The sequence below is a fragment of the Galendromus occidentalis genome, unplaced genomic scaffold (genome assembly GCF_000255335.2).
Source record: "Galendromus occidentalis unplaced genomic scaffold, Mocc_1.1 scf7180000077451, whole genome shotgun sequence".
Classification (NCBI taxonomy): Eukaryota; Metazoa; Arthropoda; class Arachnida; order Mesostigmata; family Phytoseiidae; genus Galendromus; species Galendromus occidentalis.
Window position 1 is genome coordinate 606,956 of NW_003805439.1, and position 69,941 is coordinate 676,896.

The window sequence follows — 69,941 nt, forward strand, 5'->3', positions numbered from 1 at the left end:
CGTACTCAGAGAGTATGGGGGCCGACGAGTGCTCGCCACGACAACAAATACAAGCATCGTGGACAACGTATCGGTCCCGAATCAAATACAACTCCGTAAATGGTGGCGCGACCATGGCCTTGAATCGGAATATCAAGAGTTGCAAACGGCGAGCTCATTCGGCGAGCAGCCAAAATCAACCTCAGAAGGTGCTTAAAAAACGCAGTCACCTATGTCCAAATCAGACAATTCGGGAACGTTCCCAAACGCGGCATCGCATTCCCAGTAATTCAATATCACATATATTCCGATGTCTTGGAGGTTTCCCAGCGAGGAGCATACGAATAAACTGTTTCCTGAAAAAAACGTCGCTTCAATAAATAGCTTCAATACGAGAACGTTCTCCGCGCTACGCAATCGAAACAGATTAACACAGCCGCGAAGCGGCGACGGGCTCCGCTGGTATTGAGATAAATTTCGCACCGTCATCCGTTCGGAGCTCGATTTCCTCAGATTCCTCAATAAATCCTCCGTTTGGCGTTTCCGATGTAATACAATATCCCGCGGATCAAAATGTTCCCCCACAATGACAATGGCTACTTCGTCAATCGAAGGAGCATTGTAACGACCTCTGTGCTCGCCGACAGGAACTTTGTCGGCTTTGACGCCAATCACGTATTCATCTGTCGGCATAAATTCGAGTGCGGTCCTGAAAAGTCTAACCAAGGCATTATGCTGGTCGAACAACATTTGTATAGCAGCAATTACCTCTCGGTGAGTTTGGGAGTCAATGCGACAGCGCTGTCCGATTTCATCCTCTGAGTCCCCCATGAAGTATATTTGAAGGAATTTTTGTTAATTTATGATATCCGGGAATGCTAATTGTTCCCCATGTTCATCATAAACAATCGCAAGGGAAGTTTCTGATTGGCCGGGTGCCACGGTCATATGCTTGTCTCCATTCCAGATCAGTAATTGCTTTCTAGATTCTACATATCAAATGTTCGGAATCATTTTCTGAATATACTGGCTCGATGGCTTCTTGTTCTTCATCGCTTTCCGAATCGAAATTTTGTCAATCCATCGTAATTCTGTATGACTTGTATAGCGGTGTGTTTTGCCAATATTCCAGCCAAGCTCTGATGTGAGATCTTCCTTCACTTGACCAGAATTCACAGAGCTTTTGTGAATCATGTTCCTCTTCAAAGAGACATTGAAAGTCTGATCATCTGCCAAACTCCTAGGCAAACACGATGGGAATATTGGTGATCTGCCGTGTGATTCTATGAGTTCCCGAGTCCTCCCGGAGCCTTTTTATCTGCATGAATGGAATCCTCGGGCTAATTAGGCGCCGAGTTATGGCATTCAGGGGTGGCAAATTTGGGGGTTCAGGAGGATTTTGGGAACCGCTGTATATCGCAAAAGAAGGAACCCGATTTTGAGACAATGACGCTGAACAAGTTTGACAAAGCAATGTGATAGGTCGACCTATCCGATCCGAGAGAAGAGCATAAGCACTTCTCGGTTCGCGAAGTAAGTTCTGAAACCACAATCGGTCGCAGGCAGCAGAAGCATGACCGAGTTCCTGACTGAAGAATTTTTTGATGAACTCCTTCGTCGCTTTCGAATCATAATTTTTTTAGCCGATGAAGTTGACGAATGGAAATTATGTTGCGGCAATTCCATCAGTTTGAGTGGTTGATGATGCGAAATTATTATCACGGAAGGTGAACCCATGAGTTCTGATCATCTGAGAAGCCTGTCCATCGGAATCTAGGATCATATCTGGATTGAGATCAAATGGAATCATCTCACCGACTCACCGACAGGAATTCCCGAGGTCGATGACACAATGACACCGCATGATCTATCGGTTTTCGACTCTTGGTGGACTTCTTTGTCGGTCTGATAATAGCTTACTTTAATAGCGAACTTATCATTATTGTTCGATGCACATATATCCAACTTAAACCGCCTAATGCCATTCTCATCAGGCATGATGAAAATGATACGAAGATATGAGCGTTAGTCCTTCGAATTAGCTCGCGCTAGAGCCGAGGTCTGCCAAGAAGCTCGTCAGACACAGATCTGATAACGATGCGTCTATTTTTATGTCGGCGTCTCACAGCGTCTCTCTCTTTTTTTGTCAGGCAAATCACAGCATAGCAAAAATCCGTCAATCTCAACGACGAAATAAACATGAAATATCGTCATACAATAGAATCGCTTGAAGGCTTCTATTTGGCCATCTGAATATAGAAGATTGATTTTCGTCATCCCGGCGAGCAAGGAAAGTATGTCAAAAAATCGAAATATCATGAATGATAATGATTGATTCGGAATCAGGACACTTCTTAGTACCAGTACGATTTACCGTTACTTCGGCGAAGAAGGGGCTTGAAGGGCGCCGGTATTCCGAAAAAAAAGACTGATTGTGTCAGATCAGATTTAATGGATATCATTTCCCGCTCCTAGCTATTCAGCGGTTGCAGGGCGGCCTCTAGAGATTTCTGAATGTTATCGATAGCATTCAAATGAGAACAACTATGTATTCTAGACCCTAATTCTCTGTGGAGAGCTCGCGACCGTATCTTGAGCGTTAATGGCGTTTCCAATGATTCTGTTCGCTGAAGATAGGTATGACTGTGCCGGGTGGTCCACTCCCGTCCACATTTCAATACACACGTGATGTCGCCTATTTACGGTGAGGCGGCTACACGGCCCGAAACGGACCGAAAAGAGAATCTTCGGTCCGAGGAAGGACTCCAGAGAGGATTACGGCTTCTTCGGTATATGAGCAGGATTTCTCGAATGGCTCAATCTCTTCGACCAACCGAACAACAACTTCTCTGCCTCTGCCCCAGACTATTGAACCTATGCTAGGTATTGGTTGAATCATCGAACAAATTAGGGATTGAAAAAATTTGGAGGAAACGTGCGCATCCATGTCCTCTGGCCTCTAAGTGGTCCGGTGAGCGTTGGGGCGGACATACAGTGAATATGGTGTTTCAAATGAAAGCACGGCTCGATGAGCTCAGCTCGGAGGTTATACATGCAGTCTCAAGTGCGCATGTGAGGATGTTTTGACGACAGGAACTCAGCAAGAAATCCGCTGGCCGCACTGCTCAAGTCCTGAGGACTTTCGCGCCACTCTCAGCTTGGTCAGATAAATGGTGACTGGTCGCCTAGCGTCTAGCGTCCGTTCTAAACTCGCTCAGAAAGCGGAAATCGCCCCTTTCAACGTGTTCAAATGGAGTTCACGAAAATTTGACAGCTCTCGGCGAAGTATATGGTCAATCATCCAAACTTTTGAAACCTCTATTCTCTGATGAGCCTGTCCGAGGAGAATTGGGACAATTTTATTCCTCAGGATGAGCGACATTCGGACTTGTCTCGCGTGTTCCCCGCGGCTTATCCGTCTTTGTGTTCGACGGGCAGGATTCCTCACGACTTTCTCCAGAAAGATCCTTCGAGATTTCCTGCTGGAGCATGCTCCGGACGAACATGAGTTTCGCAAACCGCTCGGCTTCGGGAGCCGCTTCCGAGAATAGTGTTTCACTTTCCGCGCTCTACTGAACGCCTTCTCAGGAGCCACACTCGTTGGGAGAATGCTGTCGAGGCTCAGGATCATGATTTAAATCGCGCCGTCTGCCGAGCTCCGGCCGAGCAATTGTTCCCCCTCGAGTGCTTCATGCAAAAGCTCAGCTATCAGTTCAAACTCTGTCACCGTTAGTCGATCAGCGTCGGCAGCGTCAGCAGTGGTATTCGCCTGTTTCCTTCTTGCACTGACAAGGAGCTGGAAATTTCGTTTCACGCTATGGACCATGTGAGCTTGCGCGAAAGGATATTCCCTATCCTCTTTATTGCAGTCCTCCTCGAGAAATTTCGCCAGCTGCTTGATCACCGCGGGCTTCCCAACCAGGGCCACGGGACTCCCAGCAAAGCGCGCGAGTGTGTTGTCAAAATCTCAGGGGCAACGGAAATCCTGTAAGTATACTCGAAGTTGCGAGACTCCTTGACGACGCTGGATTATTCTCCTGCAGAAGCTCTGGCACACAGTTCTGGAGGAACAGGTCTCCGAATTTCGGAGGCTTTCGACGACACACTGAAGTAAAATTGAAATTGACTCTTCATCCGAGGTCTGAATGTCTGTGATTGTTGAATAGATTACAAGTTGCAAGAGGGCGGAGGGATATCTGGTGTACGATGGTCTGCTTGTTCAGTCCACATTGATGAAAGTTCACCGAACTGTATGCATACAGGCTCTGCAAGCGATTGGAAGATCTCCGCGAGATTATTCTCCCCTTCCAGGGAGTGTTCCTTTATCTCTCACCGCTCCCGCCAAAGGAAATTTACATCAAATATGGTGTGTGGAATTGCTCGAGCTCGTTCTCAGTTCTCACCTGTAGAACGTTCTCCGCGTCCAAGATGGTTGCGCCTTCTGAGGACATAATTTCCTCGGACTTTCCGATGAGTGCCAGAGATGGAACCAAAGCCTTGATATTTTGAAGATCTGTGTTCTTCACCGGGAAAGTCTTCCTGTGATCTATATAGACTGCCCGCATCCCGAACTCTACAATATAGAACTCCGCTTTCCCAAACTCCCATGTCCGGTGTCTACTGGGTAACCGCCGGAGCCGAATTCCTCCGAGCTCGACACCATCCAGCTGACAATACGGGTGGGCTCATGGAAAGATTATACAGCAAGTGGATCGAGACCGGGCACCTGCGCACTCTGCCGATTCCGACGAGCAATCTTTACGTCACTCCGAATTCGTACCCCCACGAAGACGGGAATCTTGAATGAAATCCTCCGGCTCCCTTGCTTCGAGACTTCGTGGGGCGCGACGATCATGGGATTCTTCCCGCTGAAGAAAGCCTCTCGAGTGTCATCATGACATGGCACGGCACCTTACGACGCTGAATCGAGGCCACTGCAGGAAAACCTGACTCTAGGTTCTGGCCCTCTAAACTCGCGGTCGTGCGCCGTTGCCGCTATGGAAGGCACACGATTTTACGAATTTGGGATTCATCCCGCTGAGGAAAACGTCTTTGGTGACTCGAACCTCTAGAAGTTTCGGGGCGAGCCGGAATATTAGCAAACACAGCGAATTTTCCGCGACGAACTCCAGAGTCCCCGGGGTCAAATACGTATCGTATCAGTCAAACCGTGGCGACATGGTTGAGTCCATGGAAAGAATCTCTTGACGCTGCGCCTGCCTTGCACCTCCTGGTTGTCCGATTCGGCCTCGGGGACAGGAGAAAACGTCCATTCTCAGAGTTTTCATCCAATCCCATTGAGGAAGCACATGGATATCGCGATTCGGGGAGACACTCATTCGGGCTCATCGGGTTTCGGGAGATAAATACGAACCATAGTCCTTCATGAAGATTTCGACTTTATTCAGTCATTAGCTCCATCCGCCTGTGACTCCGTTTCGCCTCCAGACGGCAAAAATAGATTCTCCAGGTTCGCTGCCGGACGAGAAGTGGCGTCGAGATGTCTCGCGTGAGAGAGATAGAAAACCGCAGCAGCAACGTGCGAACAAGAGCCCACCGTCCTGTTGCCATTCAGACATTCGCACCAATACTCCGCGATTCCGTCGATACTGTTGTCGCTTGGATGGTAAAGGATGTAGGTTTCGCGATTTACGTGGCGGGACCTTACTTGGAGCTGAATGACGTTCGGCGCCTCCCTGACGAGTTTCATCTCGATGTCACCGTCGCCGTCCATCATTTCCGCCAGGTAGGATCGTGCGAGGTTGATTTGGTATGGTCCAGAAACGAACATGAGCAGCTGACTTTCAGTCAACTTCGGGAAGTCAGTCAGGTCCTGGGCGGAAATCCTCTGAAGAAGGGTCCGACGTCGATTCCATCCTTCGTTCTCAACCCGCGCCCCGAGAGTGTTCGGCACGCTCATACGATGTTCCATGTGGTCAATGACGACCTCGCTCAGCTCGCCCTCTCCCCACGATCGCGGTTCACATGCATTCTCCAGATATCTGATGATTCGGCACAGAGACTAAACCTTGGGTAGGAGCTTGTTATCAAGGCTATGGTGCAGGAGCTTGTACCTCTGCGCGACCCGTCCATGGACTGCCTCAACGATCCACCGCACCTTCGTAACCAGACGGGATTTGTTGGCTTCGTCGCAGGGTAGTGGCTTCCTGTTACCCTTCATTGCCGGGATAACCACTCGGAAAACCATTCCCTCCACATTCTTGACAGCGTCTCGGAAACCGCGGTCGACGACGAGGACATCGCCCTCAGTCAGCAAAGACAGCAAATCCTTATTCTTCAGAACGTCGAGGGCGATCGTAGCGTCGTTGTCAGTTCCTTTGTACGGTCCCGCGAAATCAAAGATGGGCCCGTTCGTTGTACATATTCTGAAAGGTTTGCAGAGAGGAACTTTCTTCTGGCCCGAGTACTCTCGGCGCTGGAACTCGTTATTCGAACTCCTCTGATAGCGGACGTAGGTTCCGTCAAGTACGAGCACCACCTGGTTCGGATTCAAGCTCAGCAATCTTCTAGCTGTTATCGTTGTGTTCGCTAGCAGATCCTGACGACTCAATGCTTTGGGTCCGAATTGTGGCGGCAGAATGTCACCCTGAGGCCGAATCGGACAACCAGGGGGTGCAATCGAAAGCTCTCGGCGTCAGCTTTCAGATTCCGAGCTCAGAAACGGGCTCTCGGCGGTTGTTTCGGAGTGATCGAGCAAATTAGAGGCCAATCGGGAAAATTCCGTAAAAATTCAGATTTTAGCCGGGGTAAAGATAATTTTTTCAAAGCAAGATGCACCCCTTCGATTCTCCCGGTTTGATGTCCTATGGTTGAGGGACACTTGGGACTTCTATCTGACGCATTAGGAAACGAGTATTAGAAAACTGGGTTTCCTCTTTTCAGAGCCTTAGAAGAGGCCGATTTGGTCGAGGGGGGTCTCAAACGAGAGCTCTCGACGAGAGCTTTCGATCGCGCTATCGCTCGACTCTGTAGCTGCAGCCGTTCTCCGGGAAAAACTCCTCCGGGCGTCTACTGGGACCACGAGGGACGATCAGATCCGGGACCATGCGGAAAATGTTCCTCTCGAAATTACCTTCAAAATGAGACCCCATTCGATCAGATCGGCTCCGGAAGGCAGACTTTGCCTAGGTTTTACCCAGACCCTTTCCAGATCAACGGCCTTCAGTAGTTTTGGATTTTTCTTCGCATGGTTTAGAAACCAAACAAGCCTTGAAAATGCCGATTTCTGGTTATCCCCAAGAGTGTCAGGTATACCGCGGGCGTCGGCATGAGATGCACGTCAAGTGCGAGAGGAGAAATCAGTCTGCGCAGAGTAACCAGAGTGTATGGGGCAGGTAGCACGCCCTCGCTGACAGAACAATAGATGTCGAGATTCCCTGCTCTGATATCGTGAAAAATCTCCTGAATCAGCACCTAACAACAGCGGTGGGGTTGTGACTCAAACTGCTGAAACGGAGTGCTGCAGCGTCGCACACGGTGAGTGCCGGAACGAGATATCTGTAGTAGCTGCCTAAGCCGAGATTCAGAAGCTCGCCGACCAATAGCACGGTTTCTCCGACTGACGATAGACAGGAAAATGAGTGAGTGTAGGAAAATCCGCGGAGACCTAGCTCAGTATTGAGCAACGTTCGAAGATGGCTACTGTTCGGAAACACATGGTGTACTTTGACCCCGATGAGCCGACTACATTCTTCCGCAAACTCCAGCGGATTGCGGAAGCCGAGGAGTGGACAGGGAAGAAGACGTATGCGAAGGTCTTGGTCAGCATCTCCGAAAATCACGAATGGCTTTTTGTCCCTCTTCTCGTCCCGGCCCTAACCCCTAACTTTTGAGGGGCTCAATGAAACTACATGAAATAACCCACTAATCAGCAGCTATCGCTCTGTCTGACACAACTCCATCCCTAGCGGGGACGATTTCGGCCAACTGCGCCTGTTGCGGGCGTTTTGGAAATCTTCGATCACTTTTTTCGCGTTGCTCTACGAAAACGCCTCTTTCTCAGCGACCGCTGGGTCGACCGGGCTCAACCTGATTGCGTTCGACGCGGGACAACCTGGCAGAGGTATGCCGTAGAAAAAAATTCGAAAGAATCCGAAAATTTTCATGATGGCTGAGAGTGCTTAAAATGAGCCAATTCACCCGATCTGGGGGTCAGCGGCTCGATCCGACGACTTTTTTTTCCTATAAAATTCGTCATTCCGAAATTCTCCCCGTGGACCGCGGAATACCGCTCGGGAGCGCTGATGACGTGTTCAAGCGCGCGCTCCAGCCTCTCAGCATGCTTCCGAGCGATGGCGCTCTCGGATTCCCAACGGTCGGGATCTGTCGACATCAGCCATTTTGGAAAGGGAAAAGCCGCGCGAGTCCTCTGTGCATTGTTTCGCTGTCGAATCGCTGCAATCTGTGATACGCAACTGCCACAGCCGTGATCTCAGTGAATTCATTGTGTTCTCCGGACTCTCAAGACGGAATCGCGTCAGTCAGAGCGAGAGCTGTAGATAGTTGGGTTATTTCATATAGTTTCAGTGAGCCGTTCAAAAGTTAGGGCCGGGACGAGGAGAGGGAAAAAAGTCCCGACTAAAAATGACCACCCTGTATGTACCCGCCGACGGGAGAAAATGAGGACGAAGAGGAGTTCGAGGCCACGTATTCGTCGATTGCGAGGATGGAGGAGGCCACGTTGGAAATAGCCGATTCGCCGAGCTTCAGACAGTTGCTCCTGGACCATTTCGAGCGCGTCAGAGCTACTTCGGATAAGCCCGTCTAGCAAACGTTGCAGAGGCTCGTCGATTTGTTTCGACGAGCGGTGCCCGAAGCGACGCCGGAGACGATTACAATGCTTGTCATTCGTCAATTGATCAGAGGATCCCCGGAAGCGTGGCAGCTACGACTGGAGGAGGACTTGAGGACCGTGGCGGAAGGGGAAGTGAAGATGCGGACACTTTCGGAGGCGAGCAGAATTAAGAGCACCAGTGCGCACGTTGAAGTAAGAAGATTAGAGGAGGTACGCGGTGAAGTGGCAACGTATGGGGCATGTCACGGATGCGGTCGATTCGACCATTTTATCAAAGACTAGCGCTCCCGGTCGCCGCTTCGCGGCGACTCGGTATCGCTAGACTCACTACACATGCGCTAGCTCCGAGTGCGCTGGCTCCGAGTGCGCTGGCTCCGAGTGCGCTGGCTCCAAGTGCGCTGGCTCCGAGTGCGCTGGCTTCGGGTGCGCTTGCTTTGGTCGCGCGTGCTCTTGGTGAGCGTCCCGTTTCCCTGCTTTCCCGTTTCCCTGCTTTCCCGTTTCCCCGCTTTCCCGTTTTCCCACTTTCCCGTTTTCCCACTTTCCCGTTTTCCCACTTTCCCGTTTTCCCACTTTCCCGTTTTCCCACTTTCCCGTTTCCACACTCTCCCATTTCCCCACTCACCCGTTTCCCTGCTTTCCCGGTTCCCCACTTTCCCGATTCCCCACTCTCCCGTTTCCCCGCTTTCCCGGTTCCCCACTTCCCCGTTTCCCCGCCTCCCCGTGCCCCCGCTTGTCTTGTGTCTTGTACCTCCGGAAAATCGAATTCCCGTCTTTCCCTTGATGAAATCTTTGATTCTCGGTGAGAGGACCACTCAAATAATTTTTTTATGGTTGGGGGACCCATCACATAAGAACGACGACCCTGATATGACCTTCCTGAAGCTCTCGGGAACCCGACCCTGAATTTTCACGGCGATCGGTTCAGGCGTTTGTGAATTTAGCGAATTTAGGATTTTTCAATTTTTTTCCGAGTTTTCGAATTTTCGTGGGTGGAGCACTCAAATAATTTTTTTAAGGTAGAAGGACTCATCGCATCGGAGAACCGACCCCCCTATAACCACCGCTGGATCCCCCAGAACACGCTCCTAAATTTTCACGACGATCGGTTCAGCCGTTTTCGAGTCTATAGGGTACCCCGGACATACAGACAGACAAACAGACAGACAGACAGACATACGTTTTTATATATATAGATAGATTGTCCGATGAAATGTTATAACTGCGGCGGATTGGGTCATGTCCGTAGCGGATAACGGCGACCGCGGCAAACACAACAGACACGAAGAGGTGGCGCGCATCAACGGCGACCGGCAACGTCGTGGCAGAGCGCGCGGCGCATGGTGGAGGCGATGACCGTTTCGGGGGAGGATCGGCAGATGGAGAACGAAACAAAGGTGGCGAGAGGATTCGAAAAGGTCAAAAATGCTGGCGTGAGGGATCGAACGGTTGCGGCGATCCGGCGAGGCGTCTTGCGGCAACAGGTTAAGGAAAAGGGCAAAGCTCTGTATCTTGACGTGAACTTGGAGTTCAAAGTCAGTTTCGGATACCGGGGCGAACTATTCACTACTGTGGTAGATACAGGTTGTTTCTTCAATCTACTCAGTTTAGATACGTTCCGAAGATGGTGTCCACATGGGGAACTGCAACCAACGTCGGTGGATATGGTATGCTTGAACGAGTCGACCTTGACGAGCGCGGGAGAAATCCCGGAGCATCCCAACTCGCCGCGACCAGCTCGCCGCGACCAGCTCGCCGCGACCCTACTCGCCGCGGCCGACTCGCCGCGACCCAGCTCGCCGCAGGGTCCAACTCGCCGCCGGAGGCGACCGTCTTAGAGCGACTCATCCTTGGCTCATTCGCCCTAATACCTAATGGTTGCAGGAGCATAGAAATTCCAGAATTAGCCGGGAAAGCCATGGAGACAGGGTAAAGAAAGATTAGCAATCATCTTATTATATCAGCAATCCACCTGGAGATCGAGTTGTACGCGCAGCCGCGAATGCTGAGATGGATCGTAATAGAATCCGGTACGGACCCCGTGCTGGTCGGAATGGAGGGGGCGATTGAGTTGGGTCTGATTCTGGTCGCGAAGGTGATCAGAGTTTCCGGAGTCTCCGATACGGTCAAGACAAGTACGGGAGAACTCGAGACCTTGCTGCAGAAATACGACCGGGTGTTCTCAAAAGATCAATTCGACGTGAGGAACGTGAATCATGAGCACTGCATCACGACAACGGCCGGCAGGGCGGTCTATAATAAAGAGTACCGGGTGCCGGCAAACTTGGAGCAACGCGCGTTCGATGGCGGCGATGAAAAGGAAGGGACTGATCGCCGAATGCGACCCGCCGTGGGCAGCACCAGCTATCTCCCTTGAAAAGAACAACAGACAGTTACGGATGGTAGTCAACTACGAGACCTTGAATGAAAAAGCGGTGTTTGATCCGTACCCCATCCCCGATATGTTCGGAATCGTGAGGAAGGCTACGAAGGGATTCCTGTTTTCGATGCCAGAAACTCATACATACGTTTCCGAGAGGCGGATCAAAACAAGACCCTTTTTCCCAACAGCTCCATGGCTCCGACTTACGTCAAAATCGGAGCCCCGCACGGCGGGGAAGCTCTCCAGTTCCCGCTGCGAGAAGTAGACGGAACCCTCTCTGTTTCCAGCCTCAGGGAAGTCTTCGGCGCTGCGGCGCTTCTCTTCGAGGATAAAGAAACCGGGCGTGAATTTGTGCTCGAGGTCAGTGAGGGACGGGTGCTCCCGCCGTCGGGCGGCTGGAATACCGGCACTGTGTATAAGTGCTTTCAGAGGGGAGGTAAGTTCTTACGATCTTCGCTGCAGTATCCATTACCTCCTGGCTCTGTAAGGAGCAGATTGGAGCTTGCAGTCCTTTCCGAAAGCAGTCGTTCATATATCGCGAGCATTCTCCTCGTTGCATTGTTTCAAGCGTCTGCCAGACAATCCGTAATGTCCACCCGGACAGTGTCCACTCCGCCACTTCAACTCAGTCGGCTCAATCAGGTCTCCCGGGGGCTGATTCAGGTCCATGCCCGAACCGCCCGAATTCGGCCGGATACACGTTCCGAGGCCGAATGATTCTGACTGAGCTCACAATCGGGGTGAACGCGACTTCGGAGAGTCTAATGCGCTCCTATGGAAGCCCTGGGGAATATCTGCACCTGGATCCCTGGTTGTGTTTCTCAGACTGGTTGGCCCCTTGTGTATCGCTATGGCAGCTATAGGGGAGGGGACCGCCGATTCGTAAACATCGTTGCCACATCCGCAAGGTAACGAAGACCCAACCTCAATCACCTAGATCTCTTCTCCTCACATAGTACGTCGATTGTCTTCTATCCTCATCCAGCGTTAGGCACCTATCTACATTGGACTCGTGGACGTCTCCGATCTGCGCCTACTGTCAGTCCCATAGGCTTCTGAACTATTCAATAAGAAAGCTCTCAAGCGCAATGATTAGACGGTCAGAACAGCATTCTAGTTCTCTGGCGTAGCCTCGAAGAATGGGCAAAGCTCTTACATGATTTCGCCATCGAGGTGGTTCAACAGCTAAAGACGGTCACCAGTGGGAAGGTCTGAGTGAGGATCACCGCGAAAGTTTCAACCAAACCCTATTCCCAACAGCTCAATGGCGCCGACTTGCGTCAAAATCGAAGGCCCGCACGGCGGGAGAGCTCTCCAGTTCCCGCCGCGAGACGGAACCCTCGCTTGTTCCACCCTCAGGGAATTCTTCGGCGTTGCAACGCTTTTCTTCGAGGATGAAGACGCCGGGGGTATATTCGCGCTCGATGTCATAGACGACAGGTTGCTCCCGCCGCCGGGCGGCTGGAATACCAGCGCTTTGTATAAGTGCCTCCAGAGAGGAGGTAAGTTCTTACGATCTTCGCTGCAGTATCCATTACTTCCTGGCTCTGTAAGGAGCAGATTTGAGCCTACAGTCCTTTTCGAGAGCAGTCGTTCATATATCGCGAGCATTCTCCCCGTCACATTGTTTCAAGCGTCTGCCAGACAATCCGTAATGTCCACCCGGACAGTGTCTTTCTTTCGGGAAAAAAATTCCCTCGTATATCGCAACTCTTCTCGCTCAAGAGTGCCGGACTCGTAAGTTTTTACCTGCTTTCTGTGAGCAGGAGTAGCGCTCCCAGAACCGGACTAGGAATTGAGGGGTGTCGGAGATCCAAGATGATGAAGGGCCCCATTGGAAGGAATTCGAAAAACGTGTTTGTTCACATTGTGCTGTCATCGGGCTTTCCAAAAAAGCGACGTTCCTCGAGGAATGCCCCCCCTCAATTTTCTTTCCAATTTTTTCGGACCTATCCTGCCCCAATCGACATACCGAGAAATACTAGGATGAGCCATGATTCAATAAATTCAAACTTTCCTTTAATTCACGCTTTTTTGCAGCGCCGAACATCCCCCCCCCGAACATCCTCCCCGCCGCGGTACGTCACTGAACAAGACCCTAGTGTATCTGGTATACTTGCAGCGACGCGAACGAAAAAAATATCAGGCGGCTCATTTGCTCTTCTTCGTACAGGTGCTCTAGAAATGGAGCATGGAGCCTGCCCAGCAGCCCTCGGTATGGAGGGTTAGTTTAATTGAACTAGAACCCTAAACTGTTCATAATGATTTCACAAAACATCTATGCAACATCTATAATAAATCATCTATAGTTCATTTTAATTCAACTTCGTTTTCCAATTATCAACTTCGAAGGTCGAATTCACTACGTTATCATCTTGTCTGGTCTTGGAAATGATCCAAGTGCGAAAGGTGGCGGGATGCAGTGATTACTAACAACAGACGCGCCTTGTGCCTTTGTCAGAATTCGGATGCTTATCGGGCGGAAAAAGTCACGCTGAATATCTTCAACCATCACTTTTTTACGTTTCTGACGTCTTATTTCCGAGAAAACGGTAGAAACGTAAATTTTCCGTGACGAACTCCGAAGTTAGACGTCCCTCAATCAAAAACAGTATATGCGTGGATACGAACCGTCTTTCTGGAGAAATTTAGCCATCAGAGTTTTCTTCAATAGAGGCTTTGTTTCTGAGAAAATTGAGTCACAAATTTCTCTCCCCTCTCCGACCCCCACTCCGAACCCTAGAACGTAATCCTTCGCTGGAATGATTCCCGTTGAGGGACTTGGAGCGCTCTGAACATTATACCACTGAGAAACAGTTGAGCCCTGACGATGACGAGTCTGTCAAGACTGCGCCGTTCGGGAGTCGCATCGACGAGGAGAATCAAATCGAGCTTCCTCGTAGACGCTCGATATTCGATTGAAGCTGCTGCTGCCTCTCTGCTACAAAGTTCCAAAGGAACTCCGACCGCTTTCTCGAGCGTCCAGCAAGCGTAGGCCGAGCAGAACACCGTGAGCGATGCCGGCGTCGTATACCTCGAGTCGACATGAAACCACGAGCATCCGGAGAATGTCCATTCTTTCGACTAGGGTCTAACATTAGAAAACAAACTGAGTTCCGGAGAAAGCTTGAGGAAGTCAAAAGTAACACGGGAAGTCCCAGCGCAATCGTTCTGGCTTTCCATCATCATAATTCTTGAAACTTTTTCCGCCCTCGATGCCGGTTCGTTTCTGCAAATGAAACCTACTGTCGAGCCCACAGCTCTCGGACCAATAAGCTCGGCTCACTTCAGCGCTCCCGCGCATGGCTCCAAGTCTCAGGAATGACCGGTCAGACGATGGAACCGGACTGATGTCGAACGAATCGGAGCATATACAGCTCACTCAGACAATCCAGAAAAATACATGATTCTTTGTGGTGGCTTTCCGGCCGTTGTCGGTTTGGGGTGACAAAGAGAAGTCCGGAGGCACGTTCGATGTGTGGACACGCTTTATTTGTTTGGCACGCTCATATTTACAATGGAGATAGGTTGGCTCCGCTCAGGACTGTATATTTTTTCTGGACATTCGTGAATGAAGGGAACGAACAAACGCGCCGCAGAACTCCCTCCGCAGAGGAAAAAAAAGATGCATCCCGATCTCCGTCTCTCCGGGGAAATCGTCGTCTCTCTACTAGCTCCTCACGAACCATTTTCGCAGCGCGTGTCATTCAATCAAATGAAGAAGTTTTCTCCCTCCTTGTTTCTTCCCGGTCGTAATCGTAAACTGAATCATTATGAGATCGAGAAAGAATCGAATGATATCCCCCGCTCCTCGATTTTCTTCCTTTCGCTTTTCTCATCTCAATCCCTCTTAGCATTCGGTTCGGGATCGTCGGACCCCGTCGCGTCAATGGTGCGACAGAAAGACTCGACAAGCGGCATCAGGGACCGTCGTAGATGCCAAGCAGCGATTTCCAGAATCAAGCGGTCATGGATCGAGGAGCTGCCCAGCTTTTCGAAAGTTCTCCCTCGCTCCATAGAAAAACACCGCCCCTGCGGAACTCGAGGCAAGCGATCGAAGTTTGGTTCCCGGAACGACTTTTGGACGGTCGCAGGTTTCCCCGATGAGCAAATAAATGCTCCTGCATCCACTCCCATTCGCTCGCGTCAACAACATCATTCAGAGCGCCGATGGAATTGTTACGTCGAAGCCGTGTCGGGAGACTTGCAATTAAGCTTTTCGTTGTTTACCACAATGCGGTCGAGATCGTCATCTTCTTCGGAGCGTCGTCGTCATCCCCGTCAAGGTCATCGACGACCATTGCTTAGACGGCAGTGTAGTTCTTGGGGAGATCGAACACGAAATAATTTGCGTCCTCGTCTTCGAGGCTTAAAGGTTCGTAGGTGCCATTCCTAGAGCTGCTGGGGGCTTCTTCAGGACCGTGGGCGGCGATGGGGGTAATGGTGACATGAGCAGAAACTCGGGAGGAGGTGCTGTTGGAGGTCAACATCTTGGGTTCGATGACTTGCATCGAGGGTTTGGCGCCGAGTTCGCCCAAAAGGGCGTTCGGCATCAGGAAGGAGGATCCGCAATGACTGCGAAGATTGTGGTCCCTCAAAGTGTAGCTCCGGTAGCTCTTTATGAGAAGGAATACCGCCACAGCCAAAACGATTACGGACGCAAGAGCGGCTGAAACGCTCGTAGTGTAGTCGCCGCGTACACAGCCTGCGAGAGAGAAAAAAAAACACAACCGTGAGCTTGTGTATCCGTAGCCGTAGGCTCTACTCGCGTAGCATTTACGTGACGCACGCTGAATAGAGATCGTTAGACTGAGGCCGCGAAAGAAAAGCTGCCGCTTGTGTCGACGCCGGAGAAGGAGCTGGGCATGATAAGAATCTCGGAGTACGACGAGCCGCGTAATCAATCCAGTCGAATAAAAAAAAGAGAGAGAGTAACAGAGATAGAGAGGGGAAACGTGGAGCTCCTCTCGCGTTTCAATAGAAGCACAAAAGAGGGGAACGAGTTGAATGCAAGAGTGAAGAGCGGCAACACCACGTCGAAGCAGAGTCGCAAGCTCCGCGCTCGCAGACAGGTGAACAGCTCGATATACGATGAGACAGCAATGAAAAACGATCGTCGTTATTCCAAGGGACAGGTAACCGATGGGGCGTTCTGTTTCCTCGTCACCTCCTTCTCCGATGATTTCCCGCGTACCCTGCTGTATATGCTCAAGTGGAAGCAGGTTCGAATTCTCGCGACCAGTCGAAACAAGAGGAAAGGAGGAATGACGAAGCCGCGCTAGATCGATTGCTCAGCCCTACTCGACCTCGGACACTCACTCGACCTGACAGCCAACACGTATGGTTTATGATAGCTTCCTCCACGCAGTAGAGAGGCGAGCAAGCAAGGATAGCCGGTCGGTCACTCGGACAGAATGGCAGACAGGAAGCCAGGCGGGCCGTGCGTCCGTCAGCTTTCCGATAAAAGGATTCGGCAAGAGCAATGGGCTATCATTCTCCCTTCTTCCTCTGCATTGTTGTCGTTGAGGAATTGGAAATGGATTGTCGATGCAACTCACCATGACAGATCTCCATGGCGCGTAGCTTGGCATACTGAGCGTAGGCTGTTTCCACAGTCAGCTGCTGGGTTCGGATCTGTTCGTGGCCGAAGAGACTCACCCACACGTGGTAAACGCTGTTTCGCTCAACCGAGATTGAGGTGTTGGTCGAGCACGTTAATAGATCGCCTGCAAAATATGAACGAATTACCTCGATGTCGAACTTCGGACAAGGAACTATCGACCATGCCTGAGTGACTGCAGGCAGCTGAGCGACTACTGGAATTATTATCGCTCGTCCTTCCTAGTCAACAGTCGCTTTTCTGCTCTCCGATATGTTTTTCTCTGAAACTGAAATCTAGAGTACTGGTTCTGACATTTGGGGAATACACGAGATGGGAAAACTTGGGGACTCGCTGAATACTGCGGACGATTGAATGAAGAATGCTCCCAACTCTCGAGAGGCCAACTTGTCGTTGGGCCGCTGCCTCTCGCCCAGTGCCTCGTTGATAGAAGAGCGCCATCAAGTTTTACGAGCGCGACCCGAGGGTGCGCGTTTTTCTGTAGCGACTCAGCGGCATCGCAAGTCCCTGCTTGTCACAAAACGGCTGCGGACATTCGTGCGACACGAACAGTCGCCCGCAGAGAAAATTCCGCCTCCGCCAAAAACGAACGCATTGTAGCTCGAGTGAAGTAGAATGTGCGACTTCTCCGAGGAAGAGAGAGGAGTATCGAGCTTTGCGCGAAAAGTTGGGATTTTCTTCCCAGCTCTGACTTCCCGCGCATTTGAGACACATCTCCTGGGGGTTCCATGTCATTGGCTCGGTATCCCGGAAATTTTGCGACAGGATCAGACGAATCTGGATATCACGTACGACACCCAGACCAAAACATCCATCCTCCACTGTCTGATCCTACAACTTTTATGCACACTATTCGTAATTCATTCATTGGACTACAATTCACGTCGACTCGAGAGCTCCCCAGAGGCGAGAGGTTCGGCCGAGTACGAAGGGAATCAGCCCCCGAGGTCCAGAATTCAAAGTTCTTATCAGAGCTGACCTTTCCTCTTTCCCGAATGCAAGCGGCAACTGCGCTCGCTCCGCATGGTGAATTCACGAACTTCTCGTTGCTACGGGTCGTTGACTTGTTTCTAGACTGCCTCCGAGAGTTATGTTCGGTAAATCCCAGGAGTTTGAATATTCAAATTGTGCCGAGGAGCCCGAGCCGATTTGATAAGGCGAGCAAAAGTCCGAGCGGAATCGTTCCTCTCAAATCCTCAGACTTTCAAGAGGGAGAAGTTCCCTATGATATATGGCGCGTCGCTATTTTGCTAATAAATTCAGCACTCAGCCGGGAAACAAAGGAATAAATGGAGTATATGTAAGCAGTAGGACGGGACGAATGGGGACGAGAAAGGAGCTGCATTAATGTATGAGTGGTGATTGTGCCGCTTAGTCACAGCGGGCTATTTCTCGGTTCGGATATTCGCTTCGTCTCTAACGGAGCTTGACCCGCCCGGCGACTTCGCCGCCAGTCAGGCAGGATACAACGACGAAGAGCTTTCCGAGCCGACGAGATCCTCGCTAATTTCTCGAGCAACAATCGGACTCGGAAAAAGTAATGCTGTCCTCTCTCATCTCGGGTAACTCGCAAGAATCTGAGCCAAAGGAAAAAGCATGGCGGACGTCTCAAAGGAAGAATCTCGTTTGCATTTTGGAGAGCCTCTCCGAGATATCACAACCCGACGCCGACGTCCTTCGGGGAGTCGCAGAGCCTAAAAAACTTCCGGAGAAAGATAGCTAGTCATCTCATTACGGAGTGACAAAGTTCTCATGGGAAACTTTCCGCAGCTGTTTCTGATTCCTTCGAGGCTTCACTCTTGGCCGGGCTCCGAAATCGATCTGAAGCTATGTATATTCAAAATTACTTGCATTTAGACCAGGAACAAACTCCATGAGCTCTCCGGTCTCCTCTTTCCCGGTCGGTCCGATCCATGTGTTCGCGATCCTACCAGCTGTGGAGTCCGATAGGGAGATCAAGTGCATAGGGGGAGCATTCGACTCGGGTCTCGTATCAGGACAAAAACGGTGAGGCGCTGCGGCATATAATATGTACCTCGACCAGCTCTTCTGCAGGAATCGCGCATGAGAGTTTTCTCACTTAGGATAATTGACGTCCTCTCTCGCTCCATCAACCCCTCAGCTACATCGATCTCGACGACGGTTCAAATCGCTAGCAGAATCCATTGCAGCTGGAGGCTATTCCAGAGGTGACTCATGCTGAAGAATCTCAGTCCAGACCCATCGGTGAGAGGTCTTGCGACGTTTCGCGTCGAGCGAGGAGCGGCGCGGGATATCTTCAGCCGATCACAATGTAACGACACGGATTACGAAATGTGTCACAGAGGTTGTCAGCATGACTCGGCCTCAGTGAATTATTTGGGCACATCGAGCGACTCTCCCTTAGCGGAGTAGCTCATTGAAGACCTCCATCTGTAGGGAGTTTTTCCCCACGTAAAACGGTGAGAATCGCCCGAATCGCTTCCTCCAGTTTCCGAGGTGATGCGCAAAACCTGTTCTCGGTCACTAAATGCGGTGTATCGCGGAGACGCTGTTAAGGAGGATGTGCGAGAAATTATCCAGCCGCGAGCGGCTCGGTTAGGCGAACTGCGCCATGAGGAACGTGTCATAAAGAATTTGATCGTGTTCCCGCGGCTGATCTCATTATACAACACGGCAATCCGATTATCGTTGTCCGCCCGAACCCACGTCGTTGCAGAGGGACTGAGCTTGCTCAGCTGCATGGCTGACCCGCCATCGAAGAGGTCGGACGGAAGAGAAAAAGCCCATGAGCGTCCACGCTCCACGACGGAAGGCGCGACTAACAATTCCGCAACGAGCTCGCTACAAGAATAAGCTACCCATTAATGCACGACGGACGAGCTAGCGGACGGTTGGTCGGTCGGTCGCCCGAAGCAATACCGTCGCTTGTTAGCTCGCCGAAATAGAGAGAGGAAAAAACGGCCGAAAGCTAGCTTCCGCCGTCTACGCTCCAAACCCACCTGCAACTTTGTCGATAAGGGCCGACTTCCAAGTGACCTTGTACTTGATGCAGGACGCATCCTCCGACGAGTTTACGAACGGTTCCCAGCGAATTTCCGCTCTAAGCACTTCGGGACTTAAATCCTCGCCGCTGAGGTGCGACGGACCGGTCGAAGGTGGTGACGTCAAAGCGACCAGAATCGGCGCCGCAAAGAGTTCCAGCGGCCGCGCGGTGCTTATTTGGTCTCGTGGAGAAGTAACGTTCGACGGCTCCGGATCCGATGGCTTTGCGGGTGGCGTGCTGTTGGAAGAAGGATCTCCTGGGAGACTGGCCACTCCATTTGCAGCTGCACTGTCGGCTGGAGGAGCGGGAGTGGTGGAACCGGAGGACGGTTCGCTTGTGGTGCTCCCTGAGCTCTCCGACATAGAAAGATTGTAGCGCCTCCGGAGGTCGGTCACATGGATGCTGCTTATGATCGGCGGCTGGAACGACCGAAAAAATCTTTTTAGGGGATTCTGGCTGTGGAAGGGCGTCTCTTTCGTCAATCAGGATCTTCTTCAAGTGGAATCAGTCAGCTAATTGAATTGCTGCGGCGCTCTTTTCCCACCGAGAGACCTGCGGAATCGAGGCTCAGCCTCGCGAATCAATCAGAGGCGCTTGTTTTCCAGCGGAAATCAGAAGTTTCCGCAATGGACGGGAAGGCCTCCGATTCCGCTCGGGGATTTCCACATGATTGAATGTATTTCTTTTCAGTTTGTAGCTTCATATTATTTTTCATTATGAGCTTTCTTTTTCTTTTCTGAAATCAATCAAGGGAGCACTATGCCTTACGTGGTGGTGCACGCCTGTGCTATGACATTTGTTAGTGTGGCGCTTCAGATGTTCGGTATGGATGTTGAGGAGGCTGATTTTCTTGCTCGAGTCCACAGTCGCGAGGCGGATCGTGCAGAACTCGTCGAGGATCTTATCATCGATTGTGATGTTCCGATAATAGGTCTGGAATCCGAAGAGGCGGAATAGTTCACGGGGCCCCGACCGAACAAACAGATTGACCGACGGAGTCGGACCAAATTCCGGGGGATCAAGAAGACACCGTCGCCGGACGTTTAACTAACTTGCGCGCCCGCCGCTCGCTGCTCCAGGCGATGGAGGCGGCTACACGACTCTGCCAAAACGGATTATTAATATGCACGAGGATAAATTGAGGGAACATCCATTTGCGGTTTCTGCCGGTTTGTTCTCTCGGCCGTCATCGTCTCGCTCATCTCTGCCCGTAACTCCCTCGATTTAACTAATGCTGTATGCGCGACTTCAGGAATAAAACGAACGAACGGCCCTGCTTGCAATTGTAAACGAGGACAGACCTCGTCGTGGTGCGTCACCGTCCATAATTGAGCTCCGGAAGATTATTGGATTTCGAATCTCATAACAATGTAAATTGGAATAATTGAACAAGATAGAGGTGGCGTCATCGGGCTCGAGCTCCCCTGCCGCTCCGTTGAGACAATCCGGTTCATTGGGTCAATATCGTATCGATGGAACGATCGAATGGAAGTGATGAATATTCTGAACAAGCTCGCGGGATTTCTTTGTGAAGTCAAGGAAACGAATGGAGAGGCGATCTTACCCTTCCGATGATGAAAAGCTCGTGGGGTTTCAGCGATTCTGTGTCGCTGAGGCTCTCGTTGGTGCCGACAACGAGTATGAGGCCGTTCACTTCAGCGTTGGGTTTATAGTCCCACTCGATGTTGGTGGTGTTATATTCGAGATCGTACTGATACTTGACATCTTCGACAACTTCTTGGGTCGTCAGGGGTCCTTCGGGATGCGCCGCTTCGTCCAGCTCGTTGTCGTTCTGATGGAAGCGACACGAGGTCTGACATCCCTCCAACTGCAACGGATGAAGCGGATCCTACTAAATGCACCGAATCGACGGGAATGCTGAATGCTAAAAGCGTTGGCAAACAGCCAAGTGTTTTTTTCTTCGTTCAGTTTGTCTTGAAAGAATACCCTCCCATCGAGCGTTGTCCCGGTAGCTGAGCCTTGTTCCGTCCCTATCTGTATCTACTTCGGCTTCTTCTTGTTATTTTGGAAACCTTTGCGCAGCTTCCTCCGTATGGGGAACGACAACAAACGAAGTGGTAATAAACATCATTTTCCCTCGAGTCTGCTGCATCTGCCTCACTATTACTCACGCATATTTCATGGCTCTTTTGACTGCAGAGGACGGTCCATGCCGCAAGATTCTGATGGAAAAGCTTGCATCCGAACCAGCACTGCGGAAAAGAGGAAGTATGAGAATGAAATAATACCCATCCAGATTATCATATCTCGGAACACATTTCTGTGACGCTAGATTGATGGCACATCGTTCGAAGCTTCGGGGCGCGAGTATCTCAGTGAAGTGACAGTAATCCCTAGATCTCAGAAGTTCGGGCACTGAAAAATGCCTAAAATGGCAGGCGAAAAGGCACTGAAATACGTTGGAATAGGCACCAAGACGAGGCAAAACAGGCGTGACAGGCAGGGCAAACGCCGCATCCAACCGCTTGTCAGTGCCGTTTGATGAGAAATACTCGTGATCTTCCGAAGTCCTATCGCTTCGTGATCAAGGCCGGTCTGACAGGTAGTATTTTACCTTGTCGAAAAAAAATGGACGTCTATGCGGACCATCGGATTCTATCGGGAGCAGGATGTGTTCCTGGAGCATGGGTTCGCCGACTCTATTCATCGCCAAATCCGTTCGGAGACCCTGAATTCCTCCGACATTCCCGGAATTGAGCTTCTTGGTGGCTCGAAAAGGCTCATGAGTGGCGGCAAAACCTAAATAGGTGATTCCGATGGGAAAGCGTTGAAGAAAGCGGCAATAGGCATTTGTGGCAAAATTCCTGAACTTCCGAGCTCTAGTTTTCCCCCTAGAATCGTTGCCGCTATCGAATACTCGAGTTCACTGAGTATGACTCGGGATTTCAAATTTTTGGAAAGTCGTATGCACAAGCATCGCATTCCGTCACGAAACTCCCTCGGATGCCTTCTTCGCCCGGGAAATGGAACAATCGCTCATCGAAACGAGGCGCTGGGGTTCAGTCTTATGCGGCAAAGGCAAATGCGGAATCTGTGAAATCCGTGATCTTCATTGTAATATTCCGGGTGTCGCGCTCCTATCGGGTGTTTCCAGAGAGCGCAGAAATGACACCGCTAGACGTTGAACTCTGTTGTCGGACTTTTTTCCGGCTTGGTAAAAATTGGATTTTGGATCGTTCGGAGGAAGTCACTTGAGCTTTCCTTGCCTATCCTGTTTTTTCGGACATGCGAAGGAGTAAACGTGTGACCGACAGCAGCATCAGCTAGCAGAGCGCCTAATGAAAGGCTAGGCGGTAGCAGCGAAATGGGTTCGCTACCAGTGATGCTTGTTCCGCTCACTTTCTTGTTGTTCATCAGACTCGCAGTTCGTTTCGCTTGCATCCGGACGAGTTCTTTTTTTGTCGACGCACCCGGCAAGCGATGGCATTCGACTGAGCAACTGCCGAATAGCAGAAGTTATTCAATAAACCTGATACAGCGGGGTCGGATCACGACAGAAATATGTTACGCCCCGACACTCTGAGCGGGGTTTCACCCTGCTCCGAACTGATCCCCGCTGGGAGCGGCCGAGCGCTCGAGCGGGAGGAAGGCAGATCCTTCTTCAAACATACGAACGCTTCCGACTTCATTGCCGAGTCTGCTAGCCCGATCGGGATCGGGACGCTAGGCATTCCAGACGGAACTTTGCGGGGATTCCAGCGGCTCTATCCGAGGCGTTAGACGCAACACGCGAAGCGGAGAATCAGTCCCCCGCAGCTCTATCTAAACCGATTGTCATATCCTGAGGTTTACTTGTGGTTCGAGAGCCTCCGTCCTGCCACCTGGGAATTGATTTTTCCAGTTCGAAGCTGATATTGAACTCACCGTCCAGCAGTACGAGTGTTGGAAACAGTTGAATTCTCCTTGCAGTCCCGGGGGTGTGAACTGTGGAAATAGGAAGAAATTGTATGAGATTCGTACCAAAGTGAATTGGTTGCAAAAGTTTCCTTTGTCTCGAAAACCCAGCCGCAACGCAGCTCCCCTACGCCCCAGACATCGAAACAACTGCTCATTCGTCTCTGTCAAGAATGTCAGAGTTTTGCGGAACCTTCCCCACTCAGGAGCTGTCTTTTTCCAAAGGCTCGAAGGATCAGCTTTCTCAGACTCGAGGATCACTAGCTCAAAATTCGAGTTTCTAAGGTCATTGTGGATGAAAACTTGATGGTTCCGTGAGCAATCCGTGACACCTAGGAACGGTGGATCGACCCGACTGCCTCCAGAGCCTCGAGTTTCAATACAAGGAGTTCGAACGTGAGTCGAATACCTCAGCGGTTTATTATCGAGCATCGAGGCGGATGTACAAAGATCCAATTAGTTGTCATCGCCTCCTAGCCGAACGCACGGCCCCGGAGCAGAAATTCGAGTGGACTTCCTCGATGTGGTAGGCGTTTCTAGTGGTGCCCCGTTGCCTCGCTGCGACCCACAACAGCATTCCCAGGGCGACGAGAAGAACGATGAGCAAGACACCGATTGGCACTGCGACCTCGATGCGCTCGAGCCATCGCGCCATCACGTGGGCGTCGACAACGTATAAAAACGCGCACAAACAGATACAAGCAAATAGCGGACGTTTTTACTCCAGCGTCCCAGTCCGTTCCGCCTGGAAGGCCTGTCTGAGCATTCCTAAAGCTCCGAGAGTTCACAGCGCCACACCCAATCATGTGGGCTTTACAAACAAGTAGGTTTAGACGTGGCTAGACACGTCAGTCCACAGCGGCCCGATTCCGGACATCGGCGGTAGTTTCGATCTGTCACCGACGACGTATCTAAATTTACAGCTTTCGTCTTAAAAGCGCTGTGTCAACGAGTCACCGAAAAGCAGCCCCGCTCTCGTTCCGCCGTCATCGAATGAGCGTTCGGATTGGCAGGCGATTATGACGACCGCTTGGCCGGACCGCGTCCGGAATCTTATCCGAGCGACGTCGACGACGCTCGGAGCGATGCTTTCGCTTGCCTACGAGCTCGTTAGCGAGTCTGTCATTCTCCCGCGAACAAACAACATGATGAGATGCGATATCATCAAACGCAATTACCGCGGAACTCGACGAAGGCTGTGCACGTACGCTTCTGCCGCTGTTTGGTGGCTGGCTTTTTGCATCGTAAGGACTCCGCATGGTGCTTCCCCGAACCCCGATGGAAGCCCCGCGGAACTCCAGCGAGACCGCTGCCGGGTCGCCCTGCTCGGAGCCCTCCCATCGCGTTTTTCTTCCCCGGTCTCCATCTGCCGGGTCGAGCTCTTTTCTGAGATGTATATTAAGCGAGCTACGTTGAGGAGGAACGGGGTCGCAGCAGCAGCAGGGGCATCAGGGAGCGACTCGGTGGCGTCTGCGTCCTCGACTTCGAGTCAAACCCTGTCCCCTTTGGCTCGCAGCCAAATGCCAGCCAGTCGGGCAGGCGGTTCGTCGGTCGGTCGGTCGGCCGGCCGGCCTGGCTTTCTTCTCGGTTCGCTCGGCCGTCTCGGGCTGTTCCTTCTTCTTGGTTGATGGTCGCGCACGAAAAGAACCCTACGCAGCTTACATAAAGTATACAGTGTCCAAACAGAGAAAGCATGCGCAAAAATCGCCGCAAATATCCCCGCATTCGATAACATAACTCTTTTGGTGAAGGACGGTGTGAAGAGGGCAACTAAACCAGCCCAACCACCGTCAGCGGTACGGCGGCAATAACATTAACGCCCAATCTAACCTCGGCAAAGTCGACAACGGCCACACCCACGACTGGAATTTTTTTTGCGAGAAACAGCGAGGACGACGCGTCGGGGGATGAGGGGGGGCGTGGTCGAAGGTCAGAGAAGCAAACCAGACCAGAATACAGTAGATTCTCGATCATATCAACGGGTTACTCCAAAAAGGAAGATTGATATAATCGATCTTGATTATTGATGATATCAACCTTATTATACAATGACGATCGAGGTCCCATAGGAATCCACGAGAACCTCGATTGTATCGAACTTTTTTTTTTGACAAAACTTGATGTAATCTAGGTGAAATCCCCAGATGTTGATATAATCGAGGCTCGAAGCGATACAGTCGGGGCGCTCTTAGTTGAAACCAAGAACAGCATCAATGATCAGACGTCACCCACACGCACGGTTCAACCCCCGCCTTGGTGAAGAGGAAGTACCGTCCCAGTCGAATCATCCGTAAGGGTCAACCACCAATCCAGATCGTGGATAACATGTTGGGCGCACTCCTGATTCTCTCCACCGGGAATTATCCCTTGGGAGCTGCGCCGCTCGAGGCGTACAGTTCGGTAAACAGCATCTACACCACTCTTGTTTCCTCTCGGAAATAAAATGTTCACAAAAGATGTACCAACACCGAGGAGGAGACTACGGGCTGCAGACGAGGATAAACAAAAGCCCCTCCGCTCGCCGCGAAATCGGGCTACTGAGCTTGATGCGAGCTAACGTTTTTTCCCTGCTTCCCGCAGAGTGTTGAGCGCGAGAGATGTCTGATGGTGGTCTAGGTGATTGCGTTGCCGACATGGGCGGCGCGGAGTCGATTGGCCTTCGTCGAGGACGATATGCGCTCCACAATAATTCCTGTCAGAGAGAGGAGCGAGGAAATCGCAGGGGGGGGGCGACAACGCGGCGCCCCTATAACGCATCGCGACGAGGACGACGAATGCTCCCTCTGCTCCTTGCTCGAGGCATCGATCGAGTTTCAATTGGTGAATGGGTGTCTATCGAGCAAACGAGACAGTCACCTCACATCTATCGGTCTGATGGAGATCTTGGAAAATAAAGGTACGGCGCAACGTTTTTTCCTTGAGGGGAGTCGCGTTCGAAAGCGGAGAGTTGCGAGAGTGTGAGTCAGCTGTCCGCGGTCTCCTGCTCCGCTGTCTTTGGGGGCTCCGAAACCCCGAAAGCCGCAGCTGGCCGAGTTCTTTCGTCTTCCCTCTCGCGTTGCTCTCAAAGCTAACCGAGATGTGTTCTTTTCCCCTGCGAAGAGAGGGCGACACCAAAATTGGAGGTTCGCTCCTTCTTCTTGTCCTGGACCCTGCCTCCCTCGTCTCAAAGTCAGCTAACAACCGACACTCTGTCTCCTCTGAGTTGCTGAAAAGTGAGAGCATAAAAACCTTTTCCCCAAGAGAGGGCTTTACTTTCACAGCGAAGAACTTTCTGCGAGTGTCCGTTGCGCGTCATCAGCCTCCGAGCGACGGCGGCAGCAGCAGGGCGAGTCGCCCGGTTGCCGGCCGTCGGCGTCGGATTATTTTGGAATCGAAGGAGATCAGAGCAGGCAAACGAAGTCAACCCATCTGATCGAATGAAGACCGCTCCAGTGGAGAGCGCAGGCTTGCAAATCTCGGTCAGGAGTATCTTCCCCATTCTTCCGGGGATCCCGCGTTGCGTACGTCGATCCCGCGTTACGTACGTTAGCTTGTTGCTTGAATGCTGCCGCTTGTCAGCTGTCGACAGTCAACAGATCCGCTTCAACGAGCGGCTAATGTCTCGTGAGCGTGTCTGAACAAGTGCGAGCGAGCGCAATTTACCAAGACAGCGCCCTGACGGCCTTGCTCGCTTTCTCGTCAGAGCTTCGTTCGGAAGTCGACGTTCGTTGACGAAAACTACGAAGCTCTCCACCACCATCAGAGCAATGGGCGCCGCGAACAGCTTCGGCCACTGCCTTACATCGTTAAACTATAGGGGCCTGCCGGCCCGCCCGCCCGCCTGCTTCTTCGTCTGCTCTCTAGGCATTCTGACTTCGCTCGACGAACGCACAATCGCATGGCAGGCGTGCTCGTGGTTGTCGTCGCCGCCGACGTCCTCGCTCGCTCGCAGACAGGAGCCGCGCCATCAGATTGGTCGGCACAAGGCTCCCGCGTAGCTCCCGCCGGGCATCTGATGATTACGAGCCCCCGTGGCCCCGAACCGCAACGCAATCGATGGGGCCGCCCTCCTTCACAGACCGTACCTCCCGGGCTTGAGAGCTTGTTGTTTTTCGCTATTGCTACTCTTCTGCACCTGACCTTGTGGGATGACACCGCAAGTGCTCAATTGCAAGACAAACAGGATAACGAACCTGAGGCTTTTTTCCACGAGGACGCCAGGAGAATTTCGACGTCTCGATCGAGCTGTTCTCTCGGGTCTTCCACGCCGAACCCGCTGATTAGCGTTTATTTCGCTCGGCGATGTTTGCCACGAGAAGTTCCTCTCGGTAAGCTATTTTTCGCGAGATCGATACGGCTTCCCTTCTCGGGATCCCTCTTTCCCGCCTGCAGCGAGCTCCGGTCGTCCGTCCATCAAGCTTCCCCGAACGAGAGAATCACTCACTGAAAACAGGGATCGGTGGGAAGAGGAAAAAATTAATCTTCCCGGAGATAATTGCGGCCCGCTCGGCCGACCCGGTGACTTGTTCTGGGGGAGCTCGTAAGCTCCTTGGACAATGCGGGCAGGCCACCCCAGGTTCTCCGGGCGCGTATTCGAGCGTCCAGACGGGGAGAATGCGTCACTGCCATATCGCCTTTGGGTTGAATGTTTTGGGCACGCGCAACAGACCGCGCCCCGACGCAAAGTCTGACGTACGTCATCAAAACTCGACGGGGGCAACAAGCGAGTCGCCACTTGGGGGCTACGGCTGAATTTTTCTGCAGATGTCGACTCGCTCGAGAATAATAGAACGCAGAGCTCCAGCGCTGGCTCGTGGACCGTCGAGAGGCTTGGACCTTATTTGATCAGCGATCGTCGTGATGCTCTGCGTCATAGCGGAGCATCGGTGAGAACACCATGCGCGGTTCGCTCTCGTTTTGTTACGACCTGACGAACACGCGGCATCAGACTCCCGACGCCGTGAGGCGTAAGGAACGCTGATTGCATGCCGTATCCGCCTCCCGCTCGCTCTCGAACCCATGGCCCGTCGGTCGGTCTACTCGAGCGGCTGGCGCCGGCTGAATCCGTCTGGGAGTGACTGAAGTCGCAGTGTCTGTAAGTCGATTTGTACGCCGCCGGAGTCCGAGCCGCCGCATGCCCGCTTACCATTAACACGAGCATGGGTGCCAGCCCGACTTCTATTACTACGAGGACCACTTGTGTTCCTGCTACTGGAAACTTTCCATGATGACTGTTAAGGCCCGCAACTGCAATTTTCGGAGAGCCATCTGTGGATTCGCAGATTGCTCGGGTCAAGGTCGTCCGGTGCAGCCCCGCCATTGGTTTCCTGCGCACCGGGTGTCAGACCTGATGGGAATTCAGATCTGAAACGAGCTCCGTGCAATGAGCCCGCAAAATGGACTCGGATTTTGTTCAACACGTTATCAGGCTCGGGAGGCCTCGGTCCGCAAGTTGATCGTACCGAGCTTCGCTAGAACGAGATTCCCTCGGTTCTGGTTCTTCATTCATCAACCGCCGACACTTTGGGACGCTATCGATGTCGCGCCATCACTGTGTTGAAGCTAATTGGGAGCTTGGGGACGTCCCGTGTGAGCGGCGGCAGTCACCAACAGGCCACCAGTGAGCTCGTTTGAGCTCTTTAAAACCGGATGTCTCTTTGTCTCCGGCGGGCTAGCGGAAGTGGATTTAGAGCGAATTACCTCGCTCATATTGAACCCAGAGGCCCGAGCCCGCTCTTCCGCATGGATGTGGAGCTCAGATTGTCTCCTCAGAACCCATGATGGAGTCCTCCTCCACCATGCGGCCGGCCGAGAGGGCTGTCCATTCCAGATGGACGACCCCTCACAGTCGAAGCAGCTGATGGACCATTCGAGCATCGCGACGTTCACTCTCGAAATCCGTGCCTGGGAACGACGCCGCGCAGCACCGTCGGTTTCGCGGGGTCGAAACTCCGATCCTCGAGTTCGACGAGAAGGATTTATCCACTTTCGATGCATCCAGGTTTTCTGAAACCGCGAAAACCTCATCGCTCCTGGTCCTCGAGATGGACTTTCCCTGGCAGAGGAGCCCGAGGCACGAGCTCAACCAACGACCGCCTCTGCCTTATTTCGAGCGAGTGAGTCTCCCGAGCTCTACGGACGGGGGTACCCCGAAAAAGTCGAGGGATCCCCGTCGGTCGACGCTCACGAAGTCGCGACCGAGAGATTCATTCGATTTTGGAAGGGCCCATTGTTGACTCGCTCGACCAGAGGAGGCATCGACGCATGCGGACGGAGAATATCTGGGCTCGTATTCGGTTCACTGTGTGAGAGGGAAGAGAGCGCACGGCTATGTGTCCACAGATAAGTTCTCAGAGCGCGTCATGTGCAAGGGACAAGAATCGGACGATCGCTCGAGGGAGGGGAGACCGGACAAAGAAACAGAGCAGTCTCAATAATTCACATCCAGGCTACTGATATGCCCGATCCTCCGAGATCAGCGGGGCATCGAATATCGAGATCCGGAGAAGAGTCGTGGATCGAGCGAGGGCGAGCATCCGAGTGGGCTATTCGAATCTCCGCTGCATCGGAAATCACGGCATATCGCGTTGTCTGTAAAAATATCGTCTTTCGAACGCATCCGTGGAGGGTCTACGCTGTCCACCGTTCCGGGAATCGTAACTCAAACGAGATGAGCTCCCAGTGGGGACGAGCCCGCTTTGGGGGCGAGGCAATCGCCCGGAGTTCTCTAAGGCAATTCGTAGCGTTCCACTCGTGAGCGCATGTTTGTCCGGCGCCGACCTAAGAAACAAATCATGCACCAGCGGAGAGCTTCTTTCGGTCAGAGAGGTTGAGGAAAAGGGTGCCTCAATCTCGTCGATTGCCGAAACGAGGCTTCGCGGTCAGCAGGACGGGAGACCGATGCCGAACACCAGGATGGCAAGCTTAGAATAGGTAAACATTGGGAGCGAGTGTCTCGATCAAAGCGGTCGAGGACCTTCCCTCACGAAAAGAGAGGTCTAGCTCGGAAAGCGGCCGCAATCGAATTATTTTTGTGCCCGGTGGAGTCTTGGAACATTTCAGCTCGAGTTATCCGTAATTGGATCCAACTTCCGCATACGATGGAAAGCAGATTCGACTCGGTTTCTCCGGCTGAAGCGACGGAGACACGGTCCCATTGTGGGTGTCTTCACCTGCTTGTCGCTCTCGCGTCGCAACTTCGCTACAAAAGCTACCTGAATTGTTTCGGAGAAGAGCAGCGCAACCAGCTTAATGAAAGAGAGAATCGTCACTGGCGGGACAGGAGCGCTCTGGCAGTCAATGCCATTGACTGGCTCTTCGACTCAATGCGCTCGATGGGTCGAAAATAGGCAGATGAGCTCCACTTCGATCGGGGTTCCGGCTTCGTTTCTCGAAGTGTCAGCTCTTCGCACCGCTAAGTCATTCAGGCTCGAGCCAGGCCCTCGCCGAGTCAAAAGTCGAGAGGAAAGCGGCTGATGGCGACTCCTCTGACCTTTTTTTTCTAAAGACTCGACGACGCTCTCTTCTGGAACTCAGCTTTTCCGAGAAAGGCGGGCGGCTTCCTTTCAGAGGGGAGATCCAACCGAGTTGGAAGCCGTCGTTTGAAGACCGGTACGGACGGCGGGGAATATTCAGGATAGAGAGGAATCGGACGACCCTTCTGACAGGAATATGAACGAGCAGCGATTCAGCGCTCGACGGAAAGAAGCGAGTAGACCTAAGTAAGTGAGTGACTCCGATGCCTCGGCCGCCGACGGGCCGTGCTCGTTCCCCGAAATGAAAAACAAACCGGAGCGTCGCGGAGGAGCTCCATAGCGGCTGTCAGTGGTTCGTACAAAACTTGTAGAGCGAAGGACTCTTTCAAAGGAGACGAGTTGCTCACAGAACGGTGGGGACTTCCGCTCAGCCCATACCCTCGGACACTTCCATCTCGCTCGCTCGCTCGTTCGCCAGTAGACAGCCGGCAGGCCCATTCAAAGTTCGGAGGCATTCCTGAAGTAGAGAATTATATATCGAGTGGTTCAACGATTGCGGGAATGCGTATCGCATGCTCGACTCGCTCCGAAATCCCTACGAACGCGACAATCGGCCGACTGGAGAGATACAGTGGCCGTGTTCATGGGAGCGTGTATTGGTATGACGGCAGCACAGTCAACTTGGACTCCGACCCGTCTCTCGGATGCCTTCAATATCATGAGTTGGGGCTTGCAGGCACTGCGCCGTAATTAAACGTGACGTAGACGTATCCAGTAGAATGGTCAGAGCCTTTCTCACTTGTGAGACTCACATTTCCTCGGTGTCGTAATAAGCATCAGGGTTCAACCCTATTCGAATCACGCATCTGCCTTATCTGGTTAATAGTCGATTGCGTCGGCCGAGCATCGGGGAGGAGTCGTCGCGGGACGGTGGTATCTGGGTTTTGTCCCTATTTCGAGCGGGTCAAGTTAGCCGGTTCGTCGCTCCAGCAGTGTCTTATTACGTGTGCCAGTCTCGATTCTCGCGATCCAATATGGGGAATCGGATTACCTTAGACCAAACGAGTTCCTGTTCCCGCTGCTGCACTTCAACAGCGACTATCGGATGATAATCGATCCCGCCGACCGTCACCGAACAGCTCAATTGCTGTTCGCTAGAGACGGTGCATGTCGACGATCTCCTGTCGGCATCCCCTGTCGCGATCGACGGTAACGTGAAGAACCCCCGAGCGAAAGTAACGACATCGGCGCTTCTCCCGCTACTTTGAAGCCTCGTCATTGTCGGCGTCATTATGCTCATTAACGGCGATAATTTGATGTAGGTCTAATAATCGTTCTTCCTCTCTACGATGGGTCGCTGCACGACTGGCGCGTTAATCTGGCGACTAAACAGGAATTATTTCCTGCCATCCGCTCGAGTTGTTCTCCTCTCGCAGATATTTTCCAGATACAGGGCGAAGTCCGGCGGGATAACAGATCGTCCTCCTTCGTCCCGCTGAATTTCGAGAATCTACCCTGGATTGTCTCTGGACCGCGGCTCGCTCTGATCCGACGCATTTCGTCGGAGGAGTTCGGTTGCAGCGACGGCCCGCATCCCGAGCGGCGCCAGCGGTTGGGCGATGATTTCGACGGCCGCCAAAAAAATTAGCTCCCCTCTCCGCGGCGCTTTCCGATGAGAGACAGCTTGAACCCGAGAGCGCCGCTTCCCTATCCTTATCGAAGTTGATCGCGGATCAGGTCTCTGTCAAGGTCGTATCGACCGGCAACCATTGCGTCAAACACGGACGCCGAGCAGAGTAAATAGAAAGGAGAGGAAAAGCGTAAAAACTCTCCCCACATGAGGGTGAGTCTGTCTGTCTGTTCGTAAACGAGTTCCGAGGGAACGGCTTCCGGAACGGGATGGGGGAAAGGGCGTTCACAGATCCGCACACTCCCAGCTCAATGGACGGATCACTTGTGATCGTAACACGAAGAGTTGAGCTGACGGAAGAATTTGCCACCGTCGATCGAGTGTACTCGCGCGCTGACGGGCGTTCGGGAATTATTCGTCGATGTATGGGTGATGAATTCACCGCGACGTGTTCGAGGGGTCGCCCTCCAGGATAAATGATTCCTGCCGTTGTCAGAATTCGATTACAAGCCAAGTCCATGCGATCGAGCGACTCCGCGACCCTGGGAGAGTCGCAGCAGAGCGGATATGGATGGATTCGACTGAGGGAACGTCAGGAAATGAACGAGTGAATGAAGCTCGTCTTTTCGCGACGACGGATAAGTGGAGCTTTTCGCGCCACCGGATCCGTTGAGCCACGCACTCGGCAGCCAGAGCTATTTTGCGTCAGGTGTCACTCACAGTCGCATACCTCTGGACACTCCAGCGCAGCTTGTAGGCTTGATGTAGGTTAGCTCGGACGTGCGTCATTTGGGCACCGGGACACGCTTGTAAGCTGCAGCTGCAACAACAGAATGAGGAACAACGACGCACGGCGAGTCACGCATCGTACATTGGCACGCGGTGCGGAGGATGTGCCAGAGGCTGATGTGAGACACCCAGGAGTCGTCGACTCAACGAGCAGAATGTGATCCAATCGTTCGATGACGCACCCGAAAATAAAATCCGACGCGGGTTGTGAGCGATGTCGGAGTTCCGTCCCCGATATGAGCCGTTTATTCCTCGGATTCCGACAAGGACCGCGCGTCGGCAGACTAGTCCGTATATTTATTCAGCAACCTAAGCTTACGCTGTGCCGGTTTATTTGCTCGTTCGTGTCGCAGCATTCCGGGCCCGGCGAGCTCGGTCGGTCGGAAGAGCTCGAGTCCGCTCGGAGAACATGCGCTGGCTTATCTGACTGGCAGCAACTAGCCGCTAATCTAATTCAAAAGGAACTCGGTCTGATCGTTGCCGCCCGGACTTTCTGAGAGTGATGGATGCGTTCTTGGCATTGTCCGTGACCCGGAACCATGCCGTCCCGGGAAAGCCGAGGAAAAACTGCGACCGAAGCATCGTACCGTTCCCTTATGTCGTGGCTATCCGGATCGTCTCCCGGAAGATTTCGCACATCGCCCCCCTCTACTACCTAAGACCGTCGTCTCCTCAACGACGATGATGCGAGGGCATGACGATGCCGCTAAGCTCCGAGCTCAGCCCCCGGCGAACAACAAATCCCGGGACCGGCGCTCGTTGGGCGCTATTGATTTTGGATTAGCCCTCAGTGGGAGCGGCGGCGGCGGCGGCAATAAACCAAGCTCGAATGAGGAGTGAGAATGGGGAAGATAAGATGGCGCGCTCGGCGGGAAAAGGATGGATGAGAAGCCGACCGTAAGAAGGATGATCGAGGCAAGAGGGAGCGCCCGAGCGGCAACAGAATCGGGATCAGACAGGAAATGGACGTTTCAGCTGCTGCGCCGCAACGAAGAGTTGACAACGTCGGCTTTGCTCGCTACCCACGGCCGCTGGCAAATCCACCAGTCGCTGGATTCGAACGGCAAACCGACGCCGAAACGATACGGCACGATTTGTCGTTTCCCTCTGCGATGTGTTTCTGTGCGTGTGTCAAGGGAGCGCTATAAATTCAACGCGGACTCCCTTCGTTTACCGATAACGCGGGGCTCTCGTCGTCCGAGAATGTTGGACGGTCGTTCAACGCAGTTTGAACAGCGTTCAAATGGGGAGTTCCTATCAGCTTTCGGTACACGCGGGATCGCACTCAACACCGGAGCGGCAGCTCTCCCAGACCCTCAATCAGGAGTCTTTCAAAAGAGCCGATCGGGACGAGTCTCAGTTTCACTCAGTCAGAGAAACTCCAAATTTCTTCAATCCAGACCGAGTTATTTGCTCCATTTTCTCTGGTGTCCTCGATCCCTTTTCATCTTACTGGATGGATCCCTCCAATTCACATTCCTCCGTGTATCCATCATTTCCGACCAGTTTCCGAACATTCGTAGAGATAAATTATCGCCCTTTCTCCGCCCCCCCCCCATCTCTTGTCCTCCGTCTCGACCCAAGCGGAATCGGAGATCAGCTGTACGTACCTCTCGGAACTTCAGAGAAACATCAATACTGGCAGAAAACAGCACATTCCAGGATCGAGGAATGTTTATTGGACTCTTCCGCGAGCCTACGTCGCATGAGACGCGGAACCAAACATTCTTTTCGGAAGAGAGCCTCCTCCGCAAGCGCATTCACGGTCTTTGCTCTTTCGAGAGAATGATTCCACTCGGGTCGATTCCGTCGAATGCGTATCGAGCCGATACACATAACCGTAAGCAGGTAGCGCCCTTCATGGAGCTTTATTAGGTTGAATCGAGCGATCGGGTCACGGTGCTGTCGTCTCCTCGTCTATTCAGACGCTCATCCTCTTTTCACGCTTTGTATATCATGATCCTGTCGGCTGAATGTGGAAGGGTGGTGCCGAGGCTAAAAAGCTTTTCCTCGGGCGGAGAGAGATCTGGCGCTATCACACGTGGATCGCCGCTCGGGGATCCTGTGAAGGATGGCCACACCTGCCGTCGACACGAGCAGAAAGCCGACGGCCGCAGATGGCTACTTCTGCACCGGGACTGCGGCCATGAAAGAGACGAACTTCATCCGAGGCGACAGCTCCCTGACGCGCGGTCTTGGTGGGCTCCACATGTCCGTCCAAAGTCGTGTCATAATTCCTTATCCCTCTCTCCAGATCCCCACCTAGAATTCCTTCCCGGATGCGGCGTTGAGAGGGGATCCGAAAGGATCAGCTAGCCGAATATGTATCCAGTTGTTCCTCGAGGAGCAAATCCTTCAAAGCACCCATGGTTCCGATATTCAGAACCATGGAATATTCGGATATCGGGATATTCGGGGTCCAGTGTAGATTCTAGATGGAACTTCCCTTTGTGTTGCCTCCGGATGCCCAGTCGGGCAAGACTACGATTCTGGGGTTCCGCGACGAGGAACACAAAGGCTCGCTCACTCTGAATGAAGGAAGCTTCCAAACAGGAAAGCACGCTTGGAAAAAGAAGACGCAAGTGGAAGAGAGCCCCTCCTGGAAGACCTGTCCTGGAGGAGCCTCCTTTCTCATGGTAAAGTAGCGAAATGAATGACGCTCAAGGAAAAAACCGGAAAGCGGAAGGAGATAGGGAGTAGCAGCCATGTAGAAGCGTAAATGGAGATGGTCGAATCAGTTCCCCCGACTTTCTCAAGTCAGTCGTTGTTCGGCCGAATGTGGAGCGAATACCGGCGATGAACTGTTGCGAATTTTCAGCCGGCTCGTTTCTCTCAATGAAGCCTTCTTTATGGACAGTCATCGTTGACTCGACTATAGAGCTATTATACGAATCGTGGCCGCGGCGAATCAGAGATTCCCTCTTCCCTTTGAGCCGTTTGACAAGCCTGATTTCTGACGGCTAATCTCGATCGGAGTGAGCTCGTTTTGGTGGGAAAGCGTGAACGAGCGTTCGGGCCGAGTGGGTCGCCGTTGTTTTTTTCCGTCATTACCCGATCTCCCTTCCCGGGATACCTTTCCGGGATACCTTGGAACAACTCTCGGGGTTCCCGATGGGAAACCCCTGATTGTAGAGGAAAGAAGCCCTAGCGAGCTTACGCTCGGGCTGTTGTCTACCCTCCTAGTCGATTAAGGTTTTGGTCCCTTGTGGCGACTTGCTTTATACACACCCCAACTCTCCGAACACACTGCCGGACCGAGTCCGCTCTCCAGGCTCACATTTCAGGGCCTCGAATTGACATTTTCTCTCCCGATCCAACTCCAGGGCTGGAAGTCTGAGTCAACAAGTAAACACTCCGTTCCAATCGCATCGCGTTTTGCTGCAGCTGCCGCGACTAGTATCGCGCCAGGCTGATAGAAGAGGATCCGCGCCGAGGATAGTGTTTTCGAGATAAGTTCCCCGACCTGTTTCTTCTTCCTCCGCCGCTCCAGTCGACTCGTCGCATCTCGCCCTTCTCCCCCTGTTACGTCGATCTTGCCGAGCTTGGATGAAACTTCCGCCCGCAAAAAACCATACTCCGTATGGCTTGAAGCAGCCACAGAGATTTAAGGAAGGAGATGCCCTTGAAAGCTGTTTTCAATGGAATATCCAACCATGGGTCTTTCCCGCTCGAATCATCGCGGTAGCTGAGCTCGAGTGGCTCCAGCGACCGGCGAGGAGCAGCTGGTGGTCACTGCGGCCGCAGGAAGATTTCTTGCCCCCTAACTTATCTAGACCTCCGTGTAGGATGAATGAAAGGTACCGAGGAGCATTAATCTTCTCGATCTGTGACGAAACACGTCTTCTCGTGTTTAACTATCCGCCAAACTACAGCGTCCTCGCTCGGAAGGAGTCTCCGTTTCTGACGTTTCTGCTATCATCCATCGTTCCCGTTCCGGCAGTTTCCCGCAGAGGGGAATGGAAGCCGGAGCGTTCTCCCGGAACGGAACCTTCCACGTCTTTCCACGCCATGGGAAGCCTTGCTCGCTTCTGGCATGAATATTCCCGAAGGCACACCGTGTCGAATCAATTTTCGAGGTTGCCTACCGTCCAGTAATGGTCTCGGTCGGGCGCGTGTGCCAAGAGAAAATGTTCGATCCAGCCGTCGAACGAGAAGATGTCCTCTGCGCGCATATTCGGAAGGAAGCAGATGGTCGGCGGGTCCCAGTCTCGCGACGCGCGGATTATTATTATCTCGGAGGGATTCTTCTCGACGGAAGCGCCGAAGTGAGGAACTCCGCTCGAGAGCTCACGGCTATTTGGAGACAGACTGTCTGCGCAGGATGTCAAAGATGGATTAAATGATATATATTCAAGAAACAACCGGCACAGAGGGTTCCCTCACGCGTCAAGGGTGAGGTCCATGATAGGGATCTTCATTATTCTGACCAGACAGCGATGCTGCTGCTTCTAGCGCACAGGCTCCGGGAGTTGGCAGGATCGACTATTTCTCAAAACAAAATGACAAAACAGACCGTGGACCTCGGGGAGGCCATCGGGGAACTCCCATGTCCGGGAGTCCTGAGGGAAATTCGTCTCCTTCTCTTCAGAGAATAGGCTGGAATGACTCGACTGATCCGATCACAGCGACGCCAAGGGAACCGAATCTGAGAAGGGAGGTTACGAAGAATGAGGTAAGGCCATGGCAGGAATTCGACGAAGAATTCCTGCCGAGGCCTTACCTCATTCCTGCGCCGAGACGAAGCGTGAAATGTTCAGCGAAATTTGGAAGAGGAGCAACGGCGCGGCTGCACTACCCGGCCGTTTCTCGGGCGTCGTGTTCTATGGCGCGATCCCGACAGCAGAGGGTAGATCCCGGATTTTCCCTGGAAGATGGGGAAGGGGGGAACGGCGACTCTTCCCCACGAACTAAGCAATCTTGACTGTTATCGGTAAATTTGCCCACGCCGATGACGCGTGGTGCAGGTGTCGAAGGTGAACACAACCCCTAGACATCGACATGACAGAGTCTCTGGCGTTTTTCCTGACCACAGAAAGTCAATTGAGCTGACCGAGGTGTTATGAATACCAGGCTCTCTCAGGGGGAGGGGGCACGCCTCCCTCTCCCCCTGACCCCCTCCCTCTCCCCTAGCCCTTATTCCGTCTTTGCCAAATAGGCAGTCTCTGCGCGACCATCCTGAATATATGTAGACCGCTCCCGCTGCTTCCATTCCCCACTTTTCATGGGAACTCACACCTCCCCCCTCCTTGCGAGCGGCGATTATTGACCTCGAGCTCAGCGTGAGGAATTTGGCGGGTGGGGGCGTGGAGATGGAAATGGGGGAACGGAAGGTCAGCGAGTTTGTTTATATCGATACTTGATTCGTGAAAGCCACTTAGTCACTTCTAAAAGCTCTACAACAGAGCTGACTAGAGAAGCTACTCGCAGCGATCTCTCAAGGGAGACGGAGAGTTAATAATAGATTCTGCAATCGTTCTTCGAAAAACTTTCACGAAGAGAAAAAGACTCAACCCGTCCTGGCGAACCGTACCCGCCGCTCGGCCGACCCGTTGGACGTTCGCTCGTTCGCTTGGAAGCGTCCGACTTAGCCGGCCTAACTGCTCTCCGGGGAGAGGAAGAGTCCATTCCACAAACAAACTAGGGAGAAGAGATTAAGCGACGAAGACGGTCCACAAACGGACCATGACGAATCTGAGAGCGCCCGCAGACGAGGGCATGGACAGACGAGACACCGAACGAACAATTGTCCAACCATCTAGCGCGTAGACGAGACCACTACCATTGTGCGGCATTGTTTGTGTTCGATTCCTTTCTGATTCGGGAATCGGATGGCGAGAATTGTTCTCTGAGCTTTTTCTGTCTCGACTCGATGCTTGTCAGGACACGAACTTTCCTCGCGTCGAATCCTGTAGCTCTCGCGCGTATTGATGCATCGTGTGTGCCTTGTTCGTCAAAACTGTCTTGTCCCGTCAAGATGCTGGACAGCATGCTGACCTCGCCTTTCGATTCCGAAAATCGAATCGGAAAATTGAGGAGGAACATTGGACGCAACCTACATCCCGCACTGCAACACGAATTCTCGTGACGGTTCTCGAATCGACGATCAATATTTTATGTTCTAACCATTCAGCGAGTTAATTTCCGAGACATGCAACGATTTCTGAACTGAACGTCTGCACGCCAATATTCAACGTTCGAGAGCGGTCGTTGTCGCTGACGGCCTCGGAACTCATTCGTCCGGAGTTCATCATGCGCACAATGCGAGATCAGCTGTGTGATTCAGCTACTGCAGCAGCTGGTGTGCGGAGCGCATCAACAGGCGGAAAGAACGCCGTGGCTCAGAAGCAGGCATGAACGGAGGAGAACTCGGTATCATCATTAGCAGGGACAAACGAGATCTCTCTTCCTTTCTTCCTCCTTTCCCCGCCCCATCGGGCCCGTCTCCTGACTGCTCGTGGAATGAGAGACAGTGACCTCTCGAGGAGATAATCATCAGGCGAGGAAAGCAGGGCAGTCTCCGGTCGCGGGCATAAGTTCGGCTGGACATCGGATAAACATGTCCCTCTCTTCTTCCTTGTCGGCCAAATCCCCAAGGCTTTTTGCCGTTGTTTCCCTTGTTCGTTGTTCCACCTCCTCCATGGCTACAGGCTGCTCGGCCGCGGATCGCTGGATGCGATAAGGCTCTCGGACTCCTACCGACTACGTGAGGGAAAGAGGGAATCGCACGTGTCTGAGCGGAAAGTGAAGCGAGTTGTCGCCAGATTACTTACAGTGTACATAGAGCCTCCGGGCGGGACTAAACACCTGCTCATATAAACAAATAAACATTGGAAACCAAACATACGTATACACCGCCCGGTGGGACAGCGCAGTCGTGAACGATTGTTTCGGCGGCGGGGCGTGTTCTTACGGCAGAATGAACGGACGATCGATGCAGTACAGAAACAAGTGTCCGATCTGCCGATAGATAAATACGTTCTGCCACAAACAAAGGGCTACAATGTGCGCAATTCAGTTTTTTCCCTCCTCTTTTCTCGTCGTTCTCTACCGTTCATCGGTTTCAAGGGAACAATGACCATTGAGCGCGACGTCGACATTCGACAACAAAGGAGCCACCACTTTCGATACAGCGGAATTCCCGCTCGTTTTCGTTCCATTGCGTTTTTTCCGCTCATTGCGTGGAGTGCGTTTCCGTTCTTCCTTTCGTTTTCTCTGTGAAAGGGGCCGTTCAGGGCCAGGTGTCTCGGAGAACAGATCGGGCCCTGTGAAGCGGTCAGGGGCTCCTGGGAGATCCACGGGAGAGGACCTCGAGACTCGCATATTCGAATGCACCGATTGAATCGTTCCGTGCCCTTCTCGGCTGTCGGAACAACCGAAACGAGCCCTCATCTCCTCTGGTTATCGGTACGAATCCCGCGCTTCTCGAATACGTAGCTCATTGAGTTCGACTGGACGTAAACCTTTCCACATCATTCGGCCGCTCCCCGAGAGCTCACTGCGTGGAGTCGATCTCGAAGTTCCCTCATCAGCTCCTTCTTTCTAAATACCGGATATGGACACCGCTCTTGTCCACTCCGAGTAGGCACCGAGCCGGATCTTCACTCCGGAAGAGGGCTTCCTTTATCTTTTTTGGCGTCACCTCGGATAAGTGACCTTTCCTCGTCAAAAATAACTTTCCTTTCTTCGCTGACTCGAAATGCATTCCCGTTCGTCTTCAGCTAAGAATATCCCTTCTGTACGTCCCCGGCTCCGCGGAAGTGCCGCATGCTATGTTTCTCACCAATAAGAGACATGTATTCTCCGTTTTTGGAGTTACCTAGTCTTGTGAACTTCCTCCAGGTCTTTTTTCGCCGACTTTTTTCCCGCAAGGGGGGGGAAAGGCGCCAAAAAGTCTCTCTTGGGGCCTTGTTACCGAGCACGACCCCTCGCGCTCTTTATCGGACCGAGTCTCTATCTCATTTCCCCTTCGAGCTTCCGCAGACATTGCGCCATGCCGTCAGAGTTAGCCATCGAGTTCTTCACCGGTCACTAGTTCTTGGATCGGATTGGGAAAACCATTTTTTTCCGAGCTTCCCGACGAATGCGGAAATTAGCTCTGTGGCAATTCCGAGCACCGGAGTGAAGATCGGCGCGGTCGATTTCCTCCGGTCCGCGGGTTGCAGATGGCTGCGGAGGTCTGATAAACTCGGACGCGGAGATTAGGCGGAGAACTCGTCAGTGGACTCAGCCGAGCTACCGTCCTCGACGAGACCTTTCTGTTCTCCCTGGCGGGGTTGACGTCACTTCCGTCGTAGTTTACTTCCGCCTCGGCCAAGGAGTCGCATCGCAGGTGAACCTGGCGACAAGGACGCCTACGTGCGTCCATCTCCGAAAGCCGACTGCTCTGTTTCACTCTGTCCCGCCTGTTCGTTCTCTCTCCCTTCAAAGCTTCCGCAGGTGACTCTGTTTCCCGCCTTTTCCTCGCGGATGAATCCATTACATTCTTGAGCTCCAGCTCATTGATTCTCTTTTTCAATTCACTCCCCGGTGAGGGCCTGCATGCGTCGGTCCACAATCCGGCGAAAATTCAGGACTTTCACGGTTTCCTCCGATCTGTCATTCCTCTCAGAGCTCGCCCGTGAGCTCAGCGTTATCCCACAACGAGATTCGCTCGCGAAGCCGCTTACAAAATACTGCACTATGCCCCGGCGGATTCTCAGATCTGGTCAGCAGGAGACGGGTCCTTCCCCAGAACAGATGACAGATACGGAAAACACGCGAGGAAAAACTCGCCTCCACCTTCGGACTGCGCATTTCGCGTCGTCACACGAATGCGGAATGGATTCAAAAACCCCGAGAACGAGGGATGTCGAAAGGCAAACGGAGTTTGGGACCGACGAACGCCGCTCGGCCGCTGGAGCAGGAAGCTGAGTCGACACGATGTGCCGATGAATACATAGGCGTACCGCGGGCTTTTTTGGCAACTACGAATGCTGTCGTATGCAATGATGTCAGCACATTTCCACTTGAGCATGATGCATCGCTAATCGAGAAACTCACTCGTTGCAACCGCCAAACCATTTCACCTGAATGGGACACGAGGGACAAGGAACAAAAATAAATTCGGGAATCGGGACCTCGAGGAAGCAGCAGAACGCATCCGTCTAAGCCGGTGCCGGTACATACGTCATTCCCAATACGTCAGGACGTGTCCGTCAAGGTATCCGGCGGCATATTCGTCAAGGCATCCGTCGAGGTATCCGAAGGAACATTCGCTTTTCCTGCCCGGCTCGGGTTTATCCGAGCTGTTTGTCCGAAGAACGGCGAGGGGTGACATTTTTTTGCAAAAAAAAAACCGATCATGTCAAAGATACGTGCATCGTCCGACACAGATGAAAGTCGGAGCCCATCCATTGAAGCACGAGTTCGAATTTTCCGTTCCTCTGCGGAGTTGTAACAGGGAGAATCCGCCGTTGATCCGCCGGCACCGACTCTGGGCCAACGAGGGAAATCGAATCATAGAAAACAATGGAGCACTCGTCTTTTTTCCGAATCAGCGACCGACCGACACGGAGAAGACGCGGTCACATTGAATGCGTCCATTAATCCCTGGGCCACCGAGCGCCGAAGAGGTCGTTCGGTAGTGTAGACGGAGCGGCAATACGCCGAATTCTTCCCCGACCGACCCCGTCGAACAGCGAGCAGCAAACCGGAGGCATCGGCTCGATTTGCTCGTTTCGAATGGAGCGTTCGTCCCGACCCGTGCGTCCCGACAGAAGTTTCCCGCGAACTCGCTCGACCCGTCGCTGAGAGAATATATGTGTGTACGTGGGTTGGTTGGTTGGTTTGTTTGTCTGTATGTACTATGTCGCCCCTCTGTTCTCGCCCTTCCCTCTTGGTCTCCGGGCGGGAAATTTCTCTTCGTTTTGGTGACTCACTCAGATATGTTGGTGGTCGAGCGATTTCGGAGCCAGCAGGCATGGGAGGGCAAGGAGCTAAATCGTCCGAAACTAAGCCATCCCCTCCGCTGCGCATGCAGTTTGTCTCCGGTCTGCCTAGACCGCGTAGACCTCGTCCTCCGTCGTGGGTTCGGTCCCGATGACCCAGAACTCCCCGAACGTTTTGGTAGTGGTGATGATCCGCGAAGCCTGTTGGCGGTGTTGAAACTGTTGGCGGCTCGGCGGCGGGGTCCTCCGGCCCCTATGGTGGACCGCCTGGGCTTAAGCGAGTCTGAGTGAGTCATCGTTGCACAGCAGCCGTCGCTGCCGACATAATGGCGCCGACCCAAGCTCGGGGTCGGACCCCGCTCGGACATGTTGGCCCAAGAATCGGGAGTAGCGATCGGTTCTCTCTTTGATACGACCCAGGAAGCCTGGAACGCAAATTCTTCTTCCTGAGCCGCTGTAGGGCGTTCCGCGAGCGTCTGTGAGCGCAAGCTTCCCATAGAAGTGCTCTTGTCGAGCTCTCTGGTTTGCATGCTTCATCTACGAGCCTGCTGTGATGACAAGCTAACTTCGGAAAAAACAGCTTGTCATCCCTATCTCCTGTAAGCTTCAAACTCTAGTCGCGCGGAGCTCGTCTTCGGAGCGCTCGCCCGGAAGCCACGTGGTAATTCATGATGCGGCCGACGCATACCGCGCGACCGCCGCCGACGGCTATGATGAGGGAACAGCGATCGACAAGATCGCCGATTGGGAGACACAAGTGGGTATTATCTCTCCAGAGTCACTTGAGATAGTTCCTTCGTTAGTTTCCGGTTCGGCGTCGCGTCGCTCCCCACGGCGGTTCCGCCATCATCGGGGGAACGAGCCGGGAGCGTCATGCTTTGATTAATTACAGATCCTGGGGAGCGAGAATACGACGCAGTCTCAACGCTCGCCTGTCAACGGCCGGAAAGATTACGACAATGAGGGCAGCAACAGTTTTTAGTCGACGACACCGGGGACGGGAGCTCAACAGTGTTGTTTATCCGATTCCGCAGATAAGTGCGATGTCACCGGAGCTCCCCGGGGAACTCCGGCAAAACCTCTTCCGAATATCGTTCTGTCAAGGGGGATGACGAGAGAATCCTCCTCGGAATCAGGCGCTTCAGCGGTGACAGGAATCGAGCTCATGTGTCGCCCCGATGAATAGGGTGTTCCAAACTTCTAGGAGCGTTTGCCTTCGATGTGTCAATTACGCATCCTCGCACGATCCGTATCTCAACGCAATATTCCAGCCGCGAGTCCTCAATTGGATCATCGGAGATCTTCGCCGAGTCCCCGTTCAATCACTCAGGCAGCACGAAACGACAGAAACAGCGACCGTCGGCCTCGGTTTCTTGCGCAGTCACATTGACGGAAACACTCGAAATATACGTCTGGAGGAGGAATTTCCTAGTGGAATGCGTGTTCAACCCGAAAGATATGATCTCCGGATCGGAGCCGGAAATCGATCGCGCGCGACGCTGATCCCAAGCTGGGAGTCGAGGGAGTGCGACGCGTCCTCTGAAGGGAGTCTTTCGCCAGAAGCAGTCGCAAGTAAGCAGATTCGTTGACTCGAAAGAAAGATGGTGGCTTCGCACACGTCCGCCAGAAAGCTCTCCCCGAACCGTTTGAAGTTCAAACGAGTGCGTAATGCGTACTTTCAGGCAGAAGGGGAGCGGATTGGCTCTCGCCATCGGCTACGCAATCAGCGCTTTTAGAAAATGAGGTTGGCAGCAGGCAAGCGGTCGGTCGGTCGGTTGGTTGGTCGTTTGCGTGCGTTTCGTGCCGTGGGAAACGGTTTTAGCGGAGTGTTCGTCCTAACATCGTTTCCGCACATTTTCAAACGATTCCACGAACCTCCGCCGCACTAGATATTGGATATCCGCTCATTTTTCCGGAGCTTCCTTACCTCCTGTGCTCGCTCGGGACCTTCACTGTCACTGTATCGGGAATCAGCCCCGGTGGGATCCTCTCGCGGATGCCTTCAGGCTAGAGATACCGAACATCGTCCATCAGCCACGAGCTCCGCTCAGTCAGACGTTCCTCCAGTTTGTGCTCTGAAGTATCGTTCTTGACATCTGCGTCAGCAAAAAGGACCAATCTAGATTGATCTCAGATCCCACGCACAATCGAGCTCCGGTTCTCTTGATGAGAGCTCACTTCATGATTTGGCAGGCGGAATCTCTGACCATCGCGGATCCGTGACCGCCGGCGGAAGCTCAATCCTACTCGTGGCGTAGCAGGTATAACCCCTTTCTGTTAGCTCCGGCCGCCCAGCGTTTCCTGCCGTTAGTCAATTTTTTCTCCAGTTCCTCGCCAGCTCTTTCTTCATTCCAGGAAGCGGAGTTCTGAATCCTCAATGCTTGCTGATGCTTGTCGAAATCAAATCTGCATCGCAAAGTATGTCGCGAAGCCAAACTCCGACCGACGGAGCGCAGATTCTTTCCATTCCCAGACTGGTCAACGAAAAAGTCTCCCATGATCCCTGTCTTCTCCATTCGGTGCATCGAGATCCTTCGATTGAGTACGAGGAATATTGTGATATTTTGTCCGCTTCTGTCCTCCTTCCGTCATCGCCGTGCTCAAGGACAAATTTCAGCGACTCGATCATTATCCACCGCCGAGCTCCCGAGAAATCTCGCTCGCAATTTGTCAGCATTGAATTGCTGTTACCAGACGTGAACCCGCTCGGTTCAACGAAGACGCATCGTGAGCATAACAACGAGTCGACTCCATGTTGGCCATTATTCCTACGAGATCTGCGTGTTAGTCTATCCCGAGTCCCGACTGACGACATGTCTAAGCTCCGACGACGCTTGGAGCTCTGGGAGAGCCGATGATTTATCCCTCCGAAACTTCACTCAATGCCACCCCGATATCCCGCAGCTTCGCGCCGTGCGATCGCTGTTTTAGCCATTTAGAGACAAAGGGAGGAATGGTCCGCGCAATCGGCCGACCCTAGGCGCGTTTTTTCTTCCCCGTTCGATGCCGAGGGCGGAATGGAGAAGCATTTCTCCTGCCATGTTTCCCGGGTTTCCAGACCCTTTCATCGGTCTGTACAACTCATGCATCATCCACCGCATCTTCGCGGCGTCCGTCTTGTTCTGCGAGATGTCGGCTGTTCATTCCATGTCATTTCTAACTTCGTTATGAATAATTAAAACCACTAATTACGCTGCAAGTTGCGTCTCGCCCGACGAGCATCGCTTCTCTACACGCTTTGTTCGGCGGTCGAAGTTGCCGTGTCCGGTCGAAGGATTAGTCAGTGGAAAATTCTGCCGATTCGAGTCTTTCCAAAACATCTACTCGTCATCCTTCTCGGGGCGCGAATCGTCGAGATCCCCGTCTGCCACTTTCCCTGGGGACTACCACGGACGACCCGTCGCGGAACCGAAAGCTGCACGTGCGAAACACGTGCATTATGCAGAGGATTAGAGACTTACGTTTTCCAAGCAATTTGATTTACAGGACAGAGTCGATAGTCGAGCCTTCTCAAGTGTTCTGAAGTGTCCGCATGCGAATCCGAAGAATGTCACAAAAAATATCGACAGCATAATCCTGACTGTCATAGTTATGGATGAATGAAGCAATCTATGAAACTTTTGCCCGCTGCGGCAGGCTATCCCTTCATCAACGATTTTCGAGGTTTGGTCCAATGAGCAGGCAACAGACGTTTCTTTAACACATAACAGCAATCCTTTCTGGCACTTCTGGACAAACTTGGCGTTATCAGCACGGTCTCAACTCTCGTCAGATGGTATTGTTGACCTATGAATCCTCCATCGTTGAACCCATGGCATTGCTCGGACGGACTCGATACGTGTGCAACGCTTGGGAAAGGACGACCCGCTTTGCTGGTGGGATCTTCCCTCCGAAAGGTTTTATCCTACGACTGGGAGAGGGCTGTGGGAAAAACGAAGGCAGCGCCCCCCATTCGCTAAAATTAGCAACTGCTGCCGTAAGAAAAAATAACCGGCGAACACTGTCGGTTCGGCTTTTTTTTCGGTCCCGATTTTAGATGCCTCCCTTGTTGCACGTTTTGCCGTCTTCGGTATCGTTGTATCCGCCCGCGCTAGGATCGGCAGCAGAGGTCGTCGACATCCGACTATTCCTGCTGACTTCCGCGGACGAGAGAGCTCCGACACTGCTTGACGGGGATGGAGAATGGTGTGGACAGAGTTTCAAATAAGGTCCGCGATAGGGGAGAAGACGCCAAGCAAACAGCATGTCCGCCGCTAAGAATATGTTTCCTGCTGATCCGGAACAACAGTCAGATCCATCGGAGCCAGCAACTGAAGCTCTATCCCTACCGAGTTCCTCCGAGAGTGAGACCCTAATTCATTCTCTTCCAACAGCAGAGGTACATGGGTTCATATCAGGGGCCTCTCTAATTTTTGAACCGGGGAAACTCGCTGTCATGCGTGCCCTTTACTGTATATGAACAGAGAGCTCATTCCAAAGTCTCGAAGTCATCATCATACGAACTTCGTGAGATTCGTGTTCTGAGACTCCTTCATGATCATTTCGTTGCATTCCACTGAGGAACTCTTCCTATCAGCAGCCATCCTCCTTGATGGTTTGCCGTAGACACTAATATCTTGACGTAACTTCAGTATTCTAGGTCTGAGGGAACACCGTAGGTATGACCGCACCATTCAGGGAATGGTGTTTCGCGTCCGCTCCAGCGGGACGAGTGGAATTTCCCGCATGACGTGCGAAACTTCTTACCTAGCCCACTCCTATACCCCCTCATAGTTGTTCTTCACAAATGTCTCTCAATGTCGTGGGTGGATTCCGAGGTTCGGTCTCTCTATATTGGGTATGGGACGTATATTCTCAGCGGGTCAAACTATCGAACTCGGACTCATGTTCGGACCGATCTTCTCATCGGAGGAACACGGTCGGAGAAAAATGTAAGCCTATCGAGCATGGGAGTCTAGCTGGCTGTCAGGACAGAATCGGCACTGGACACGGGATATCTTTCAGGCTATTCCCCGCAGAGTCGACGTGAAGAGAGAACTCTCTTGCTCCCAGCAATCGTATCTCGGTAGCAGGTCTTCTCCGAACGATCCCTGACCGTCAGGACGAGTATTGACAGAAGAAGAGAGCGAAAGACGTCTCCGAGCCAGACGTTGGGGTGGACTTCCAGAGAACAGATCCTCCCTCGGGAATCGAGTTTCCTGAGGAGTCTCGGGCAACTTCGCGTTGCATCGTTCCCGGTTATTGCTCACTCACATCAGCCATGATTCGTACGCGAATATCCTACATCTCGTTATCATTACTTGGATATCGAGTATGCTTCCTGAGTCCTCTCTGTCCCGTTCCCGACGAATCGGAGAAACATCGATTTTGCATCGAAACCGGCGTTCAGCTCGGCTATGTCGTAGCCCGGCTTGGACCCCATTGAGGAAACTGGAAGTCTCCGAGTATGCGGTCTATTGGGTCTCATCGCGTCAGAACCATAACCTCATCCGTTGGTTTCCCGGCGTCTCTAAACATGCTCAGAGGGAAGCGTCGGAGTTTCTCTTTCATCCTCGTCGTATAAGTCGCAACCCTCGACTCGATTGAGCTTGGCCTACAAACATTTCAAAATGGCCGTTTCCCGGGAGTACCGCCTGGGTCGGGGTCGCGACTCGTCGGCAGGAGAGAAAGAACCATGCGGTCAGTCTTGATCCCGGACGGAGTATCATCTCCATAGATTGCGAGTTAGAGGAGGGGAGTACTTGGAGAATACCCATCTCCAAGCGAGGTGAAAGCTCGAGTTCAACTGCAAGAGCCAGTCTTGTCCCTCCTGACCCCGAACGCGTTGCTGCCGACAGTAAAGAGAGTTAATATCGGGGATGTTGGATATTAGCAGCTTGCAATTACCTCCGGTATTCGTCCACGGTTGGAAGTGGCTTTCCTCGCAGAGCATCTGAGTTCTCCCTTGCGAATCACCTACTCCCGCAATAGTTGTGCTAGAGTTGGGAGAATAATTTATTGTCTAATCATACTCTAGTATAGGGCCGGCGATGGCGTGCACGCGGATGTAGGTTCAGGTACTTGATCGTTGATGACGTCAATACCAAACGCAGTTCCCGCTCGCTCGAAGCCTCCCGATTCCCCTATTCTCACAGCTGTGATGGAAACCTTCCTCGGTTTCACCGCAAGTAGCAGTAGAGCTTTCCAGAAGCTGAACGCTTTTCTGAGAACATCAGAAGGTTCCGCACGAGCGAAGATTGCCCCGGAAAGAAGGTCGGAATGCTGAACACGCAAGACCGTAGAGATCAATGACTCATTTTCGACAACGGTGCCACCTAATGAAACCATCCTCGCCCTGATATGATCCTAACGTCGGCGCTGGTCTTGCTGATCAGCTGCAGAGCTCCCGCGGCGCGATCCAGTGAATGATAGACAAGGCCGGAGCCCGAGTCCTCCATGAGTCATTAAAGCCGCCATTATCGCCGTCTCCATCCCTGCCGTCGACGCCGCTATCGATGCTTGTGCAGGCGAATGATTTCGATAGAAGAGGTCTCTGTTTGTTGCTTGTCTAAGCGTCGGAAATCGGAGACTCAAATCCAGAAAGATGTTTTTCCTCGAGACGAGACGCGGACCAGCGAGCAGCTTACGGTTCGCTCCGCTGGTTGCAGTCTGGTCTCCGAGCATTATCGGTAGACCATGAATAATGATTCTCAGGATTGGGAGGGGGAATGTTCTATCCCTCGCGGGACGCTGTTCTTCCAAGCTCCAGTCTCCTCCATTCTCTATCGAATTCCCATGACAAACTAAGGACTTTTCTCGGCGCCTCGTGTAACCGGAGTGAGTGTTAAGCTAGTAGATAACGATAATATTACGCTCCGCAGAGGATCCACACAGGTAGCAGAATATCACCCGAGACTCTTTGGTGATCGGAATTATGGATGCGATGTCATTGGATAGGCGCAAATGTTTCTGTCTGATGGCGCAGATGTCAACGTACACATGTAGTCGAGCGACCGAAAGCTCTCCGGAATAAACCACAGCCTCCGCCGCATTCGTCGTGCTCTGTACTGCGACCATATGCGGGAAAAGCGCTTAGATCTGTTTGTCACTGGATTCCTCTCTCGCTTATGGCAGCTGCTCGAGCGCATACAACGAGTGAGGCATTGAAAAAGCTCATCGATAAACAGATCCCAACCGATGGCAGGCAGAGCTCTCGTTACCGTCATACATATCTCCCGTCCAGTCAGTCAAAAATTCATCAGAGATAATAATTAGTGAGGGCATTCTACCTCAGGGACGACCACGGATCTCGCTCCGTCGGTATCTCCAAGGCCAGGTCGGTACAGAAAGAGTTTCCCCGTCTTTTTTCTGCTCCGGAGGATTCCCACGAATATTTTTCTCGACGGCGGCGTCAATAAAGACTGTGCATAAGCGTTATCTTCGACGATGACAGGGTGTTGGTGGAGTCAATTTGGTTGGCTTTCCCGCTCGTTGCGTACTTTATAGCAGCGATAAATAATAGATGAGATAGACGGAGCGCGGTATTGCGTTTGACGACCGGTAAGGAGAACTCGGGACTGATCGACTACGAGCTGTTGAATATTAATTACCCACCCGCGGCTCTAACTGCCGCCCACCTCTCCAACTGCTCCGCTCCTCGGCGTTACGGTCCCGTTATAACTATAACATTCGATTACAGTGAGAGAAATATCGTGACGTTGGAGGGAACTGCACGCTCCATCGTTGGTGAACTCTCTGGCGTTCTCGGTTGGTTCGGTCGGGATCATCCTCGGACGCGGTGGAGGAAAGGTGGTCACCGCACTCTCTTGTACGTGTAAGAGTCCTAAACTTAGGTAGACACTCCCACTCAGTCAGATTGGAAGGGCGGCTTATGCTCTCCGATGGAGGCGCACGTCTTGTGATGTTCTACTTGACCTTCTCGCACTCAAGCATCTCCATTGACGGCCGCCAGAATTTTCTCCGTGTTGTAAGTTAGCTTCCGAGACTTCAACTGACTCCGATATCGGGCTCGGAACCAAATGGATGATGCTGCCGTACGAGGACCCTCCATCCCTGCTCCAGCCCCTTGAGACCCTTGGTGGGCTCGCTGACGTGCTGACTGATTAGTCCGGAAACAACAATTACTCATTTTGAAACAGCAGCAGATCACGACGCCTATGGGCGCGAAGCGAGACACCAACGCACCTCACAGCGTCGCGAACGCGATGGATGGGGACGCCGGGCTGGAGTTGCGCTCTCCTCGTCAATCAAATGATCTCGGGAGGAGTGCACGACCCGATTCGAAGTACGGCCGCTCTTCTGCGGTGTTCCCGAGTGTCGCTCAGCGTCATCTCAAAAGTTCCCTCGTTACAAAGCTCACATTTCCGCGCGAGGATTTTCAATCAATGATGTTCTCGAATGGTTTCCGGGGCCCGAAATCTGTCAGCCTCGGGAAATGGGAATCGGGGAGACGGAGATGGATTTTTCCTCCACACAACCCGGATATCGACGCTGCTGGGGCATTCAATTGGCCGATCCGTCCTGAATAGTACAGAATCACCGATTGTCCCAGAGTTTTCCGGCGCTCGGGAGCCGGAGACTCGCTATAGGGAGAGCCGCGAATTCTCGGCTAATACAGAAATAACGCGCGGCAGGCCCCTCGGGGGACAAAGAGGATAGCCGCTGCTCTGATTGCTTCGTCGCTCCCGCAAACACTTTCTCGAGCAGTAACTCATTGTGCGTATCTTTGCTGAATCAATTTCACTTGAACGCCCATCGTTCTCGCTACGGGAAGAAGCGTAGGAATCCTAGTCTCCAGCCTCTCTCTTTCAACGCTTCTCTCTTATCCAAGCGAGCGAGGGACCGAAAACCGGAGACGCAAGTCCTTCCGATGTGATCTACCTTGACGAATATTGAACCTTTCGCTCAGAGCATGGGCGATCCTTTCGATTGGGTGCGATCGCTCTCGAGAATTCTCCCTGAGATTCTGTCCGTAATCCCCAAGGAGAATTGTTGGAAGGATCACAATGTCAGGCAGCGTCCGAGGTCACTGCTCGACATAGCACGGCATCAAGGCGCTTTTTAATCCTCCCTTCAATGGACTTTTACGGATCGTTTAGCCCTTTGGAACCAGTGAGTAAGTTCACAGTTGACGACTTCAGCGGCCGTAGTTTTGTGAAGAAGGAGACGACTGAGCACTAGAACATGATGGGGTAGGGGAAAATGTCCACGGAGCCCGCGGTCTGTCGGATGGCACAGGAGTCCACCAGGCGGAACATTCGAAGCGCGTTCCTTTCTCCGCAATGAGTCGGTAGATAGAGCGTACAGAATAACTTAACCTCCTCGCCGCAGCCGTCGCGTGCCACATTGGTGGAACTCCGACCACCCAAGAATTGGCATGGGAGGGACCATTACGGACTCGAGGTCTCCATCCTCTCTTTTCCATCGATCGGCTCGAAAATACGGCCCGACCAATCCGGATCTCGACTGCTTGTAGGGGGAATTATCAAGCCACGGTCTTTTCTCAACATTCATACCTTCATTTTTTCCCTCAGATCCTCGATGGTGAGCCCTAGGCTCTCCGAGTCAATTTTCAGAAACATGATTCTGAGAGGCAGCTCCAGTGCACAAACTTCTCGTTTCGGGCGATCGATTGACAGAAATGGCGTCATAGTGAAGTGGCGAAGAAAGAAGGCCTCGGGTAGTTACATCTTCTCTCTCCCTCGCGAATCCGAAGATTCATCCGATCACTCCGGCGAGGTACCCTAGCCCGATTCGGGACCACCGCACCTTATCCAGAATGCCGTCGACCATCTAGATATCCTGCGATTCCTCAGAGACGTGGTGGGTGGTCTGCCCGGTGGCCAGCCTCATAGAGACTCCACCACATCAGTGCAATCGGGAGATGCACGCTCTCGCTCCCGAAGACGGGAGATCATCAAGCATGTGGCCTGAGGGTTCGCGTTCGGAAGCACGGGCTTCGGATCGATCGCGATTTCCACCAGACATTCCTACAAGGGACTTGTGACATGAGAGCTCGATTCGAATCAGAGGGATTACCGAGACCAGGTCAGACCCATGAATTCTTCGGAGAATGAACCCGGAAGCCACCAGAGTTTCCCGGGGAAAGGCGGAACGCTTTTATCATTTAAAGGACTCGGCTCCGCTTCCTGTCGCACGAACTCTTCCCGGATCGTATTTGTGGTCGGACGTGTTGAGGAATGGATCACTCCGGATCCTGTTCTTTTCTCCTACTGCCCCGGGCGTCGAGTACGTCCTGGGAGCCACAAGACGTGACAGCGCACAACAGGAGAACCTCTTGTCTGAGGACGGCAATACTCCCATACTCCAACTCAAGCAGGTCTCCGCGATCTTCGTCGCTCCCAGGGCAACTGTGGTCATCGGTCAAAGCACTCCATCCATGCTCGCTACGAGTAAGATGCGCTGAGGATTTCCTTCAGCTCGTCCTCGTCCCTAAACAGCGATCATCATTCCATTGGCTGAAATTTCATCTGCTGCTCGTCTCGCGTCTTCGAGCAGATCGACAGACGAAGGTCGGAAAGCGAAATATCAAGGATATTGGAATTCAGCCGGGGCGATTCGAAGAGCTACGTTCTCTCGGATCGATCGGCCTTGACTCGCGTCCGATGAGAGCGAAGACGAATGGTTCCCGAGAAGCCTCGTCTATTCCATTCTCGAAATCCAGCGACAGTCAGAGCTCCGAATGTCTCATTTTTGCTAGTATGGGAGCGCCGACGGAACCCGACGAGATCCTCGCCGTCTTTGGTAAGCGCGAGCCCTGGGGGAAACTTGACGATTCGGATAATTCTGGAAATTGTACAGATGCGGTGATTCTCAGCTCGAGTTCCTACAACCCGATTGAATTCTTGTCAGCGCTCCCGGCTGGCTCCTCGTCGCCCATGTCTCTCGGACTCTCCGCACTCGTTACAACTCTTTTTGAGTTTTGAGCGCGCGGATTGCATCAATGCCACTTTCTGCGATTGATTTCCGAAGCTGCATCGAGCGAGGGATCCGCTGATTCCAATGACGCAAAAGTCTCGCGGCCCGGGTCGAACCTGAACCTTGGAACCTTGATCAGAGCAATAGAATCAACGAGAACGTTGAAAGATCTCAAGCGCAGCTGCTCGTTCCGGCCGTCCTGTTTGAGTTACCTAGAGTCCCGGAGGACATCGCCGTCGGGGCATGGGATCCCGTTCGAATATTTCTCGGATATCGCCTCGTCGAACTCAAGGTCTCCGGCCGCTCGAGTATCCTTTCCATCAATAGGAACTCCGCTCCTCTCCTCCTGGCATAATTCAATGACTCCACCACAGACGAGTCTGAGGCTGGAAAATGACGGGTTCGCCGAGGGTCGCAGCGGGAATCCCGGTTTCGGCTAAGATTGGATGGCACTATTTGTGACGCGTTGGTCACGTTTTTCTAGACTTTCTCGAATGTATGTACATAGTGGGTTAACTTGTACTCGTAAAATCGTTACCTCATCGACCGGCCAACCTCGAGTGAACTTAAGTGCAAGGATCAGGATGATTCCGTGCGGAGTCGGACTTTGCCATGCATGTATATCCAGGACCCACGCACAATCACACCGATATGATATTCATTTGGGCTCTGAAGCTCGGAGCACCCGTTGGAATTCACGCCCTCCAGAGCGGGGGCGTTGGATGTCATTCTTCATCGCTTGCGTCCTCAATTTTCTTCGTTCTCAGCAGTTTCGGGTCGACTCGCGATCGGGGACTTATCGCCCGGTGTTCGCGCAGCGAGAGCAGCTGATTCGGCGAGGACTCTCAGCTGTTAGCCCGGATGGGCCTCTTCGTTCGTCGAGCCTCTCGGAGGAGAAACTCGGAACGTCCTTATCGTGGCTGAGCTCTGGAATCTGTTTCCTCCCTGACGAGGATGGAGCTGCGATGACGTCGGACAAACTGCGCCGCGCCGTTTTCCCCACCGCTGGAGAGACCAGAGGCTTCATCGAGTTGTCACTCGCTCGCCGTGGCTCACAATGTTCCGCTCCCGCAAGAAGTCTCTCATTCCTCGGGACGAGAGGAGCACGAAAAAGCAGAACCGATGCTGGGGCGGCGACGATGAAAAATTGGAAAAAGCGGAGGATTCTCCCTGCCTCAAGAGAGGGGGGATATTCTCGGATGACGACGCTTCAGCGAGATAGCGAGAAGTAGTTAGGTGTCGGAGTTTATACTCACCGCAGGGAGCGAGGGGCGGGGTCCGGGAGAATTTTCCTGAGACGGGCCATGAAGAGTCGGAGTCAGCAAGTTATGATTAAGGCAAACTAGTGGAACACTTCAGTCAAGAATCTCAACGGACGGATTTTCTGATCAGCTTCCCGGACTCAGTCAGCTCTACACTGGAGGGCTCCTCGTTCTTCTTCCCGACCTCCGCTTCCCGATTTACGATTCGTCTTGAACGGGGCTCTCTCATGCGGTACGCTCTCTCATCATTCCTATACACTCCTCCTTCGCCGGTGCTTTCAATCGCTGCTCGCTCCAGATTTCCTCCAGGATCATTATTCTCAAGAGATCTCTCCCATCGCCCGACCTGGACCCGGTTTCTGTTTGCAGTTTTCGCTCATCCACGCCAAGTTCCGACTCGACTCGCCAATTTTATACGGACCGTCGCTGAAGTGTCCCATATACAAGTTCAACTTTTCCATCGTCGACTTGATCCAATCAAAGGTTTCCCGAGTTTATTTTGACCTTTCCGGGCACTTTTCCCTCTTCGATTGGGTCCTTCTTCGGTCCGCGATATCGGCGGTCCTCTTACTGCCGTCCTAACTTCCTCCTTTTGCCGTTATCTCTTCAATCGTTCGCCCTCGCGTTTGCTCGCGGGACGTTTGCCGAAGGCTTTTTTGCGAAACGGGTCCGACACCGATTCAAAACGACGAGAATTTGAGGGACCGAATCCTGTTTGAGATTTCGTCTTCGTCTCGAGGTTGTCTTTTCCCCTTTTCTGCATGCGAAACCGCGCTCAGTCAGCGAGGCGGATGATTCGGAGGCATCTTCGGTGGAAGAGGATTCCCGACCGCTCGAGGTGACCATGAAACCTTTGCTACTGGATCAGAAGTTTTTTCCAAACAGGACCACCCGGGGTTGTCTCGCGAAGTGTCCGTGATCTTCGATCGGAGTACATATTAGGGAGCGGACGCTAGGCTAGACCGATGAGATCTGCTCCACGCCGATCAGAGCAGATACTCGAGTACAGTGCGGACACGATTGTATTGGGCTTGATAACGGGTCCTCAGCAGACGAACGGTCTCGCCATGAGTTGGCAAGAGCCTAGACCCTAGACGCAGAGGGAGATTATCGATTCATCGATCCGGTGCGATTAGTCGATGACGCTCGGGACTACAACCTCTGTGTCGCGACAGGATCCGGAGGCTACGTCGCGTCAAGACGAGTCTTCCCAACTGAGGGATCGAACTAGGTATTCAGCAGACGCTCGCGCTCAGAGCGGAAGAAGGAAGGATCTTCGGGATGGAATTCTTTCCCTTTCTTCATTGGAAACAAGAGCTTTACGTGAGCGTGGAGCCTCGATACCGTCCAATGAAGAAGAAATGCCCGTGGATCCCCATAGGGGAATTTTCGATTATCGAGCAGCTGAACTATTATTCATTTCGGCAGGGTCGCGTCTCGATTCGTTGCCAGCTCTGTTGAATATTTTGCGTCCTCAGAGCGTTCTATCTCGGGAACGGACGAGGAGTCGTTCGGGAATGCCTCGCCACGATTTTCCTTCCGTTGTTGACTCCAGATCGCGACGTGATCGAAAAAGTCTGAGCGCGTTTCTTCGTGTCTGATCGACTGGAGCTTTTTGCTCCTAGCTTCGAAGTCAATTCGTTTGCGGGCCGGTCGGCAAGTCTCCTGAGATTACTGATAGGAACCATTGATTAGAAAAGCAGCCTGATTTTCGTGTGCGAACGTGGGCGTCTGTCTCTAATCTTACTTTCTGATCCAACGTGTCAGTCAGTCAGCCATCCAAGCGGTCGGTCGGTCGGTCGGCGGAGCAGCGCCCGTCTGCCCGAAGCCTCCGACTTCAACTTGGACGAAAAAGTCCTCCTGGTCGCCGAGCTGACTACGTTTTCCGCGATGCTCCAGGGAATCCAGTATCTGAGCGGAGCCAGAGAGAACTGACTCCAATACCCAGACATCCGATTACGCGGATGTTGGAACATTCTGAACGGCCCCCTCTCCTCTGATGAGTGAAACTTCCGTCTGTTTCCTGGCGAACTGACGTTCTCTAACGAATTCTGCTTCGGAGTCATCTCTATCTCGGCCCTCATTTTCGCTCCTCTCGCTATTCAGCTTTACGGCCAATGCAACGCGGCCTCTCGGTCTGCGAAATTTGATATTAGCTGTTTACCACAAACTGGAATGTCTCGGTGTGTGAAGGCGCCTCCCTGGCGTCTGCCTTCCTGCCGCCGGGTTATAGCCCGAGCGGCGTTCCCAATCCGACTTTGAGCGCGTGACTGGCGGCTCTGGATCCCTGAAAGGCAGGCAGAAAAAACGTTCAACGAAACTCTCGCCGCAGAAACCCTGCAACGTATGAGGGAATTCGCGCACGACTGCTCTTTGGGAGTCGCGGCACGGGGTATCATAAACGTCGCCGCAATATTCGCCCGAGAAAATATCTCGGCTCCGAACAATCGGGATCGCGGGAGTAGCTCTTGGCCCGATGGCACCGATTCCCACCCCGGCCCGGATGCGACCACAGCCCCGGAGTCTGACTGGCTCTGGAGATTGATTTCAAAGCGAATTTTCCAGCCGGAGACGCATCGGATCTACTCTCATCTCCGTCGAATATCGCGTATTCGTTTAGCGCTAACAAGCTTAGAAATTGTGGGACTGGCGGTCTAAGCGCGAGGTCGGAGGAACCGCTTGTAAAGCGCTGGGGGAGCGGTGGCGAGAACGAGAGCGACGAGAGAAAAAAAATGCAATTTCCAGCTGGCTTCCCGCACAGCGACTCTCGATCACAGGGACGCCTTCGAATGCGCGCGAGGGAGAAAACTTTACGAGTTCCCTCTCTTTGTAGAAATATCCGCGGAGGGAATAATTCACAGCCGAAATTCCTTCTAGGTCTCCATCCACTCTCGTCTGATGGACGGACTGTTAGACTCCCTGCCGAGTTAGGTAGTCCGCCGACTAGCAGTCGGTTAGCACTCACTCAGTCGACGCTATTGGTACTGTATGGACAGAAACATTCATCCGTCCCGCTGGCTGCGGACCGACCGACGGCCGGAGAGTACAGCTCAAACAGGGTTCAAGGAGAAGTAGTGGCCTGGTGCCGACGTAGGGGCGCCGCGGCGACCGGCCGACCCCGTACGGAATTACCCACGGCGAGCGCGTATGTGTACAAAAGTCTATTAAAAGTTCCACATCGGCGGTGGACTCTCGATTCAGTCTGCGCACCGTTCATGCTCTCACGTACGCAAATCGACTGTGAGGTAGCGGTTGCTCGCTCGCGTTCGGTGACGGCGAATTCTGGGTTGACGTAGCACTTCCTGTCGAGGCGCACTGATCATGAGCTCGGGCAGAATCTAACATGGCCGTCGGGCCTGATTATACGAGACATGCCAAGCTACATCCGCATGCTTCGTTGCATCGGGCTCCGCGGTCACTCTTCCCGACCAGGGCGGGGACATTGTTAAGAGCCGCGCCGATGCAGCTGACCTGCCCCGGGAGCAAGAAGGTTCCTCACGTGGGCGCCTCGAAGATGCGAGGCGAAGCTGGGCGGCTCCCCGAAGTCGAGTCTGTGAGTGCTGAGTCCATTTCATAAACTCGAGGGCATGACGTTGTTCGGGTCAGAGGACTCCTCCCCCCCCCAACGGCTACATTCCCAATGACGGGAACTCTCCCCTAAAACGGAATCGAAGCACCATACTCCAATTAAGTGTGAAAATCCGAGGAACGAAGCAAATTTCCAAGTCCAACAAAACCTCCGACTTTATTAGAAACTCCAATTCTGTCGGTTGTGTTGTACCGATTCTCAAGCATCACCAGCCTCGAGCTTCTTGAGGAAAGCCTTCTTCTTGTGTGCGACACGGCTCTTCCTCTGGGCACGAGTCATCGGCTGAGCGGTCCAAATCTTCTTCTCGACGGTCTTCTTCGGCTTCGGCTGGTGGGCGGGGTCCTTACGTATGGCTTGATGGGCCTTCTTGTAGAGACCTTCGATGTCATCAGCAGATACGCCGGCCTTGATGTAACGAGCGAACTGAGTCTTGTAGGCCTCCTCGTTCTCGTCGAGGAGCGAGCGCATGTACTCGGCGATGTGTTGGCCGTAGATGTGCTGCTTGTGAACGTCAGCGTGGAATTCCTTGCTCTCTGGATCGTAACCGGGGAAACGCTTGTTCGAGTGGGGGATGTTCAGTCCACCGTCGACGGCTCCCTTCATGGCGCCGAAGATACGCGCACCTGCGAACATAAGAATACGATTCTGAAGACTCCAACACAAAAAATTGATTGTAGGTGATTCATGATCGAATATTCGTGTTGTGGTGATTGTTCTCCACTATGGAGTGTGCGAAGCCATGGGGCTGGGCACAGATTGCGAAGAGGTTGTTGTTCCCTCATCAGCATCGCATCGCGTTCCATGAGAGGAACAAAATTCTAATGCCGGCAAGGGGAATAAGGAATGAATGAAATCGTCCAATTTTGCATGTCTCAATTCGGTGAGCCTAGCGCGTCTGTGGACAATCGCTTAGGATGAAACGAAAGACTGTCGATTTACGCTTCTCTCACAGGTCACTAATCCAGTAGCGGGGACGAGTGACTGATATAAAGAAGCAAACCGCCAAGAATGACGCGCCTCAGCAGTTCAGCCGAGAAACATTTCTCTACAATTTCGGGGAGGATGTCGTCCGCTACAGTAAGGCAGTGATCCATGAGTGGCCTCACTACCTGTTGCAAAGAAGACCATTCTATTCGCCTCAAAAAAACAGGGGAGCGGCTGATCACCAAAATCCCTGCTATGCTACGAGGCGACAGCCAAAAGCTCCAACTCTCAGTACGACGATCAAGGTGGAGAATCTCGTCACCAGGAACTCATATGAAGCTCTCGTCAGGCCTACGACACTTGAAGGACTTACCAGTCGAGGTTCTAGCGAGACCGACATCGAGGTAGCAACGGAACGCTCCGGGCTTGTCTTCAACGTCTTCGACTTCGTAGTCCTCGCCAGTGGCTTCTTCCAAACCCTTGTAGATGGAATCGAGTTTGAACTTCTGGAGAAGGCGACGGGCCAATAGGAGACCGGTGCAGTAAGCAGCGGCGTAGTTGGTCAGACCGAGCTTAATGCCGTAGCGGGGGAGCTCAGAAGAGTAGGCGGCGCAGATGATAACGTCACCTGATGGGAAAATTTCGTCAGAACCCGTTCTTTTCAGTTTTCTGAATTTCGATCCTCCAATAGTTTCGGAACAATAACATTGAGCCCCCTGATGTTGGAAGCATGTTCGAGCTCCAAACTAACCCTCCAGTCGAGCGTAGGCGATCTGGGTGATGATGTCGCGATTGGTGATGCGAACGATCAGCCGGTACTTGGGGGTGTTGTACTTGTTCTTGGCTTGGACGACCAAACGCTTCCGGGCGTAGTAGTCGGTCTTACCCTCACGCCTCCTCTTGAACTTGACCTGAAGTGAACGATATTCGGACTCATTCTATGTCCGTCGGATTTCTGCCACGGTGTCTTCCAGGATCCCCAGTAAGCATTGCTGACTGAAGGTCGGTCGATTATCCCAGCCCCCCTGCCCGTTCACTCCGCGATTGTCCCGACGACGTCACTTCTCAACACTGGGGTGGGGTTCGAATACATCTTGGGGGGTTTTGATCACGATTCGAGCTCATTCACGAGTCTCTTCGCCGTTGAGGAACACAGAAAGCGGTGCCATGCGGCCACACGTGGCCGGCAGGGGCCGCCGCAGAGAGAAGCTTTCGCTCACCTGGAACCTTTTGAAGTAGGCCTTGTTCTTCACAACTTTTACGAAAGCCATTTCGAGTGTCTTTCAACAACTCGTCGGAGACGTGGGGTAATCAGCACTTCGTGTTTCCACGGGGCTTCAGCTTACCACCCGACCGCTTGGATCAGGCCTCGTCGAGAAAAGAATCGCAGACGCCATGTCTCCGCCAAACATCCGAGTCGCCGCCAGAGGGCGTCATAGTCGCCGCGGGAAAGTTTCTCCTCGCATTGGCACACTTCTCCGGAGAATTGCAATTTTCATGTCGTGAAGCAATTCGAGCCCATAAGACCATACGCTGTGCTTCTCCTGAGTACGCGCGGATGGGAATCCGATTACCTCCACCCTGGTTTTAGCAGGACACCTGTGATTCAACGCGCCAAATTTAGAATTTTCGCATGAGCTTTCTGAGGGGCTTGCTTTGAGCTCACTCCTAGAGCTCTAGGAGTCCCATTTCCCGTCCATAGACCTGTGGGCTACCCTTGAAAGGATTCGATCAAGTTCTGCCATTTGATTCAGAGCTCCACATTATCGGAATGACGACGCCGACGCCTCTCCAACCTCTGACTTCTGAACGCTGGCTGAAGCACAGGATGGTCATCCCCAGCCTCCGCACCACCCCGTTGAACGTGAGAAGGAATAGGGTGTAAATTGAACTTTTTTTTTTTCAATAACTTACTTGATTTTATTGCATTCAAGTTTTCAACAATAAACAACGACAGCGTGATTTCACCCCGAATCTCGAAGCCCCCCATCGACCTCACAAAATCCGGATTAGCGATTAAGAAACTTTTAAAACTCGACACACTGCTGTCTCGTGCGCCGGCCGATCATAAACTTTGAAACGTAAAATCTTATTTTCACTTCTCGGGCCCCAGGGTCAACAAGTCTTTGTATTGAGTGAGTATGAATTCGGGCAGGTTTTTCAGGAGTGTTTCTCTATCAACACATTCCAGTTCGACGCTCGCGAAGTCCAAGAACGTCAGCAAATTGGCGAGGTCCGGGTCGACTTTCCCAGATACTGCAACCGGTAGGCAGGCTGACTTGACGTACGTACAAAGGACTTTGACGAAATCTTCGGTATAATCCGTATGGAATTGCGTCAGAAGCACGAACACCCCGTAAGTAAATGGCACGCAGTCGACGATTTGTTTGCTCTTCGCCACCAAACAGCCCACTGAACGGGAATAGGTGAACTTTGAAATGTTGGAAATTACGGACAGAGCGAGGAACATTGGCAGATTGGGAGACGAAGGATTCTGCACATAGATTTGTTTCAAAGGATCGTAGATGCCACAGAATCTCAAGTGACTAGAGAGCCGCTCGAGGTAATCGTTCTCGACTTGAGTCGTCCTCTCCGGCATGCGTAGAAGCGTCGCATCGTTCAACGCTCGAAGGGCGGCAGCGAGGTTTTTCCCATTGAATTTTGAGTTCTTCTTCAGCTCGTGGCTGATGTGACGTCTCAGGAGGACCAACTGTCCGATTTTCATTAGGGCTTGCGCGAGGCTGGGAAAGAGCTTCGTTACCTTAGTGACGAGAGGTGTCATAAGCTTGACATGCCCGTCCACGGTTGTTTTCTTCAGGCTTCCCGTCAAGACGCTCAGACTGTGGGACCATACCTGATCGTCTATGGTATGGATCAGAGTATTGGAGATATCTAAGAGGCTCTTTCGCATTCGGAAAGACAGTAAACGATCCAAACCTACCATTCCCACCGCCCCTAAAGCTTTCAGCATTGTTGCGAAGTCGGATAAAATCAATACCTTTGTGTGTAGAACCCTATCATACCACGTGAAGAGTGAGTCGACGTAAACTGTGACTGCGGGATCGGTCATTCGGATCAACTCGTTCGCGAGTCTTCCGATAAAGTTGGCTGCCGCTGTATCTATTGGTGCGTATTTGGGGATGGGAACTTTCTTCGATTGATAATCCGATTCCCAGTCCTGAATTTGTTGCCTCAAGTACACATTGCACTCTTGTTCGACGTTGTAATTCACGATCCGAGAGAACTCTTCCTGGAACATCTTGAGTCCCCTTATACCGATATAATCCTGAACGTATTCGAAAGACCTGTGATAGCCGCTGACCACCTGCGATAGTTTGCTTAATTTCTCGAGCATCTCGCCCGGTTTCGGTTTCGCCGAAAAGATGAGTCCGCCATGCAAGGAAAGGCTGAGTTGATTGACGAGCTCTTTACGAATACCGTCCTCGAGAAGTTGCCGTGGATCGATTTCCACTATGCCGACGAGCGTCGTCTTCATCTCCAGAACCCCGTCGGTGAAAACGCTGATGTCGTGAGTCAACTTGGCGACTTCCGCGCGCTCCTCCAACTGCGCATATTCTTTGAGTTGATCTTTCATCAGGCGGGTTGGCAGCTGTTTGATGTTGTTCGTTTGTAATTGGATGATTCTTGCGAGTAGGGTGAACATCGTCTCCGGGATTATGTGAAGAACGCGCCGAATGTAGCCGATGAGCTCATTTGAGTAGAAGGCAGATACGGCCTCCATATCTGTAAGAGATTGCGATTACTACTGTCGGAATTCACGCGCGAAAAACATGAGCCTGCATCATTGGATTTTCAATGATATTGAAACGGACTTGAGCTACGGGAGCGAACCTTTTGACGACGCTTGAATGATCCGAAGCAGGGGCAGATCGAGAGCGGTCGCGAGTTTCAGAAAAGTGGCTCTCAATTTCACGACCATTTTCGGATTCCGCTTGATACCCCCTTGCATCTGCGCCGTGTACGCATCGACCAGGAGCCATGCGTAAGATACGTCGGCGATGACGTCCAGATGTGCCAGGAGCTCGGTCTTGATGGAGAGGAGTCGCAGCATTTTGTGCAGCTGCTGACGACTTTCCTGCACGCATTGCCGGATATGAGCATGTCCTGGAGGTATATTTGTTGGTAGAATGGGTTTTATACAATTTTTTTGGAGCTTTTCCTCTCGGGGCGTCTCGCGGAGTTTTTGCACGGAAAAAAGTCACCTTTCGTATGGGGAAAAACGGGGAAAGCTCTCATACCTTCAATTTGGTGGAACCCTTGAACTTGATCGAGTGCGTTGATCAGCGGCACAATACGTCTTCCGACGGCGACCGGATCTTCTTGCGATAGCGAGTCTACCTGCTTGGAGATATCGTCGAACCACTTCTGCAAGCGCTCGATCTTTTCGACTCTGTACAGAGGTCTCTCTCCGGAATAAGCTTCAGACAGCTCGCGTAATCGCTCGGTGCATTCTTTCTTGAGATAATCCCATTTGTCTTGTTTGTGCTTGAGTAGTTGCTGCAGGACTTCCTTGAATTTGTGTTCGAACTCGGCAGTGTGGAGTAACAGGCTAAACAGAGCTTGAGGGTTGTGCTTTTGTAAAACTATGTCTCTCATCTGTTTGGCTCTCTTGGAAAATAATTCCGGCGTTCTCGCAGTGTGCAACATCAACCACCGCAGCGTGAAGTTGCAGTCCCGGGCGAACGAGAAAAGTTTCTGTAGTTTCTCGAGCACCATGCTTTCGGTGAGGACACCTTCCTTGAGAATATCATCCACTTGAGGGATGAGTTTCTCAACTTTGGCGTGCATTTCATCGCAACGAATCTGCACGCTTCTCGTATCTTGGACGTTTTGAAGGGCAGATTTAGCCGCTTTATAGGGTTCCCACGAATCGATGAGGTTGACCACGTTTCCCATGTAAGTAGCGATCACCCAATTATCGGCGAAATATTTGTCGACGACCTCTCGCATCACCGCCGTTTCGTGGTGCAGAATTTTCGAATCGAAAAACAAGGCGACATAAATGAGCGCCGCTTGATTGGCCAGCGCAACGCTGCGGTGGATTGGTTGCGGATACAGCGGAAGCTGATTGTAGAAGTCGTCCGATCTGAGGCGACCAATCAGCATAGAGACGAATTCGGAGTTTATCCCGACCCGCTTGAAGTACTCCTCTGGATAACTTGGGGGTCTCGTTTTCCTCGCAACGTACCCCGTTGATCGGAAAAGTGTGCAGACGTCGTCAACGTTGGAGACTAGATTGGATCGCTGCGCTGAATAGCGGTAGTAAAGGACGAGAATCTTCTCCCGCAAGGAGCCTTCAAATTTCTCGTCAATATACAGAAGCATTATTCCGCAAATGTACAAAGCTTCGGCTAAAAGCTGCTTGCCATCAATATTGTTCAGAACCGACTCGAGGCTCTGCTGAATGAAAACTCCTTCCTCTAGCTCAGCGAGAAAATGATTCAACTCCACCGTGAACTGATGCACACACTCGAAGACCAAATAGAATTTTGATAACAAATTCAGATGGGTCTCTTTGAAAACTTCGTCCATGTCTTGGAGCCGCGTATCATTGTCGAGTTTCTTTTCGAATGTTTCGATACCCTTGAAGTAACTGAAGTCCAAAACGATTTCCGAATATCGGTCATGACTCAGCTGAGGCGGTATCATGGACGAGAGTCTCGTCAGTTCGGCCAGGATGGCATTGCCTTGCGAGACGATGTGCAGGAGCGTTTGTCCGCAGGTGTTGTTTTCGGCGAGGAAGTCCATCTGGAATCAAAAACAAACACGATGATTGCCCCACATCGACTGTTAGCTCTCGAGGACATGGATGTTCCTTGCTCCCTGGGTCGTGGATCCCGAGGGGATACGCTGCAGGTTTCTGTCACGCCCCTAAGCAGGCTTTCGTGGTCAGGTCTATTTCCAGGATTCGAACGAATAGGTGAGGCATGTCCGGTCCACGTGTATTGTTTTTCCCCCAAATTCTACGACGACTCTCCCACGATTCGTAAATCGAATATCAAAATACGTTTCGTTCGCGATTAGTCAGATTTCCCACCGAGTCGGCTTTCAATTTCCCTTACGTATCACACGGAGAGCGCGAAACTCGGCCATCAGGATGGACTTCGCGAGCTCAACATTCGGTGTACGTTTCAGGTCGCGCCTCAGAAGAAGATTTCCGGCGCGGTTCCGGAAATCCTCCCATCTGATTCGAACGTCGATTCTGACAGCCGAGCTCCAGAATTTTCCGCTCACCTTTTCTCTCGAATCCCGGAATCCAGTCTTTTCTGTCTTTGGGAACAGCAAGTATCCGAACGGGATCTGTGAGTTTGAGTTCACGATCACATGATCCAGAAGGAAGTACTGTCTCTTTTCTACCTGTGTCACACCCAGCCAGTGGCGGTGTCAATTATTTGTTTTTGAAACAGCCGCTGACACGATTGCCGACTGCCGACATAGAAGCGCGCATAGAAGCTTCGACCGTAAACGTCGTCTCTCACTCCTCCGCCGAAGTTGGTACTCGATGTCTCGAACGCCTTCACTCGAACGTCTAGCGCTCTGACTCATGGGTTTGAAACCAGCAAATGAAGCCACTGGGCAAATAAGCTCAAGTCGAAAACAAAAGATCGGTCAATTGGAATTATCGGAGAGCGGGCTCCTGCTCGGTTGAGGGAGACACTTGACACGGTACAACGAGATCTTTCGGCAAGTATTGTACATCTGTCAGATACAGCCTCGATCCTCGGGAACTCTCTTTCTCTCGGAGGTACCATTCTGAAACTGACAGTCAGGCCTTGATTCCGTTGATGCGGCTCTACGGGCCGTAGTTTTCTCACTCCGTTGAGGGTCTGGGTGCGATGAAGATAATTTTTCTCTCCTCTGTTGGGGTACAACACTGCGAAGCAAAATCGTAATCATGATTATTCGAGTTCCTGGATTCCGGACATTTTCATTTTCCAACTCTCGAATAAGGATAGACCCGATCACGGCGTTCTCATTCTAGCGTTCCCCACGTCGCACAGTGGTTCAGAATTGACTATAAGTGGAAACAACTGAAAGCTTCAGAACTTCCGGGAGAATCGCCCTCAAAACTCGGTTGGAAGAAGCGCCCGACCTGGACTGACCGATTCGGCCCCCATCGGCCAGATCGGACGACTCCAAGATGTCTCCCCAGCAAAATGGCAACATCGAGGAAATATCCCGTCCGTTTGGGCCCGCTATTAGGAGAAGAAAAAAATGAAGTTTCGATATAAGTAATTTCCGAGGATTTCCGCGACTGATAGATTGAGCTTCTAAAAGCTGCTTGCGGCTCTTGATCTGTGCTTATCGAGCCTCTCGGGACATCTCATGTTCCCATCTCATCTCAGCACCGATTACTCCCTAGGATCCACTGGCAGGGCTGCGATATTGTCACACAATTCGAGAGACTTTCTCTTGGGTTTCACGCGCAGAGTTTCTATGTACGGATCCGCCGAGACAAGCAACATATGCATAAAATCTTGATTCCTGAGCTCTCTTCCGACCTTTTGCTTCTTCTCTTCGCGTGTTTTCTTCCTTGATGAATTTGTCCTCCATTTCTGGAAATCCAAATTGTTCGATATATGCAGGAGGCACTCCATGCTCTTTATACGCGCATGGAGCGGGGATTCGCTCCACAAATATAGCACGTGGACATTCCTGGCGCTGCATTCATGACATGAGCGACCTTACCGTCTATCATGGTTAGATGAAGAGAGTGTCTCACTCGGAACTCTTTTCCGGCTTTCTCTATTATCGACGGTCCCAGAGCTCGAATCTCTTTCCGAGTCTCCTCCACTTCCGAGATAGACCACGGCACCGTACCACGGTCTACGAAAATCCGCCGTAGTACGGGGCTACGGATCCACGGAATCGACCGTAGTTCGGCACTACGGGCTTCGAAGGAATGTCGAAATACGGCACTACGACGATCGGCCGTAATACGGCGCTACGGACTACGGTGTACGGTTCCGTAGTTTTCTACGGCGCCTTTATGAGCCGCCGCCGTAGATCTCTACGGCGCTACGGAATACTGATGTACATTTATACGTCTGATACGGCATCAGGGGCCGGGCTGCGGCTACTAAAACATACAGCTCAAGCTCCCTCGTCCCGCTCCTCTCATCCTTGACGGTCCTGAGCTCGTGCTGTAGGAAGCTTGTCTGAACAGACAATCCCACATCGCTTGTTCGTAGATCTGACCTCGAGACTCAAAACGATCTTGGACGCCGATTATCGAAGCACAGGCTTTGAATGCGAGCGGCGGTGTCGAATTACACTCGGTGTGTGGCGCGATCGATCCAGCGCAAGTAAGTGGAAGCTCCAATTCGCGCCCCGAGACTTACAGTCACACACAAAGCACGCAGGCATATCCTGATGTTGCTCAAGGGTCCCTCCAAGTAGCATTCGATCCGACGTCTTGAATTTTATTGATCATTGAGATCGACTCGGATCGGGTTCCTCCGGATTTCCTTCATACCGCACTTCTTCGTCAAGTCGTGCTCTCTACCTAATTGAGTCCATGGCTGACTGCTTAGGTATACATCTTTCAGCAAGAGAACATCACCGAAGCGGGTAAATGATTGACTCTCCTGACAATACAGCCGTGCATGGCGCGCCCGGCTAAAAAGCCACTTCACACTACTCGACCTCTCCGTGGCTTGAACGCCCTTAGGGTAACACTGTTTTTTGGCTTCCACAACTTTGTGATACGAGGGAAGAGGGTCGATACCGAGAGTCTCCAATGACAACCGCAGATTGAAATACTGTTGCTTCGATTATCCGCAGTCGACAATGAGAGCTAAAGCTGCAGCGGGGCTGACTTTGGAGCTAGGCTTAGAGACTTAGGGTGCTCCTGTGGACTTCATCGCCGCAGCTTGTATCAAGGAGACGGAATGCGTTCTGAGGAAGTGATTCACCTTGTACGTCTTAGCTTCGGCACCGCAATCTTCGAAGACCTTCTGCGGTCTGCCTCCGCTAGCTCGACGCTCGGTTGCAGGCTTATGATCACGAATCGGAGGGGTCGGAATGTCGACTGTGAGCACAGGATCCGGAACGCTTATGGACTTTTTCGACTGAAACCAGAGTTGATGCTTGCTTCGTAAAATGTCCATCTTGTAGTGGCACTTTCTATATCTTTCGGAGAAATGGGGAAGGGAGATCTTGCTGAGAAAATTCCGGAGTTTTTCCATAGCCCGCTCGTCAAGCTAGGAGGATATCGTCGAGACAACTCTCGCGTGCAAGAATCCAGACATCTCCTGCAGCTCTGAGCCACGTTCGCGATTTCCTCGGAAGTCAAGTCGATTTGCACCATGCTTAGCCTCTTACTGATTCCTCCACGACGATAGCTGCTCTCGGCGGAAAGATTGGAGCTTCACCAAATCACGATCAATTTCTCCGCGGAATACTCGCTCGTTCGGAAGACAGCTCACGAGTGGCCGGAGTGTGAGCTTTTGCTGGACCACGAAATGTCTCTGAATGTCAGATGTTTCTGGAGTCGGATGACATCAGATGTTCTTCGTTCGATTGATATTTCACTTTGTTTGGAATGGTTCGTGGAGTTGTAGGATGATATCCAGATGTGCAAAGTGGCTCGATGAGCACAGATCCAGAGCCGCAAGCAGCTTTTAGAAGCGTCGCAGAAATCATCGGAAATTACTTATATCGAAATCCATTTT

The 69,941-nt window shown here is 52.3% G+C and overlaps 3 protein-coding genes across 3 annotated transcripts; all 3 read right to left on the minus strand.

The window, feature by feature from the left end:
* Positions 1–15,478: 15,478 nt before the first annotated feature.
* LOC100899133 (uncharacterized) lies at positions 15,479–47,120 on the minus strand. Its single transcript, XM_029111597.1, has 8 exons — positions 46,995–47,120; positions 23,705–23,764; positions 21,952–22,032; positions 21,384–21,647; positions 20,588–20,752; positions 19,776–20,238; positions 16,733–16,900; positions 15,479–15,879 (listed from the first exon to the last, which is right to left on the minus strand). The coding sequence occupies exons 1-8, from the start codon at positions 47,118–47,120 to the stop codon at positions 15,479–15,481; spliced, it is 1,728 nt and encodes a 575-aa protein (XP_028967430.1).
* Positions 47,121–59,451: 12,331 nt separating this feature from the next.
* RpL5 (ribosomal protein L5) lies at positions 59,452–61,690 on the minus strand. The gene is made up of 4 exons (XM_003743748.2): positions 61,467–61,690; positions 60,998–61,157; positions 60,620–60,874; positions 59,452–59,945 (listed from the first exon to the last, which is right to left on the minus strand). The coding sequence occupies exons 1-4, from the start codon at positions 61,515–61,517 to the stop codon at positions 59,521–59,523; spliced, it is 891 nt and encodes a 296-aa protein (XP_003743796.1). The 5' UTR covers positions 61,518–61,690; the 3' UTR covers positions 59,452–59,520.
* A 454-nt stretch (positions 61,691–62,144) lies between these two features.
* On the minus strand, positions 62,145–66,651 carry Strump (WASH complex subunit strump). Its single transcript, XM_018639716.1, has 4 exons — positions 66,502–66,651; positions 64,506–66,015; positions 64,099–64,371; positions 62,145–63,990 (listed from the first exon to the last, which is right to left on the minus strand). Exons 2-4 carry the CDS (start codon positions 66,013–66,015, stop codon positions 62,342–62,344), a joined length of 3,432 nt encoding a protein of 1,143 aa, XP_018495232.1. The 5' UTR covers positions 66,502–66,651; the 3' UTR covers positions 62,145–62,341.
* Positions 66,652–69,941: the final 3,290 nt, after the last annotated feature.

What these genes read in the sequence shown, in the direction of transcription:
- LOC100899133 (XM_029111597.1), bottom strand. Translation starts at nt 47,120, where the DNA reads ATGACAGTCAGGATTATGCTGTCGATATTTTTTGTGACATTCTTCGGA. An exon ending in GCACAGGCGTGCACCACCAC is followed by an intron (nt 20,239 to 20,587) that starts GTAAGGCATAGT and finishes CGGTCGTTCCAG; the next exon opens with CCGCCGATCATAAGCAGCAT. An exon ending in CCTTATCGACAAAGTTGCAG is followed by an intron (nt 16,901 to 19,775) that starts GTGGGTTTGGAG and finishes CATATTTTGCAG; the next exon opens with GCGATCTATTAACGTGCTCG.
- RpL5 (XM_003743748.2), bottom strand. Translation starts at nt 61,517, where the DNA reads ATGGCTTTCGTAAAAGTTGTGAAGAACAAGGCCTACTTCAAAAGGTTC. An exon ending in CGCCTACGCTCGACTGGAGG is followed by an intron (nt 60,875 to 60,997) that starts GTTAGTTTGGAG and finishes TTTTCCCATCAG; the next exon opens with GTGACGTTATCATCTGCGCC. An exon ending in TCTCGCTAGAACCTCGACTG is followed by an intron (nt 59,946 to 60,619) that starts GTAAGTCCTTCA and finishes TTATGTTCGCAG; the next exon opens with GTGCGCGTATCTTCGGCGCC.
- Strump (XM_018639716.1), bottom strand. Translation starts at nt 66,015, where the DNA reads ATGGACTTCCTCGCCGAAAACAACACCTGCGGACAAACGCTCCTGCAC. An exon ending in AGGGTTCCACCAAATTGAAG is followed by an intron (nt 64,372 to 64,505) that starts GTATGAGAGCTT and finishes ATATACCTCCAG; the next exon opens with GACATGCTCATATCCGGCAA. An exon ending in CATTCAAGCGTCGTCAAAAG is followed by an intron (nt 63,991 to 64,098) that starts GTTCGCTCCCGT and finishes AATCTCTTACAG; the next exon opens with ATATGGAGGCCGTATCTGCC.